The 67,706-nt window shown below is 60.9% G+C and overlaps 3 protein-coding genes across 12 annotated transcripts in view; 2 read left to right on the top strand and 1 right to left on the bottom strand.

The window, feature by feature from the left end:
* Window positions 1-10,402: 10,402 nt before the first annotated feature.
* On the top strand, window positions 10,403-47,939 carry LSP1 (lymphocyte specific protein 1). 5 transcript variants are annotated; one of them, XM_012456223.2, is made up of 12 exons: window positions 21,884-21,928; window positions 22,740-22,834; window positions 36,842-36,973; window positions 38,161-38,322; window positions 40,099-40,219; window positions 40,587-40,679; window positions 40,936-40,979; window positions 41,160-41,241; window positions 42,499-42,633; window positions 43,000-43,077; window positions 43,219-43,321; window positions 47,448-47,939. In XM_012456223.2, the coding sequence occupies exons 1-11, from the start codon at window positions 21,926-21,928 to the stop codon at window positions 43,306-43,308; spliced, it is 1,035 nt and encodes a 344-aa protein (XP_012311646.1). In that variant the 5' UTR covers window positions 21,884-21,925; the 3' UTR covers window positions 43,309-43,321; window positions 47,448-47,939. The 5 variants fall into 5 exon arrangements, with proteins under 5 accessions (XP_012311648.1, XP_012311646.1, XP_012311647.1 ...); XM_012456224.3 differs by lacking the exon at window positions 47,448-47,939 and adding an exon at window positions 44,742-45,026; XM_012456225.2 differs by lacking the exons at window positions 21,884-21,928; window positions 22,740-22,834 and adding an exon at window positions 10,403-10,594.
* On the bottom strand, window positions 43,834-51,788 carry PRR33 (proline rich 33). The gene is made up of 2 exons (XM_064370269.1): window positions 51,703-51,788; window positions 43,834-46,303 (listed from the first exon to the last, which is right to left on the bottom strand). The coding sequence occupies exon 2, from the start codon at window positions 46,292-46,294 to the stop codon at window positions 44,873-44,875; it is 1,422 nt and encodes a 473-aa protein (XP_064226339.1). The 5' UTR covers window positions 46,295-46,303; window positions 51,703-51,788; the 3' UTR covers window positions 43,834-44,872.
* A 1,950-nt stretch (window positions 51,789-53,738) lies between these two features.
* The window catches only part of TNNT3 (troponin T3, fast skeletal type), an 18,814-nt gene continuing 4,846 nt past the window's right edge, over window positions 53,739-67,706 (top strand). For 2 of the 6 annotated variants that reach the window (XM_012456221.3, XM_012456220.3), the window contains exons 1-8: window positions 53,740-53,826; window positions 56,855-56,889; window positions 57,041-57,054; window positions 57,549-57,566; window positions 59,040-59,057; window positions 63,740-63,758; window positions 66,261-66,306; window positions 67,681-67,706. The exon at window positions 67,681-67,706 is cut by the window's right edge and continues 91 nt beyond it. In XM_012456221.3, the coding sequence (XP_012311644.1) occupies window positions 56,873-56,889; window positions 57,041-57,054; window positions 57,549-57,566; window positions 59,040-59,057; window positions 63,740-63,758; window positions 66,261-66,306; window positions 67,681-67,706 (158 nt within the window). In that variant the 5' untranslated portion in view covers window positions 53,740-53,826; window positions 56,855-56,872. Of the gene's footprint in view, window positions 53,827-56,854; window positions 56,890-57,040; window positions 57,055-57,548; window positions 57,567-59,039; window positions 59,058-59,206; window positions 59,223-60,415; window positions 60,428-60,638; window positions 60,654-63,739; window positions 63,759-66,260; window positions 66,307-67,680 lie in introns of those variants that run through there. The other 4 variants (XM_012456218.3, XM_012456217.2, XM_064370318.1 and 1 more) reach the window with 4 other exon arrangements.

The raw sequence follows: 67,706 nt of genomic DNA, 5'->3' as shown, positions 1-67,706 counted from the left end.
GTCTCACGGGGTGTCAGGGCCGAGGGCAGAGGATCGGGTCGGGAGTTCACACCTGGCTCAACCATAGGATTCCACTCGGCCGGCCAGGGCAGACGCGCTACGTGGGAAAATCATCTTTTTTATCTTAAAGCAAGGAGATGTCGAACACAAACACACAATGTCAAAGAATGATCCCCTGGGGTGGGTGGGGTGGGGGCAGAGCGGGCTCGGAGCAGAGTGAGGACCCCCGTGCTGATGTAGGTCTGGGGGAATGTTTGCATTCCTGGGCTGGATAGCTGCTGTATGGGTGTTTGTTAAATTTCCAATAAATGAGGGAATGAATAAAGGAATGAGTGAAGTGAGAGGCCTGAAGAAACCAAACCAGCGAATCTCAAACTGGCCCCGCTCTGAGCCCGGCTCCGTCTCCCTTGGGTGATTCTGGTGTCACTGCTGGAAGAGGCCTGAGGCACGGGGCCAGCCCCCAGCTCTGCATTCTCGAAAGACCTCAGCAGGGTGGAGCACAGCTGAAGTCACCACCAGGTCCAGGGAGTGAGGAATGGAGACGTGGAAGGGGCCAGGTCCCCAGGACATGAGGGACATGAGGAAGCTGGGGGCACAGGCAGGCGGGGCTGCCCTCCAGGGCTGGAGGAAGTGGCTTTGGGAGGAGGCGAGGCACTCCCTTTGGGCTGCTGGGTTTGGGGGCCCTGTGGAAATTCTGGCGGAGAGCTGGCCCAGGCAGCTGGAGCAGGGGCGGGGCTGGAGATGGGAACGTGGGTGTCCTGGATGGTGAGTCCATGGGCAGAGATGCCCCAGGCCAGGGCGAGAGGAGAGGAGGGGGAGGGCGGGGACAGCCAGGGCAGCTAGAGTGGCCACCACGAGCCCCAGGGGAGTCCTGGAAGAGGAGGGGGCAGGCCCAGGGCTGGGGATGTGGGCAGCCCTGTGAGGCTCTGCAGGTCGGGAAAACATGGCCTCTGAAGTCCCATGTGACCCTGGGCTGTGGCCAGGAAGGAGTTGGGGAAGACCGGGCACAGTGTGCCAAGGAGGGAGGGGGTGGGAGGAAGTGCAAGGGGCACCCCTGGAGACAGAGGGCAGGGGTTACTCGGGAGGCACAGGGCTGGCGTGGGTGCAGGGAAGGCATGGGTGCATCTGCACGAGTGGGCATTTCCTGCTCTGCCACCGAGTGATTGAGACGCAGACCCTCAGTGTCAAGGAGCACACCAGGCCGCAGGCCCGGTTCTCTAAACCATCCTGCCCTGAAGGACCCGGGCTCCTCGGAAGAGAGGCTGACGGCAGGGCAGGGCAGGAAACGTGCAGGAAGAGCCTGCCATGTCCTTTCTGCCAGGAGGCCCCAGTGACGCAGAGGGCCTGCCCTGTGCCCCCGGTGACGGGAGCAGCCGTCAGGACACAGACCGGCAGACAAGATAACGGCGGTGTCTGTGGTGAACGTGCGGAACGTCACAGCTGCGCTGAGGTCGCACAAAGAACATCTGCATTCCAAGGAAACAGACCTTCAAGTCTTTAGGAGTCAAGGAGGAAGACAGAGAGACAGAGAGACACAGACAGAGAGACAGGGAGACAGGGAGACAGAGAGACAGAGACAGAGAGATGGAGAGACACAGAGAGACAGAGAAAGACACAAAGACAGAGAGACAAAGAGACAGAGAGACAGACACAGAGGCAGAGAGACAAAGACGCAGAGACAGAGACAAGAGACAGACACAGAGTCAGAGAGAGAGACAGAGACAGAGGCAGAGGCAGAGAGAGAAAGAACGAGGCAGAGGTTCAGAGAAAGAGAGAGAGGCTGAGAGGCGGAGAGGCAGGGGTCGAATGGCAAAGTGGACATGTGCCCTGGGTGAGAGGGGTACAGATAGATGCACCTTGTCAAATTCTCAGTCTTGAAACTTCTCTGTGGGTGAAATTATTTTCCCCAAAGCTGAACTTTTCCTTAAACGTTAACGCAATAATGACATGAAAACGTGAGTTAACAGAGGGACCTCACAGGGCTCGGGTGTGGGCAGAAAGGGGTCCAGAGGGCGTGGGGACCTTGGGGGTGGCGGCAGAGCCTGAGGCTGGGGGCAGAGGGCAGGGCTGGGTGCAGGCCCTGGGTACAGCTTGCTGGCTCCTCGGGGAGCTCCCGGTTTCAGAGAAGCCGTTCTTCGGCTGGGCTTAGGGAGTTGGGGTGGGCCCGGGAGCAAGGCTGGCAGGTCGCCCACCAGGGACAGTGGGAGGGAGGCCTGAGCGCCCCGGGCGTGCTGCGTGCTGGGCGGAGCCAGGACCAGGCGGCCCGTGAGGCTTTGTTCTCTCCAAGGGGCTGAACTCAGAGGCGCTTCCCCCGACCTTCACCCTCATGCACCCAGTCAAGGGAAAGCCAGGAGTGGGGTCCCAGAGGGGGACACAGAGTTTCCCCATGAATGTCCACCTGCTGGACCCCCTGTGTGGCCCTCAGGGGTCCCGGGCCCCAGGATCAGGGCTGGGCTTCACCCTCTCTTCCAGCTGCGCCTCACCCCTGACCTGTCCAGCCCTGTGTCCTCTTTGGTTCCCGGGCCCCAGACCCACCTCTGCGGGCCAGTGCCTGGCTCTAACCATCTTTGGAAAACTGAGCCCGGCGCTCGCCAGGGCCTCACCGCCCCACTCCTCTGGCCCCGGCTGTCACCGACAGCCCCGGAGCCCAGGGTTAGAGCTGCCTCTGTGGCTCAGCCCCATTCCACCCTGATGGGCTGCCCGGCCTTGGTTTACCTAGACGTACAATGAACTTGGAGATGAGAGTGCCTGCCTCACTGGACCACAGGGTGGTCAGAGACTCAGCTGGCACCTCCTCGCCTGGTGTGCCCCTCAGAGTCAGCCCGACTCTCTCCCAACCCCAGCAAGTCCCAGCTCGGCCCCCCAGACCACCCCGATGCTGAATGTCACACCAGGACCACCAAGCCTGCCTCCACCCCAGGCCTGGAAGCTTCTCCCCAGACTCTCCCTGTGGCCACCTCCTTCTCACCCTGCAGTTACGGCATGGTCACCTCCTCTGAGAAGCCCTCCATGAGTCACTGCCCATCTCTGTGACTTCTCCTGGTTATTTTCCAGAATGACTATGGACTTATTTTTTTTTTCATTTGTTCACTGTCTGTCTCTTTCCCTGGGAGGGAAACTCCATGAAGTCGGGGACCTGGGGTTATTCGCAGCTGTATCAGTGCTGCTGGGGTGAGGACCTAGCACAGAACCATGGAGGGGACCTCAGTGGGGGGGCACAGGGTCTGTGTAAGCATTGTCTAATAGTCCCTGCAGGACATCAGGGCCACCGTGTACACTGGAGTCCTCTGGCAGCCACCGTTCCCTGCCTTGCGGGGCCATGCCGGAAGCTCCCCACCCCCCGGTTGCCGGAAGCCCCTCCATCCCCTGGTTGCTTCCGCCCTCCTGCAGACACCTCCGCCCCTCTACAAACACTGTCTGGCCCCAGAGCCTCTCCCTCTCCAGGCCCCTGTCACCTCCACCTCCTCACCACCCCCTCTCATCTTCCAATGCTCCCCCTCCCTGCCAGGCTGCTTCTGACTCCCTGTCCCTCCTCGAGCCATCAGCCATCGGGAAGGTCTGGGTCCTCGAAGGCTCCAGTCTCTGTGGCTGCTCCTCCAGCAGGCCGCTGTGAGTCAGCATGGCACTGGGCCAGGCACGGATTCTGTGAGCTGCCTCCCTCTGATCCTCCCGTCTGCTCCCTCCACCGAGCCCCCGAAATCTCTCCCTCACACCCCAAATCACCTGGGACCCCACCTCAAACCAGAGGCCATGGGGCTGAGCCCAGTAATTACCACTGCCCTCTCGTGAGAGTCTACCCATGCCCCCTCTACAAGCATATGTCCACGGCTAGCCCCTCACAGCACCCTGGGACATTCCCCACGCAAGGAGCACATGTCCTCAGCGAGGCCGCTCACAGCACCCCAGGACACTCCCCTCTCCCGCTCCCCCCGCCACAAGCACACGTCCACATCGGGGCCTCTGCAGGTCCCAGCCCGCCCTGCTGTCACTGCAGGTTGGGCTTCTAACAAGTGAAGGCCTAGGTCACTCTGACACCACAAAACAGTGAAGACAAAAACTAAGCTCTAAAAATTTAAAAAGAGAAAAATAAAAAATAAAAAAATGAAGGCCAGGTATGGTGGCTCATGCCTGTAATCCCAGGACTTTGGGAGGCTGAGTGGGGGGTCTTGGACTCAGAAGTTCTGGGCCAGCCTAGGCAACAAAGTGAGACCCCATTGCTACAAAAAAATACGAAAATTAACCGGCTGTGGTGGTGTGTGTTTGTGGTCCCAGCTAGGGAGGCAGAGCTCGGCCGAGGCAGGACCGCTTGCGCCCGGGAGGCGGAGGTTGCAACGTGTCCAGCTCACACCACTGCACTGCACTCCATCCAGGCAACAGAGCAAGACTCCATCTCAAAAAATAAAAACTTTAAAAAGGTAAAGAAAGAGAAAAAAAAATAAGGCCAGGCCAACAGCTCACACTTGTAATCCCAGAATTTCGGAAGGCCGAGGAGGGCAGCGGATTGCTTGAGTCCAGGAGTTTGAGACCGGCCTGGCCAACATGATGAAATTCTGTCTCTCACAAAATACAAAAATTAGCCAGGCATGGTGGTGGGTGTCTGTGGGGAGGCTGAGACAGGAGAATCGCTTGAGCCCAGGAGGCAAAGGTTGTAGTGAGCTGAGATAGTGCCACTACACTCCAGCCTGGGCGACACAGTGAGATCTCGTCTCAAAAACAAAAAAAGTCGGAAAATTAAAAAAAAAAAAAAAGAAAGAAAGAAAAGAAAAGAAAAAGGAGGAAAAAATGCTGAGCATGGTGTGATGGCTGATGCCTGTAACCTCGCACTTCAGGAGGCCAAGAGGGGAGGATCACTTGAGGCCAGGAGTTTGAGACCAGCCTGGGTAACACAGCAAAACCCCATCTCTACAAAAATTTTTTTTTAAATAAAAAATAAAGCATAATATATAATGAAATAATAATAATAAAATAAAGCAAAAACTAGAAGCAAAAAAAACAGCCAAGCTCTCCGACCCGAAGCCGCCGTGCTGACCCATGCCTGTCTTCCCTACCTGCCCATGTCTCTTTGCCCCGCTAGAGACCTTCTTCTGCCCTCGCCTGGCCCTGAACTCCGTGGCCCCCCAGTCCTGCCCCTGGCCTGCCTGCTCCGACCCCCCTCGAAGGCTTCCCTGCCCCTTTCCCGTCTGTCTCTGTCCCCGTTGGGAGCTTCTCTTACTCTTCACTCCTGGGCCAGATTCCCCTGCTCACCCATGGCCACAGCCAGTGGAAGGAAAGGGGCCGAGTGACCCCAGCTCATGTGCAGGGAGAGGCCACGGCCCCAGCCTTGCTCCCAGCCCCAGCCTTGCTCCCCATAGCAAACCCCTCTAGCATCTGCATGTGCCCACGGAGTGACGTGCCAGGGAGCAGGGCTGCGGGGCGTCCCGTACTGTGGGAGCAGGGCTGCAGGGTGTCCCGTACTGTGGGAGCAGTGCTGCGGGGCGTCGCGTACTGTGGGAGCAGGGCTGCGGGGTGTCCCGTACTGTGGGAGCAGGGCTGCGGGGTGTCCCGTAGTGTGGGAGCAGGGTCGCGGGGTGTCCCATACTGTGGGAGCAGGGCCACGGGGTGTCCCGTACTGGGGGAGCAGGGCTGCGGGGTGTCCCGTACTGCAGGGTGTCCTGCACTGTGGGACAGCCCGTGCTGGGGGAGCAGGGCTGCCAGGTCTGCAGGATGGCCTTTCCAGCCCACGGTGCCACTGCACGTCATCTCCTGCCCCGGCCTCTCCTGGCTCGGCGGGGGCTTCCACACACATCTCCAGCCTGCGGCACAGGTCCCAACCCCTGGCTTCTCCCCTCAAATCCAGGCCTCGGGGGCCCCTGTCGCAAAGCTCTGGGCACACACCTTACAGATCGGCATGTTCTCCAGAGTCCCTGTGTCCAGACCTGGTCCCTGCAGCCTCCCCTGGCCACCCCATCCTGGAGGACAGGATCTCCACTGTCCTCCACCGGATGGCTGTGGGGGTCCTGTCAGGACTCAGGTCCTTGAGGAGGAGGGGCCTGGGGTCCCAGAGCGACTGGAGCAGAGGCCCCTCCCTGCCATGTATCCCCCAGCCAGAGAACCCTCAGCCTCTGAGGTTGGTTGTGAAGGCGGGGGCTCTCCTTTCCACCCGACCCCACTGACAGGGTCCCCATGTGGGTCCACTCCAGGGCTGGCTCCTCCTGAGGCCTCTCTCCTGGGCTTGCAGAGAACACTATCTCCCTGTGTCCCCAACGGTCTGTCCCTCTGAGCGTGTCTGTGTCCAAATTTCCCCTTTTCACAAGTCCGGTGTGGCGAGGGCCCACCCTAATGACCTCACTTCAACTTCTCCAAAGCCCCTGTCTCCATAGAAAGCCCCGTCCCAAGGTGCTGGGCATCAGGACCTCAATGGGGGATTTCCAAGGGACAAGACGAGCCCATCACACTCCCCGAGGCCGCTGCCTTCTCTCCAGCCCATGACGCCATCTTGCTTGGGATGCTCCAGACAGCCTTCCTCTGCACTCTCCTCTCCCCTCACATCTTCCCATCTGCAGAGCCTGCCGGCTCCAGCCACCCTCTCAGGGGCTGCGCCGTGGTGGGCATGGCCTGTGGCACTGCTTCCCCAGCCTGGGTGCGGCCCCTGCCCACCTCCAGCCCCTCTTCTCCCACTGGTCTAGCTGCTCATGCCCAGTAGCTTGACACACGGGGAACCCCATGCCCTCTCACCGCTGGCCAGGGCCCTGCTCAGGCCTCTGCAGGCCCGGCTCTGCCCTCGGCAATCCTGTGTTTCAACCTGGGCCACCGACGGTGCCATCCTCTCCCAACCTCACTCGCCCATGCCTGCTGACAACCTCCCTATTCTGAAACTCTCCTCTTCACTGGCCCTGTCCACCTACCCGTCTTGTCCCCGTGCCCTGTGGCCCTCACCCTGCCTTCCCCTGGGACCCATTCTGCCAGGCCTTGGAGGACATCAAGATGCAGAGGTCCATCTCCATGTCAGGCACAGCCTCCCTGCCCACGGACTAGCGGGCCTGCTCCAGCACAGCGTGTGCCCCGCAGGCAGCACAGAGGAGATGCCCGGGAAAGCTGCCTGCGTCCTGCCAAGTTTGCTCGGCTGCTGAAGTGAAACACCTGACCCGGGGATTTGTAAAGAACGAAATGGATCGTCCCAGTTCCAGAGGCTGGGAAGTCCACCATCAAGGTGCCCGAAGCTCCCAGGTCTGGCAAGGGCCTGATTCGAAGCAGGGTGCCCTGCAGCTGCGTCCTGTTGAGGAGAAGGGCCGAGAAGAAGGGCCAGCTGGCTTCCTCCAGCCCTTTTACAAGGTCACCCATCTGGTCCATGAGGCAGGGCACTCCCACCTGCTCACCTCCTAGGGTCTCACCTCCTAGGGTCCCACCTCCTAATCCTGTCACTCGGGTCTTGGATGCCCATGGTGGAGGCCTGGGGGCCACAGACCCTCGATCCGCCACACCCCTCTGTTTTCCAGCTCACTCCCTCGTGCGGTGTCCGCCTCGCCTCCCGAGGCCTCCGGTCCCTCCTCTCTCCACCCCCAGCCCCTGTCCTCGCCACTGTGCACTTGGGCCCAGGTCATCCTCACTCAGCTGCCGCAGAGAGTGTCAGGCAAGGACTCACTCCAGGTCCTGCTCCTGTTAAAGCCCCCAAGAGATGGCGGCCCCCGGGTGCCTTCAGGGTCCCCCGGCTCTCTTGGCTCCAGACTGCCCTGTCTTGTGGCCTGGATCTGCAGTGTCCCCATGTCCTGCCCGCCAGGCACAGACCTCCTCCTGCCTGACCCCTCAGGGCCTCCCTGCTTGGCTCCATCCCCTGGAGTCTGAGGCCCTCAACTCGCTCCGTCCCAGAATCCAAACTAACTCATTGCCTGATGCAGCCGTTTGCTGGTCCCTGTGCTGCTCGAGGGACCCCGAACCAGATCTGAAGACAGAACAACGGAGGGGCCGGGGCTGGGGCTGCCCTCCACACGCCTCCCTTAGGGTTTCAGGAGGGAGCAGCATGGGGGGTCCTCTTCCGCTGCTGAGGGGCCGCTGCCCCGTGGTGCGAGTCTCGTGGGTGCCTCACCTTCATCTCCGCGACTTCTCACGGGGAGCTCCCCGCCTCGGGTGGCCACGTCCACATTTCCTCTTTTTATAAGGAAACCGATCACACTGGATGGGCTGCCGCCCTCCTCCACCATGACCTCATCCAGCTAATGGCACCTGCAGCCACCCCACTTCCCAACACGGTCACGCTGTTAGGGGCTGGATCAGGGTTGGGACCTCACCATATGAATTGGGGGGAATGATTCAGCCCCAGCAGGGTTGGGTGGACAGAGGGGAGAAAGGCACCCTCTCCCAGCCCCTGGGGCAGGCCGACTGTCACCCTAGCCTTCTGCTCCAGGGTCTGTGGACTTCCTCCTCCTGCCCCACGGCTTCGTGGATCTGGGGCTGAGTATGGTTTTGTGCTCTGCGTCTCCCTCTTGAAATTCTTAGGGGTTTTTTCTTGTTTTGTTTTGTTTGAGACGGAGTCTAGTTCTGTCGCCCAGGCTGAATGCAATGCAGTGGTGCAATCTCGGCTCACCGCAACCTCCGCCTCCCAAGTTCAGCTTCCCCAGTAGCTGGGATTACAGATGCCTGCCACCATGCCCGGCTAATTTTTGTATTTTTTGTAGAGACAGGGTTTCACCATGTTGGCCAGGTTGGTCTCAAACTCCTGACCTCAAGTGATCCACCCGCCTTGGCCTCCCAAAATGCTGGGATTAGAGGCAGGAGCCACCCCGACTGGTCAAAATTCTTAGTTTTTGAACCACAGGGTCCTGCATTCTCATTTTGCTCTGGCTTTAAAAGTGAAGCAACTGGTCCAGCCTTTGGGCAATGGAGGGAGGGCAGGATGCACCCCAGCCTCCAACTGCCTGTCCTCTTCCTGGCAAGGTCTGGAAGCTCCCAGTGACGAGGCTGGGGCTGCCCTTCTGCAGGCCAGGGGAAGGACCTCAAGGGCTGGTGGATTTGGCCATTGCACCTGCCGACATGGTGCCTGGAGGGGTGGGTGAGGGAGTGGCCAAAACCTGGAGGTGAGACCCTGCCGCCTCGAGGGCAGCCGTTTCAGGACGGCCTCAGGATGGAGGCCACGTGGTAAGAACCGCAGGGCTCTGCCACGTGCTGCTCTGAAAGCAGAGGTTGGGGGCCTTTAGGGCCCCCCAGGGAGGAGGCGTGGGGAAGACACAGGCATGGCCTCCCGTTCATCTCCATAGCGCTGGGCCTGACCTGGCTCTAGACCTGCCCATCGTCTGGGACAGAGATCGGTTTGGTGCTTCCGTTCATGGGGCTCTGAGAGGCCTCTGCCGGCCTTCGTGGTGTGTGTGGTGGGTGTGGGACTCACTGTCACCCAAAGAGGCGGCCCCTGGATCAACCCCACCCTGATGGCTCCACACTCTTGGCCCTGGGCCTTCCTGACCCCTGGCCTCTCTCCAGCCCCTCTTTGCCTCGGGACCCCTGCAAGTCCTTGCTGGCTGGGTTTCTCAGGCCCAGCTGCTGGCCAGGGCTCCCTTCTTCCCTCCTCCCGGGCTGAGGTTTTCACCAGGGAAGGCTTCGCCACTCCGTGGCTGCCCCGCTCTGGCCCAGCTGAAGTCCTCCCCTGCCTCAGTTTTCGGGGTCTGGCCCCTGCACCATGCCTCCCTTCTCCTGACCCTGGAGCTGCTGCATGGCCGCTCCCAGAAGCTGAGCACAGTGAGAGCTGGAAACCACCTCCTTCCCTCCCCTTGGGTCGCCTATGCCTCCCGGGAGGGTCCCTGAGGCACCCCCGCTTAAAGCTTGGGGACATGAACCAGTCGGTGCTCAACTCCAGAGCCCCAGAGCATAGAGAGCAAGGACACCGGGGGGGCGAGAAGGGACAATGAGGGGATGAGGCAGCTGGCCGACAGCTCAGCATCAGCAAGGGAGCCCAGGACAGAGCAAGGTACCTGGTGGGTAGAACGCAGGGGCATCCTGGGCACAGCCCCCAAAACCCCCTGGGACATGCAGCCAGTCGGGGGGTCTCCAGGCTACCACCCCAGGCTTTGAGAAAAGGTTCGTTCCACCGAGTTCCATGAGCACCAGCAGGAGAGAGGCCTCTGGGGAGATTTCACCCAAAGAGGCTGAAACGCTTATGTGGTGCTTCCGGGATCAGAGACATGTTCATCCCTGGAACCAGCCACTCACAGCTGAACTTGGCGGCCAGAGCTAAGAGTGGGGACCAGGGCGTGGGGCCCCACCTGAGCTGTGAGGAGCTGCCTGAGGCCATCTTGGCCTGTCTCTGTCACCCCAGGCCCCTGCAACTTGCTTAACGCTTCCTGAGGGCTGGTTGGGGTTTTTTCCTTCCTCTCTTTCTGTAGCAACAAATTTAAAAACAACACCCCGACCCAGGCCAAGATAGGTTCCAAACCTCAACCTGCAGCAGGAAGGGGGAAGTGAAACCCGGCTGGGGGTGGGGGCTCGGAGGCCGCCCCGGAAAGCCCTGAGAGCCGCGGCACGTAAACCCACTCCTGGAATCTGCCAGCACCCTGCAGGGCCCAGACTACAGGCCGATGGCGGAGGCTCCGAGCGACCCGGGCGCCGAGGAGCGGGAAGAGTTGCTAGGGTAAGGGTCTGCGATGGGTGCATAGTCCTTGAGTTGCATGAAGGGTGGGGTACTGGGGTGCTTGGTGGGGAATCTGGGGCCCCCAATGGGAGAACTGGGGTGCCCGATGGGGAAGCTGGAGCCCCACAGACAGGTGGCAGGAAGTCTTGCCGGGGCCCCCATCTCCCAACAAAGGTGGACGTCTCTTCTGTCCGTCTCTGCGCCTTGGACTCACTGGGGGAGGCTCATGGGCTCCTAAGCCCATGGTGGATGGCTGAAGCCGGGAGACCCCAAGACATGACCTGTACTGCTGGGGAGGAGCTGGGAACTGTGGGCGCTGTTAGCTTGGGAAGAGGTGAGGTGGGGACTGGGGAGCAGCTGCTCTGGGAAGGGTGGAGCTGGCCTGGCCCAGCCACCTGCCTGCAGGTCTATCTGAGAGGGGATTTCCTGCTTTCAGGGTCTGGAAGCCGCCAGGCGTGGGGTCCAGCAGGCCTCAGGGCAGGGGACCCAAAGTTGCCCCTGACCCTAGGTAAAGAACAAGGCCCCGGATTCTGGCAGATGCCTGCGCTGGGTGCCGGCCTAGTGTGTTGGTTGGCGTGGGTACAAGAGGGGGCACGGCAGAGGTGGTGTGTGCGACTGCCAAGGCCAGAGCTGGGCAGAAAAACCCCTAAGGCCTCCCAGCGGGCAGCTGTACTCTGTGGCACCAGTGGGCATCCAGCCCTGTGCTAGGGTGGCTGGAGAGAGCTCAGGGCCTGGCGACTGCGGTCCCTGTCGGGGGGAGCTGCCAGCAGGCATCCTGACATCGCAGCTGAACCTCGCCAGGGGGACCTGAGTTGTCCCCAGTGCAAGACCCAGAAGAGATGAGAGTGCTCAGGGCGTGAGGTGCGGGGACAGGCAGAGCGTCGAGGGGCAGAGGGGCGACGTGCTGATGGTCAGGGGATGCTGGTCCCATGCTGCGGACAGAGGCCGGCCTCGGGGCAGGCCAGTGGGGGCTGCAGCCAGATATGGGGAAGGGAAGGTGCTGAGGCCCAAGTCATAGAAAGGGTGTGACACCTGGAGCCACACAGGAGGGACCTGAGTGGAGGCCCAGGGTGATGCCCACATCCCCCAAAACTACAGCCGGGGCTGTTACCGGGCTCTGCCTTGGGACTGATGGCAGAGGGCTCCCATCTACCCAACCCAGGGTGGTGCAGGGACAACCTCCCAGCCTTCATGCAAAGTGGGTCCCGGCCCCAGTGCCTGCTCGGTGTTGGCGGCTGCACCACTGTCCTATGGCTGTGCCCTTAGCAGCCGTCACATTGCTGTGGGCCTGGTGTGCGTGAGGCGGGCTGCATCTCGAACTTCCTGCTGCCAAATTCCACTGGGGCACAGGTTTGGGGGCTGCCAACAGGACCCTGAGTGCCGTGAGTGGAGTGGAGGCTACACAGAGGCAGGGGCTGGCTGAGGACTGTCCCCAGGGAGGGGTGGGAGGATGCCCCGCCCAGGCCGTGGGCAAGGAGACAGGCTGCTGGGTGCACAACAGCTGTGTCCTGGCCCCGAAAAGGCCCCTCCTGTCAACATCGCCCCAGCCCTGGCCTAGGTGCTGCTCCTGGTCACCTCATGCCCATAGAAGGGCAGGACATGAGCCTCTAGGCGGGGGCACCTCCGCCGTCCTCCTTGGCTGCATCCTTGCCCCACCCAGCTGTCTCAAATGCCTTATTCCGGGCTGGCACGGGGGGAGGGGGACATGGCCAAGGCTACCCGAGGCAGGCACAGATGATCCCGGGCATCTCAGAGTAGATCCCGGACAGCCAGGGCTGCACCTGTGCCTGGGTGTCAGGAGCTCCGGCTGGAGAGCTGCCCTGCTCCTGGGCTCTGCAGAGCCTGGGCCCCCTCCTCGGACACACCCTATCCTCCCCCTGCCCCCGGCATTGCATGGGGTGGGGAGCCAAGCCCGACCTTTCAGAACGAAACCGAGAGTCCAGCAGGGTAGGCTTCTCATTTCACAAGGTGACTAAGGGAACCGGGGATTTTCCTGTCCAGGGTGAGACAGAAGGCCCCTGCACCCAGGCAGGGAAGTATGACCTGGGAAGCCCCACCCAGGAGTCCCCAGGAAGGCCCAGGCTGGGCAGGCTCAGCTGCGGGTGGAGCCGAGCAGATGACACAGCCCCCATGTAGCTCCCAGAGCGCCAGGGACGTCAGGCTTCGAGGTTCTCAGGACAGGCCCCCACACGAGGCCCGGGGCAGGCCAAGCTCCCCCAACTGGACAAGTGAGTCCAACCCCTCAGACTATCCCACACGTGACCCTCCCCTCAGACTGCTGAGCAGGGCCAAATTCCTTGGAACTACCCCCCATGATGGGGCCCCTCAGATGCCCCCAGGACAAGGCTCTCCTCTCCCACCAGGCCCCAGGGAAAAGCAGGTCCCCTGACCCTCAGCAGGGTCCAGGCTCTGCCTGGGCTGCCAGCCAGGCTGGACTCTGGTTCTTCCACTCGGGGGCACTCCTGCCTTGCCCCGCCGTCCAGCTGACAGTCACTAGTTTGTCCTTGTCCCTTGAGAGTGGGGACAAGGATCTCACAGAGCTCTTTGGCTCTGCGGGGACTCCCTGGTGGCACTGGGGGAACAGGCGTTCCCCACACCAAGGAGCTATCGGGCCTCAGAGACCTCGGGGCGATGAAGATGGGGCGATCCCAGTCCACATTTGGGGAGGGTCAGCGTGTCTCTCAGGTCTTGGGTTCCACATATCCAAATCTGGGAGCCCAGTTCTGCAGGGGTACACCCTCTTGGGGTCAGGCTGCATTAGTGGCTGCAGTGCCTGTCCTTGGTCCAGCTGTCCAGGGTGCCCGCCCCATGCCCACACCTAGAAGGCAAGTCTGCCTGCCCACCTCATCCCGAAGACACCCTGGATGCCCTCCCAGGCGGCCCTGTGCAGCCCGGGCCCCCGTCTGTTCCCCATGCACGACCAGGCCGCCTCTTCCCACAGAAAGAACCATTCACTGGCCACAGGCAGAGCCCACGTCCCTGGGTGGCCATGCAGGGCCCTCCTGGCCTAGCTGAACTCACTTCCTGTCCCACCAGCTTTCCCAGTTCTTCCCACTTCTGGAAGGTGTCAGAGCCCTGGCAGACCCAGGACCTCTGCCCCTGCCCTTCCTAGCATCGCCCAACCGCCCTGGCCCTCTGCAGACCTTCAAAGTCTTGTCCAGCCCTCCAGGGGAGGCCACTGCCCAGGGCTCTGTCAGCACCTGCCATGGACAGGGCCAGTCCTGGAGCCAGGTCCTGGCCCACCGGACCCTCCCTCCTTCTCTGTGTGCTGAACTGGGTCAGGAAGGACAGGGATGACCGGAGGGGCCGCTCTGGCAAGGCCCCTTCTGGCCGTCTGTCCCTGGAGGCCCTCAGAGCTCCAGATTCTACAGGAGGAAGGGGCTGAGCCTACCTGGAGGTCCCAGGCAGCCCTCGGGAAGCCTTCATCTGAGGTGCTGAAGCCCACAAGATGGAACCTCCCATGCAGTCAGGCTCCCGGGCAGCCCTCCACCCCACCTGCCCTCCCAGCCTGGGCCGGGCATCACCTGGAGGATGTGCAGTGCTCCAAGCTGGGACACACGGCCCGGAGAGTTCCTGGCAGTGCCCATGGCACTCAGGAAAGAGGGCAGAGCTGAGGACAGTTGGGGAAGCCACCTCAGCCCCAGCCCTGGCCCCACAGGGGCTGCTGAGGAAGGTGGGGGTGGAGGGCTAAGCCCTGGGGCTCCCTCCCCACTCCTTCCTGTGGTCCAGACCTGAGGTCTGGACCGGGATCCCTGGAGAAGTCCCCTCCTCCTACCCTGGGTAAGAGGTCTCAGGCGCCTGGAAGTTCCCCAGGGGACGAGAGGATGTCTTCTTCCTCTTGGGCTGGCAGGCGCTGCTGTCCCCCGACTCCCAGCTGGGCTGGTCACACAAATGGGAGCAGCCCAGGCCCCACCCCTGCTGATTCTGGAAGCCAAAATCCTTCCTTCCCCCGCCCCCTTCCAGGTCCCCACGTGTCTCCTTCTAAAACAATCCTGGAGCCGCACAAGGGCAGTGCCAGGAAGGTCTGAGGGCCAGATGGTCCAGCTGGGACAGGCCATGGCCCATGGCACCCTGGGGTGGCAGGATGGTGGCCTCCCCCCGACTACCCTACAGGCCAGCCTGCCTCCACCTCAGTTCCCTGAGAGGGTGCCAGGGGGATAGGTGGGCCCTACAGAAGAGGAGGATGTTGGTGCAAAAAGGGCCCAGTAGTCTCCCCATCTGGGTCCTCAGGCTGGTGAGGGGGATGGGGCCATGAGCTCTGCCTTGCAGTCCCAGCCCCTGAGACCCCACTGCACGGGGAGCTGGGTTGGGGGACGGGCTGCAAGGCCCCAGGTCTGGTCTTGCACTGGCTGCTGTAGGTCCTCCGACTGCTTTCTAAATGAGGAAGCCCCACCCCTCTGAGGCCTCAGTTTCCCCATCTGCACACTCAGAATTTAGCTACTCAGACCAAGCACTCACTCCATGCCAGTCTTTGCCAAGCTATTTATTTATTTGAGACAGAGTCTCGCTTTGTCGCCCAGGTTAGAGTGCAGTGATGTAATCTCAGCTCACTGCAACCTCCGCCTCCCGGGGTCAAGCGATTTTCCCTCCTCAGCCTCCTGAGTAGCTGGGATTACAGGTGCACACCAGCTAACTTTTGTATTTTTAGTAGAGACGGGGGGTTCCCCGTGTTGGCCAGCCTGGTCTCACACTCCTGACCTCAGGTGATCCACCCACCTCAGCCTCCCAAAGTGCTGGGATTACACCGTGAGCCACCCCGCCCCACCTTTGTCAAGCTTTTTAAACCAAGGCTCTTGTTTCATTCTCCAGAGCTGTGAGACAGGTCTCCGGAGCCTCCCATTTCACAGATAGAAACCAAAGCTCACAGGGACCAAGTGCATAGTCCAAGCACTGCTCCCTGCTCAGGGAGAGGCCAGAGTCCTTGCCCCTGTGGAGTTCGGGTGCCCACAAGACCTGTGGGCACCAGCAGGGAGCTGGGGTGGGCTGCCCTTCCCGGGAGCTCACTGACCCCACACTCATACCAGCCACTCTGGACTCGGAGGCTCCCGAGGGCACCAGAGCACTACTCATGGGCAAAGCTGAGCCAGCACCCCCGGGAGCCTTCCCAAAAAGCAGAACTGGGACTACACGAGGCTGGACCAGCAAGGGGCCTGGGCTTCCCTCCAGCCCAAATCCCCACCCAAATCCCAGCCCTCGGCATTTTTTGGGGGGCCGCTAAAGACCTTCTGGAAGATGGCATCCCAGGACCACAAGGCAATCAGAGGGGGCTTTCTGTGTGCTCCGAGGTGGATGGAACTGGGCCCTGGTTGTGGAAGAGGATGCATTGAGACTGAGAAGAGGCGAGTGGGCTGGAGGGGCTTGGCCAGGGGGCTGCCCAGCAGAGCTCCTTTCCCGGGGTTGGGCTCTCTCCAGGCGGCCCAGCCCGCATCCCCTCCCCAACATTCAGGCACCTGGAAAGAGGTGTGAGGGACTGTGTGGGGGTGGGGTTCATAGGAGATTAGGGGGTTGAGAAAGTCAGGCCTCCCGGTCCTGTCCCACCCAGCATGCCCCGCCAGTGCCAGACACAGGCAGATAAGGGAGGAAGGAGTCGCTGAGCTGGAGCAGAGGAGGAAAGCCCCTGGCCCTTTCTCGGGGCCAGGGGGGATTGTGGCAGGGAGGGCCTCTGAGTCACCTGTATGCCCCGGCAGGAGGGGGCAGGCACTCTGGGCCCTGAGCTCAGAGCTTGGTGCAGGACAGCTCTGTGCGGGAAATTCATAGGGTCCCAGCATGAAGGGCTCCACCGTCCCTCCTGGGTTCCCAGTTTCCCTGGGAGCAGGGGTGCAGAGGCAGGGCCCTCTCCATACACCATATGCTCGGGGAGAGGAGCTGAGGTGTCCCGGAGACCCTGTCCTCTCGGGCAGGGGGTGGGTTCTGTGCCCAGTGCCCTTCCCAGAGCCTCCAATCTCCAGCTGCCCCACGGGCTGCAGATGAGGATTCAAGGTTGTGCAGGGGTCACTGCCCGGCTCCATTCCTGGCAGCTGGGACCTCACCTACTGCTCCTTGCTGCTCCAGAGAAGAGCACGCCCCCCTCATCTCAAAGATGGCTGTGCTCCTCCTTCCTGGGTAGAACCTACACTTTTGACAATTTGGTTTCTGAGCCAAGGCTACCGCCTCCTCCTGTCCCGGGTACCTCCCCTCAGAAAAGCAATGGGACTTGGGATGGAAGAATCTAGCCAATTCATTCCAGATAAAGCTAGAAATAATCCTTTGGACTTTCTCCTAGACCCAGGCCCAACCAAAACCTGAGCTTCATCACCACAACCCAGCACCCAGCACCCATCACCCGCCACCCAGCACCCAGCACCCACCACCCAGCAGCCAGCACCCAGCACCCAGCACCCAGCACCCACCACCCACCACTCTGGCCCCAACCCGTGGCTCTGGCCCATTCTCCTGCTGTCAGCATTGCTTGCTTAGACAGAGGGCTACACTGAACAGATGCATGCTCAAAGCATTTGAAGGCTGCCTCCTCTCTAAATCAGAGACATTTCTCTACCAGGGATCACTCAGGAGCTACTGAGGCCACCACCCTGACCTCCCCTGTCCCATGGGCGCTCTCTCACTGCTCAGAGCGCCTTTCACTGGGATGCTGCTCTGTGAACATATATTTGCAGGCGTGTGTCAGGGATGATGAGAATGTGTCAATTAGAAGACAGATCCCTTCCCCTGTAGCCCCTGCTCGGGCTCTGTCGAGGTCCGCAGCCTCCTGGGCTATGGTGGTCTGCTTTGTTCTTGGGCCATGAGCTTATGAATCATGTCTTAGTCACATAAGAAAGGAAAAATAAAGATTCAAAAAGAATCAATTATGGAGAACAGTATGAATGAATGGAAAGATGAATGAAGAATGATAGGAAGTAGGAACAAATGGATGGATGAATAGACAATGGATGGGTGGATGGATGGATGAATGGATGATTGAATGATGGGTGGATGGATGGATAAATGGATGGGTGGATAGGATGGATAGGCAGATGGATGCATGGATGGATGTGTGGATGGATTCATGTATAAATAACAAGAAAGAATTATTTAGTAATTGATGAATGGATGAACAAAAATAGAAGGATAGACAGAAGAACATATGTATGGATGGATGAAAGGACAAATGAATGGGTGGATGGATAAATGCAGATGTGATATTTAGAATATTTAACATCGCATGTGGTACAAATATTAATCTATCAGAATGGATGCTGATTATATTCATATATTCAACTATGTTGTATCTGTGTATATTGGCTGATCATCAGCCCAACAGATAAATGAGCAGGTGTACCAACACAAAAGATGAGTGGATGTATGGATGAGTGGATGATTGATGAATGGGTGAATGAATGTATCGGTGGAAGGACAGATGGGATGGAAGTACGGATGGGTGGATGAGTGGATGGCTGGAATATGGACATATGAATGATTGGAAAGGTTAATAGAAGTATGTCAGGAGAGGTAGGCATATGGATGGATATGGATGATTGATGAATAGGTGGACATATGGGTGGATATAATGAGAGATAAGTGGGAAGATAAATGGATAGACGATGGATCAATAGATGATTGAATCCGTGCTGGGTGAACCACTAGAAAGACAGATGAGCAAGCAGCCACTACTAAATCAGGAATTTCTTCCTGGAACACTTCCTCCCACTGTGCAAATAGTCTCACTCTCATTTCGCTCATCTCTTTTCAAATGAGAAAAGAATTCCTTCTTTCCATGAGTCTTTCGTATATGAAAACCTAAGGAAAGAATTGCTTATTTGCATGATGCTATCACACATGAAATATCATTCTCCTCCAGAACTCTATATGCCTTTACCCCGATGTATATTTTCTGTCGTATTTTCCATCATCTGATTTTTATTTATTTATTTATGTGTTTGTTCCCACTGAAACATGATAATCATGAGAGTAGGGATTTTGTTAATGCTGAATCCCCAGGACCCTCAAAGTGTCTGAACTCAGTAAATTTATTGACTATATGGAAGGATGGAGGGACAGATGGATAGACGGATGGATGGATGGATAAATATATGGATAGATGGACAAATACACAAATAGGTAAATGGAGAAATTAATGGACAGATGTTTGGTTGGGTGAGTGAATAGATGAATGGAAAATAAGGAACATTAGTTATGGGCAGACTATGCGCCGGTAACTGTTGTGTTAACTCATTTAGATCACTTAATGGGCAAACTGATGGGCACATATGTGTACAGAAGGGTAAACACATATGTGTATGTGTGTGTGTAACTGCAAGTGGGACTTGCTAGGTGGGGAGATAGATGGGCATATGGATGGATAGACAGATGTGTAAATAGATGCATGGATAGTATGAGTAAATAGAATATTTGTACAGATAAATGAAAATAAGAAAAGAAGAACATTTGGATATAGCAAGATACATTAAATAAAGAACAAATAGCTCACTGTTCGGCTGGCTGGACAAATAGACATACAAATTGACGAGTGAACATGTAGATAACAGTAACAAGCATGCATCCAAAGGGATAAATGGCTTGCTGAATGCTTCTAAGTGTTTTCTACATATTTAGACATTTAGGTAAATGGATGGATGGCTTACTGAATGCATCTGTTAAGCGTTTTCTACGTACTAAGACATTTAGGTAAATGACTGGAAGGATGGATGGATGGATGGACAGACGGATGGATGGGTGGTGGATACTTGTTCAATGAAGAAATGTGTAGAGAGGGGTGGACATGATTATATGGGTGGATGCTTGAATGAATTAAATGGAAGGATATATTATGTTTATGTAGATAATTGGATGAATAGATATGTTGGAAATTGATGAATTGATAAATGATACATGGAAAGACGCATTCATATAGAAGGATGGATGCGTGAATGGATGGATGGATAGATGGATAAATGGACAGATAAATAGATGAATGGGTGGATGGATGAATGGATGGGTAAATGAATGGATTGATGAATGAATAGATGAGTGGATAGGTGGATAGATGGATGGATGGATAGATGGATGGGTGGATGGGTGGATAGATGCATAGATGGATGGGTGGATGGGTGGATGGATAGATGGATGGATGGATAGATGGATGGATGATTGGATAGACAGATGAGTGGATGGATAGATGGATGGATGGATGGATGGGTGGGTGAATGGATGGGTGGATGGATGGGTGAATGGATGGATGAGTGGATGAGTAGATGAGTGGATGGATGGATGAATAGGTGGGTAGGTGGATGGGTAAATGGATGGATATACTGATGGATGAAGGGATAGATGGACAGAGAGATGGATGGATGAGTGGGTGGATGGATGAGCACACACGTAACAGCAGAGTACAATACTCTGCTCTATTGTCCCTCACAGGACACGCCCTAGTTGTAAAACCTTGAATCTTGGCCACTGCATTTAAATATCTGTTTTTGTCACCTCCCACCAATCAGCATTTCTGACAGATGATCATTCTCTAGTGACAGGGAAGTCCCGCCATTCCAAGGTAGCTTTTTTCCCTGTGGGAATATTCTTCCTTCTTTTGAACTAAAATATGCCTTGACCACATTTCATTCTTGGCTGTCTGTGGCTGGGACTCCCTCCAGAATTCCAAACAGGAGGTGAGGAGGAAACAGGCAGTAATGCCCCCATCCACCAAGTAATCTCACCTCACCGGGTGATCTGGTCTCCCCTGAGTGATCTCACTTCTTCTGTGTGATCTCACCTATCCCTGGGTGATCTCACCACCCATGAGTGGTCTCACTTCCCCATGTGACCTCCCCTCCCCTAGGTAACCTAACATCCCCTGGGTTACCCCCAGGTAATCTCACCTCCCCCAAGTGACCTCTCCTCCCCTAGGTAATCTAATATCCCTTAAGTGATCTTACCATCCCTGGGTGACCTCACCTCCCCCAGGTGACCCGGCCTCCCCTGGGTGACCTCACCTACCCTAGGTGACCTTGCCTCTCTGGGCAATCTCACTAAATGTTTGTCCAACCTGAGGTCCGGCCCTGGCCACCATCCCTCCTGCTTACTCCAGAATCCCGTGGTCTCTGCAGCTGTGTGGGCGCTGGAGATGTGGGGAGACACTATGGTATCCATTGTACACTTGACGTTCCCTGGCTCCTCCTGGGTTGTGCTGAGGGAGGGGAGAGGCTGTGGGCTCCTCTCTCCAGGACTGGCCCTGAAACCCATCCTGGTGTGTGCTTGGGGGTGGGGACGGACTTCCTGACCCCCACACAGTCTCCATAGGCTAGCCCACCACCTGACACCACAGCCCAAGCTATGGACCCGTGTGGAGTGGAGTTTTCTGTCGCTGCCAACCCCAGCGAGCTGCCCTCTGCGGTGATTCACCGGCTCGCCCTCGTTTCCCTCGGCATCTCCCAGGTGCTGCGCCGTCCCCACTGCCTGGCCTGGCCAGACTCATAATAGCTCGGAAGGCCAGAGGGGGCTGTTCCCCGAGGATGTGGGGATGGACGGTGGCATGGGCGGGTGGGCTGCTCACGCACAGATGGTGGCCCGGGATGGTCATTGGGTGGTGGCAGCTGGCAGCCCGGCTCTGGCTCCGGCCTCGTGACCTTGGATGCCAGTGCTGCTGGCTGGACCTTGGTTTCTCCATCCAGATCATGGGCACAGTGGCGGTTGTGAGTGCCAGTGAGCTGGGCGAGCCACCGGCTGTGAGACTGCCCTGGTGGAGCTGGCCCTCGGAAAGCCCTGAACATGAGTCTGGTCCCTCCCCTCATTCGGCCACTAGCCCCGAATGTTCTCCAGTGAGTCACAGTGGCCAAGCCCAACCAGAGGAACAGAGGGCTGGGCTGCTCCTCCCTGGGCTAGGGCCAGAGGATGGGGCAAGGGGGGCCTGGCCGGCGAGGGCACCGGGTTGACTTTGTGCCCACTGGACACCTCTTGGGACCATGGCATCCCAATACCAAACCAAAGATGCCACATTGGTGGCATCTCTGCCTCTCGGGGTGTCTCTGCACTCTGGTGGTGGGTGGTACCAGGAAAGGGGGCAGCCTCCCCATGTGGGGACCAGAGAGGGTTCCTGGGGTGCCCAGCCTTCTCCGGGGGTGACAATGAGAGCAGAGGCCGGGAATGAACAGAGGGAAAGTGGAAAACCAGGAGCGGGGGAGAGGGGAGGAGGGGAGAGGAAGGGAGGAGAGGGAAAGGAAGGGGGGAGGGAAGGAGGGAGGGAGACAGAGATAGGGACAGAGACACCAGAGGAAAAGGGGAGAGGAGCGAGGGGCTGAGTGCGAGACGGGGAAGGAGGGGACGGGACAAAGAGGAGCCAGCGGAGGGCCCAGGCCTGCGGCGATGGTGAGGGAGGCAGCAGGTTGAGGCCGGGCTGGACCAGGAAGGCTGATGAAGGAGAGGAACAGAGGAGGGTCTGGGCAGGGCCTGGCAGAGGGCACGAGGCGCTCTGAGGTGGGAGGCGGCGATGGGCAGAACAGGCCCTTGTGCCTGGGGCAGGGCTGCCACGGAAGGCCAGGAGAGCCCGAGAGGCGGGCAGCGGCTGCCGAGGTGGCCCGAGGGGAGAGGCAGAGGGAGGAATGGGAAGAAGAAGGGAGGGAGGGAAGGGGGCCCCCACGCTGCCCACCAGTGGGCCACAGAGGTCCGGCTGAGCCCCCATGCTGCTGGTCTGGCAGGGTTTTCGGTCTGACATTTTTACTCTTCTTGGAAGGAGGAGGAGGTAGAGGTGGAGGAGACAGAGCGGGGGCGGAGAAGAGGGCTGGGGGAACAAAAGGGAAGCAGCTGCTGGGTGTCCTGAAGTCGGAGAGGGGAGCGGGAGACCCACAGTCAGCAAGACCCACAGGGATGGGGACACAGGGACCAGGCTGCCCTCAGGGAGCCGGCCCGCAGACCCCGGTGCCAGGGGCTGGAGGGGCCAAGACAAGCAGGCAGAGGGTCACAGGGACAAGCAGACCACAGACAGAGGAAGGGACAAGGGAGGGGTGAGAGCCAGCGAGACACCGAGGGCCAGGGCGGAGTGCCAGGGAAGTGCAGGAGAGAGGGGCAGAGAGGGGCAGGAGAGCCAGGGAGAGATGAGCACAGGGGGCAGGGGCACGGGAGGAGGGCCAGCAGGGCAGGAGCCTCCGAAGATGCGGCTGTGTCCTGGGGCTGGGGTCAGGCCAGGTCACCACCAGCCGGCAGAGGCTGCCGCTTGAGCAGTCCCAAGCTTCTGAGGAGGAACCCTAGCAGACAGGGCCTGGATACTCTGTTGAGGTAGGTCCCTCCTGCCCCGGCTGGGCATGGAGGGCAGGGCAGGGTGCCCTCGCTGGGCAGCTGACCACATGCACCAGGCCAAGCCCCGGGGAATGGGGCCACTGGACCTCCCCCCAGCTGCGGTGGGCAGGGAGAGGGTGCCAGGCCGGCCATGGGGGCATGTGAGGGCAGAGGCTGCTTGAGGCTTCTCCTCCTCCGGCCCCTGGCAGCTGCCCCGCGTCCTCCTCCCCCACCCACCAGCGCTGCCAGTCGTGCTGTTGTTCTACTCATACCTGTTCCCGGGGCTTCTGCCCGGCTCTGAGCCCCCAGGATGAACGGCCCATCCTTGCCATGGCTTCGGGGGCCTCCCGTGGGATCCATTGGACCCTGGGCACACTTCTGTCACCTTCACTTCACAGATCATGAAATGGGACTTGGGCTGAGCTCACCCGCCCTGGCGCAGCACACCAACCCTGGGCGAGGGGACTCCTCAGGGCCAGGGAGGGCGCCCGGGCCTCCTCTGCCTTCAGGCGTTGGGCCAGCAAGGCGCCCTTTTCCTGCCTGTTTCCTCCTCTGTAAAGTAGTGGTGTGGCATCTCGTGCAGTCGGGTAGGAGAGCAGAGTTCTGAGGGTCCAGCCTGGGAGGTCTCAGAGCCATCCCTGTGCGCCGTCAGCCGCTCTGAGCTGCCCGTAGAGCCCTTCCTCCTCCTCAACCCTTCCAGGCTTTTAAGCTGAGTTGAATCGCCACCTCCTCCATGAAGCTGGGAGGCTGTCCTGCTCCGAACCCCTCTGATGGCATGGAGCACGCAGGCCGGACCTCAAGATCCTGGGCGGCAGGGCTGGCATCAGTCAGCTTGCCACCACTCACCCAGGCCAGGCACTCAGTGCTGAGACTTTGGGAGGGTGGAAAGCCAGGGACGCCCATGGGGGCAGGATCAGCAAGGTCTGAGGAGTTAAGGGCAGCCCAGTTCACCCCTCTCCCCAGCTCCCACTTGTGGGGTCCCTGCAGATGCAGAGAGATGGCCCTGATTGGTCTCCACCTGGCAGGGTCTCTGGCTGCCACCCCAGGTCAGGACCAGCACCAGGATCGACAGGGAGCCTGGCTGAGCACGCCCGCTTCCTGCCTCCCCTTACCCCTGGGCCCTGTGAGCCTCCTCCTCCTGGCGTCCAGGCTCTGCTGGGGCCTGCCCCGGTCAGACCTCCCTTCCCTGCCCAGCAGGAATGTGTCCTCCAGGGCTCCCTTCTCTGCCCAGCAGGAATGTGTCCTCCTGCTGTCCCCCAGGAGCTCTGTGGCCTGGGATTTGAGGAATGCCTGGGGTCCATCCCCCAAGCTCACCAGTGCCACTTAACAAACGGGGAAACTGAGGCCCAAAAGAAAGCAATGCGGCACCCGGGGGATCAGCAGAGCCCCAGCCTGGCTGTGTGGGGGCTCATCCCCTTGTCCCTCGGGGCTCGGCCATGAGCATCCGTCCAGCCAGGCCCAGAGCCAGCTGCAGCCCCAGGTGAGCGAGCAGCACTCAGGGGCACTGGTGCCACGTGGGCTCAGGCTCAGGGCCAGTCCCTGTGGACCTAGGCAGGAGGCAGCCTGGAGGGGGCCTCACTAGGGCCAGCGGTGGTCGGCCAGTGGGTTGGTGGCATAAGGACCCGTCCCTTTGAGTTCCTTGGGAACTCGCCCTGCCAGGGGCCGGGCAAGAAACAGTGACAGTCCTTTGTCCAGCTGTGGGGAGCAACCACGGTGAGCGGCATGCAGCCAGGCACTGACATGCCCCCCTCCAGGACCTGGACCCGGAGGCCTCTGCGCCCCAGCCACACATGTACACGCACACACACGCTGCCACCCGGGATGGGACTGTGCTCACCAGCACTGCCACAGATCACCCCTCCGAAACATCCAGCAGCTCCAGCTGCCCCTACCCCAGCCCTCCAGGCCCGGCAGGCAGCCCCCTGCCCGCTCGTTGTTGGATAAAGAGCGAGCCCGGCTCAGAGGAGCTAAGTGGATGAAGAAACTTGCCCAAGGCTCCCTCCTCTACCTGCTCCGCCACATCCCTTCCCCGGGGACCCCCTGGTTGTCCCTCCATGCCGGGTGCAGGCAGGGAGAGGCAGCGCACACAGGGTGCTGTGTCCTCAGTGACAAGCCCTGCAAGGCCATGCTGGGTGCCAGCAGCCACCAGGGAGTAAGTTCAATGCAGTTTACGTTCATTAAAATAGGTGCTCCAGGCCAGTGGGAAACCATGCACCACTGCCCCGTCCTCCCCCACCCCTGCCCTGGCGATTCTCCTTGTCTACACCTGGGTGTGAGCCCACGGGCTCTGCATGGAGCCCTGAAACACCATTTTCTCCAGGCCTGGCTGTCCCCAGCTCCTGCCAGCATGCAGCTTCCGGCTGGCAGGGTCAGGCCCTGGGCTGACCTCCTCCCACCACTGCCTCCCTGCCAAGTCTGCCCTTCCTGACACCTGGGAGTCTCTCCTGCACCTCCTGCCTGCCCCAGGCAACTCGGGTCTCTCCCAGGGCCAGCTCGGGCCAGGCCAGTGTTAGGGACGGTCAGGAGACCTCGGCCCACTCAACTCCAGAGGTCACCCGGACTCAGCCACCATACTGGTCCCTCCTGGCTTTGGGAGAGGGCACCAGGTGGGCTGAGAGTGCTTGTAGCCTGGCCTGGGGTGAAGAGGTGGGCAAGGGCTCAGCCTGACAGGCTTCTGTATGGAGCACTGAGGCCCCCAGAGCTCCGTGCCGACCCCCGCCGAGGCTCTTTGGGTGATGTGAGTCCCTCCCTTCCCTCCATCTCAGGCACACATCTACCCGCAGACGTGGCAGCCACCCCGTGCTTGGCTCTCCCCAGGGCTCTAAGGGCCTTCAGGCAGGGACGCTCCCTGAGCAGTTTGGCCTGGGGACCTCTGGGGCCCGTGATGTGGCCAGTGGGGCAGGGATGGGCTGGCAGCCTGCTGGGCTGGCCCTGAGGGGGCTGGGGGAAGCCAGGCCTCCAACCACAGTGTCCAAAGGGGTGTGGCTGCCTTGGGCCCATCCAGACCCGAGATCCTGAGGGTGGGGTCGCCCCCGCCCTGGCAGGGCTAGGAGTCGGTCTCGGACAGAGCCCGTCCTGCCCAGAAGCCCAGCTGAGCCAGCAGCAGGGGTACAGGGACCGAGTGGCCCAGCCCCCTGGGCAGGGTGTCAGGGCCGGAGCCCAGAGGACTGCGGTTCAGGCTTCAGTCCCAGCCGGCGAACCAGAGCTGGGCAGAGCGGCCAGCAAGCAGCAGCCAGGGTGCCCTGGGCACTGGCCCCCCCGGATGCCCCTACCAGAGCCGTAAGGGGGGGCACCCTGTGGCCAGAGGGAGCATGGCCCCGGAGACTAAGCATCCGGCTCAGAGTGGTTTGGCAGAAGTTGGTGGCCTGGGCTTGACCACAGAGGTCTCTGGAGGGCAGGCAGGAGCCGCTGCAGGTGAGAGCTCGTGGGAGAGAAGCCCTTGGGTGGCCCCTGGGTGGGGTGGCCACGAGGGAGCATGGCTGTGGGGGTCCGTGCTGCCCATGACAGGCTGGGGAGGCCTCGCCGCTGCCGAGGTGGTGCTTGTGGAGGTGAGATCGGAGGCCGGGCCTGGCTAGGGATGCTGGGAGGTTGGTGACCCTGTGCCCAGGACTGTGAGGTTCTCGAGATGAGAACAAGTCCGACCTGGGGAGAAGTGAACAGAGAAAAGAGAGACCGAATGCATGAGAAAGAAACAAGAGAAACGGAGGGAAAAATGCAGAGAGGGAGGACGAGAGCAGGGGCTGCCTTGAGGGAGGAGAGAGAGGGGTGCAGAAGGGGGCGTGGGGCGGTGGCAGGAGGGGAGGGCAGAGGGTGGGCTGAGGCGAGAATGGAAGCCGGTGGGGGTCCCGGGCACTGTTCCATGCTGCCAACCCCAGGCATGAGAGGAGGGGTCCCTCCTACATGGGCCCCACCTGGCAGGTGCCCGGGGCTAAAGGCTGCAGAGCTGTGGGCTCACGCAACTCCTGGGTACTCCAAAGATGGGCGGTGGGGTGAAGATCAAAAGGCGAACCATGGACGCCGGAGGGGCGCAGTGAGGCCAGGCAAGGGCTGGCGAGCTTGCCAAGGAGAGGACGAACGAGGAAATCAGAGCACCCAACGCAGGACGGGGGCTGGCTTTCCCTGGGACTGAGGGCAGGATTTCTGTGCCAGGACTGGGATCCAGTGGGTCAGGACCCTACCATCCACACACACTCAGGGCATCACCTCTTCCAGCCTCTGTCCTTGCCTGGTCCTCCCCACACCCAGTTCTTGGAGGTGGAGGGGTTGGAGCCCCAGCCACGTCACCAGCTCCCTGGGGCTCCTGCACAAGAGGTGCAGCCCTGAGCCTCCGTCTATGCATCTGTAATGGGGATGAGGGGACAGCATTCTGGAGACCGTCTCAAGGACGGAGGTACTGGCCGTACGGGTGTTCACTGAGCCTCTTTAAATGGGGATGTCTGGACCTTAGGCACAGAGGACCGTGGCAGGTCCACTTGACCTCAGCCACCAGGACATCCCGAGGACACAGGAGTCTCATGCGGTCCACTGAAGCTGGTCCTTCGGACCCCATTTGGCGAATAGGAAAGCTGAGGCTCAGGGAGGCTCCAAAGCTTACACCCATCTGGGGGCTGGCAGGGGGTGTCCACAGCGCCAGGGGACACACACCAGGGAGTCTCCTGCGGAAGTAAGCCAGCCCAGGGGCAGACTCTTTTCTGCTCTGCGACGTCTCCCCTGCACCCCCAGGAATGATGAGCCTGGGAGGGGCTGATCAGCCAAGAGAGCTTTGGGGAGGGGCCGGGGGCCAAGACGGGCACCCCGGAGCTCCGCAGGCAGACGTGGCATGGGGGGGTGGCAGGCAGAGGACCTGGCTGCTGAGTGCTACAGCAGGAAGATCCCAGTGCTGCGGGATCCCAGGACAGGCGGTCGAATGCCAGGCTGGCTTGGCTGTTCCCCCCGGGTGCCGGCTGCGGCTCCTGCCCAGGTGGGCACCACGTCTGAATAATGTATGAAGCCTCTGGTTGCATGGAGAATGGGCAGAGCCTTCAGGGATGTGAGGTATATCTGAGTACGACTAGCTGGGAAGGAATGAGGATGGCAGAGCCCCGAGCTGGTGCCAGGGACTGGTCGCGTGTCCTGGAACGTGCCAAAAGCCTGCCTCGTGAGCACGGCGAGCACTCTGCCAGGCAGTCCCAGCCGGTCTGGGAGCCTCAGTGCTCCCGAGGGCTGTCCAGCAAAGGCAGGAGGCACAGCTGGGCTGTCGGTGAGGCCCGTGGGTATCAGGGCTCCGTGGTCCCTCCTGCGGGAGGCGGGCACCAAGAGGGCCTGCATGTAGGTGCGTGTGAGGGTGAGAGCTGCGGCACGGAGTGCTGGCGGGGGCCCCAGAAAGGTCCCCCGGGTCTCCTCGATTGTGGCACAGGTCCAGCAGCGTTGTGGCCACGGACACCGAGGAGGACAGGAGGAGCCACGCGCACAGCAGGCAGAGCAGGAGGAGGGAGGAAGAAAGAGCGAGCATGGGGCAAGCAGAGTCGCAGCCCTGCCGGGGGGCAGCAAACAGGACCACCCTCGAGCAGGGCAGGGCCCTAACCTCTGACCCAGGCCAGTCGCAGCAGATGGGGCAACGGCTGTGGAGCGGGACGAGGGTGCTGCCGACACAGGGCTGACCTTGGAGCACATCACAAGAGGTAGGGCACCCAGCCCAGGGAGGTGATGGGCTGATCAGCGGGACGTCAAGCTTGGTTCTGGACCCTGCTGTGAGGGTAGAGGTGGACGGTCCCTGACCAGCCTCTCAGGACTGACGGGAAGCCAGAGGTAGAGGGGTGGGGGAAAACAAGGCTCCGTTTTCCAGTCTCAGCAGAGTTCAAGACTTGGGGCTCTGTGGAGGCCACACCATGAGGTTTCCAGGGTCATAGATGGCCTGAGGTCAGTGCTATCTGCCGGCGCATAGGTGCCCCTACCATTGGGTGGCATCAGGTGGGCTGAGAGTGCCTCGTAGCCTGGCCCAGGGTGAAGAAGTGGGCCGGGACTCAGCCTGGCAGAGTTGGGGATCTGCCCAGCCGGCCTGGGCACCTGTGAGACTGGGTGGTGTGGCAGCAGGCCTGGGCTGCAGTCACCCTGGCCGGTACTCATAGCCTAGTCATGGCATCACTGCTCTGGGGTGAAGCTGAGGCAGGAGCTCAGGGCCCTCGTGCCGCGCTGGGTGGGTCATGAAGCTCAGGGGGCTTCAGCAACAGGGGATGAAACCCCATCCCATTCCAAGTTGAAGATGGGGCTGAGTGCCTCCTGAGTGGGTGCCAGGGTGGGTGCCAGGGAGGGTGTGAGGCTGGTGGGCTGCGCCAGAGACCAGGACAGCAGCCCCAGCTGTGGGGGAGGAGGGGGATAGGGCGAAGCAGGTTTGGACTGGGTGGGTGGGGAATCCAGAGGAACGGACCACTCCTTGTGCGCCTCTCCCCAGAGGTGGAGGTGGGAGGCAGAGACTCGGACAAGCCTCGGGTCATCCGGAGTCAAGGGCTGGCGCCTGGGATCCGGGGAGCACAGGGAGGGCTGTGGAGGGGGGTGGTCCAGGAGGAAGGGAGGGCTGTGTGTGGAGGGGTCTGCGGAGGGTGGGGAGGGCTGTGCGGGGTTGGGGGGACCGGCTTTCTTTCCCCTTGGCTGTGCCTCCCCGGGGACTCCTAGACACACCCACGGCCACTGCACCCTTCCTCCCAGCCAGGGCGCTGCTCACCATGGTGCCCCCAGGCTCAGAGCAGGCACCGGAGTGCCTCTTTGAAAGACTTCCTGCCAGCTCCCCCTCTGTGCTTCTTGATCCACAGCAGGGGTCAGCGCTGGTTTCTTGGCAACTGCTGAGATCGCACTCCTCCGTCTTTGGGTCCCTAGCACCTGACAAAATAAACGGCTGGCTAAGGAAAGATGGAGGGAGGGAGAGAAGAGAGAGGAAAGGAGGGAAGGATAGAGAGAGGAGGGAGCAGGGGGAGGGGGGAAGGGAAGGAGGGAAGGAGAAGGAGAAGGATGGAGGGAGGAGGGAGGAATTGGAGCGAGGCAGCCACTGTGGAAGAATTATGCCCTGGGCCATCCCAGGCGGACTGAGAAGAAAGCCGGAACCAAGCCTGGGCTAGCCTGGCAGTGGGGGGGGCAGGTGGTGGCCATGTCGGTGACAGCCAGAAGAGCAGGGAGTCCCACAGAGGAGGGAGGCTGGGGACGGTGGGAGCAGTGTCAGGGTGAGGATCTGGTCCCCCTGACATCCCTTCCCGGGGGCGAGACCTCAGGCCCAGCCTTCCCCCACCCCCGGCTAAGAAATGGGTGAGAGCTGAGGGAGGCTGAGGCACGGGGCCGTTCAGGGCGGGGTGGGTTCTGGATCCAGCAGGTCAGGGTTCCAGGGGAGGCCAGGTGGGGTTAAGGCCAAGAAGGGTCTGGGGCTGGGCACAAGGGGCTCCTGGCACCCGAGCACTTTGCCTGAGCCAACGTGGGAGGGAGGTGGGCCAGATGAGCCGGGTAGGTGCCAGGAGGGGCCGTGGCAGGGGAGCCCCCCTCCGTCAGCCCCCAGGCCACTGAGCCCTGGGTAGCGACAGCCAGCAGGGAAGGCTGCAGACAGGGCAGTGGAGGCTCCTTAGCTTTGGGGGCTCTGAGTGGAAGCACATAGGGGTCCCCTAAGAGGCCCCCAAATGCTGCCCCACAGTGAGAAGGCAAGGAGAGGCCCTGCAGGGTCCCCCCAGTTTACAAATGGCTGCCAATGTCAGAAGGCAATGCTGCTGGCGGGGGCTGGGCTTTCTACCTCACCAAGCCTCTGCCCACCAGAAGGGCCCAGAGAGAGGCAGCTGCGGGGGAGGGGGCACAGTGCCTCCTCCCTGTGTGATGGAGTGGGGCCCACGGTCTCCTTTCTCACGGCCTTCCTGGGCTGACCCTGGGTCCCTGCTCAGCCATGCGGGCTTCCGCATATAAAGCCCATGGGGGCAGAACCTCCTACCCCCGCCAGCTTCCAGCTCCCTGTGACCATGCCCCTGTGTCACCCCCAGCACTGGGCTGGTGCCGTGGAGGAGGGAGGCTCCACTCTCCCCTCAATCAACCAGCCGAGGAGCGGAGGTCCGTCTTCCCAGGGTTGTGAAGAAAGCCAGCTCTGCAGGCAGATGTCCAAGTCCAGGCGTTACCTCCTCCAGGGAGCCTTCCAGATGTGATCTGTGTGGCAGAGGCTCAGAAGGACCTGGGTGTGGGGATCCTAGCGGGAGGCAGGGGACCTAGCCACTGCAGGTGACTCAGCCTCCTCTCACAGCACAGCACAGGCTCCAGGGGCACTTGCCCAGCAGCACCCACCTTCGGGAAGCGGGAAGCTGGTGCCAGCAGAGAAGATCCCAGTGCCTCCTGCTGAGTGGGAGTCACCCATCCATTTTACAGCTAAAGACTCTAGGCCCAGGAAGTTGAGGCTGGGGCTGAGTTCTCACCACTGGGAAGGGGGCTCCCGGAGACCCTTCCTGGCGCTGGCTCCCTGCTTCCTCAGGGCCGGTGTGTGGCCCCAAGTGCCCACCGTCCTGTCCTTCTGGCACTCCCGGGCAGCGTGGCTCCTCCCTCCCCACCGGGGTTCACCTGGGGCTGGTGTGTGTCCCTCATGTTCCTCCAATCAGCACCACCCCGTCCTCGTGGTCCCTGTCCTGGCTGAGTCTCACCCAGGGTCACCAAGGATGGCAGTGGGCCGTGCCTTAGCTCTTAGCTCTACTCTGCACCCCACCCTGGGGCAGTTGGGGGCTCTTGGCTCTCTGCTCCTCTGAGCCTCTCCCCCAAGAAACTTCTGTGGCTCCCATGGGCCCGAGCTTAGCCACCATGTGCTGCTAGGATCTTCCCGAGCTCCCTGCTCCCAGCAGGCTGGGTGTGCCGGACCTCTGTGCCCTCTGTGCCCTTAGGTTCGTTCCCTCTAGGAGTAGCCACACAGAAGAGACTCAAGAACACTGGCCCCGTGACTGCAGCACCTCCTGTCCCCCAGCGCAGAGCCAAGCACTTTGCTGGATTAACCTGCTTGGCCCTTACAGACGGGGACTCAGGCCCAGAGCGGCTGTCTGGCTGTCGGCACTGCCAGCACCGGGGACGAGTTGGGCCAGGGACCCTGGCGGACGGGGCTGGGTCTCGGGCTCTCGCTTCTGTGCTCCCCTTTCTGCCTGGATGCACGCATTCCACCGTGGAACCAACCTCAGGCCACGGACAGCACCCTTAGCGTGAGGCCCCACTGGCCCAGGGGAGACAGGCAGGAGCCTCGTGCTTGGGATGGGGGTCCTGGCCTGCTAGACCTTCCCCTGCACTCTCAGGCTCAGCTTCTCTGGCTATGGCTGCTCTCAGTCGCCTCCCATCTAAGGCTGCTGCCTTCAATGCCTTGCAGATGTCCTGCAGCCTGAAGGGCCTGGGTGAGGCCTCCTGCCGCCAGGCCTGCCCTTGGGCCCCTGGTGGCGGCATGTCCCAGAGGGGGTCCCTGCTGCTCTCCAGGCTGCTCTTGCCCCCAGCTCTCCCCAGTGCAGCCAGGGCGGCTCCTCCTGAACCATAACTCTGGTGGCTCTGGGGAGGGGCCTCGGGGACCCTTGCTTCCCAGCTCCAACTGCACAGAGATAGCAGCTCCCTCTTCCCGGCGGCTCATTACCTGGCCTCACCAGGTAGAGGCTAGGATCCTGCTCACTCGGGTGTCTCCCTCTCCCACTGGCCCCGGACTACAAGGAAAAGGGTTGACTCCCATCCTGCCCATACCCAGCAGGGTGCAGGCACAACTGGGAAGGTGCTGGAGGCCCTGGGGGGAGGCTGGGTCTGTGCCAGGTGTTGGGGGACAGGTTTCCATCTCTACACCCCAGCCCTAGGCGGATGGTGCGTGCCCCTCCCGCTGCCCCACCTGTTACCCACCTGCTGGCCCCAGGCTGTCTCCACTCCTGGCTCCCCTCCCAGCTGCGTTCCCAGCTGCCTCTCCAGGGAGGAGTGACAGCTTGGCCGTGTCACACCCTCGAGCCCCTCCCTGGGCTGCCCCCTCCCTGGGGCAGGACCCCTGCAAGTTGCACAACCCAGGGGCCAGCTGACAGGGGCGGGCTCACGGGCTGTGGGGTGCGGGTGCTGCCAGCTGCCACCGCATTTGCCCTGGCTTGCCAGATAGAGCCCGACTCACACTCCGAAGCCTGTGTCATGAATGCCGTGGTAGGCGGCTGGCGGTGGCGGGGGCACTCAGGGTTGCTATCCCACTGCCCTCTGTAAGCGTCAGCCAGAACAGCCCCTGTGGGCACCTTTTGCCTCCCACTGTGCTGTGTCTCTCTGTTCTTGGGCTCTGCGATGACTTGAGGGGCAAGTCTATGACCCCAGGGGAAGCTGGGCCCATGAGGGGACCAGAGACCTCGGTGCTGTGCAGGGAGCCCTGAGCCACCCTGGTGGGAGATCCCCCAGCTCCCCAGGCCTCCTGCCAGCTCCCTGTGGTGTCCAAGGGACCTGTCATCAGGCCTGAAGGAGGAGCTCCCCCTCGACATCCTCCCTGCAGCCCCCACTCCTTGAGAGAGCCTCCTCACTCCCTAGGACTCCAGAAAGGACCCTCTCCACCGGCCTCTGGGCTCAGGACAGCCAGGTGGGGACGCCACAGGGGCTGCCTGCAGTGGGCAGAGTCTGGACAGGGACTGAGCCCCACACTCATTCTGGAAGTATCTGCAGGGGAACGATAGAGGCAGCTGGGTGTGCTGGGCCAAGGACAGGCATTGTTGGGCCCTTGGTGGAGACTGGGAGGTAGAAGTAGGGGGGCTGTGGAGGAAGGAGAAGAAGGGTTGGTGTCCCCAGTCAGGGGGTGGTGGGCAGTGGATGAGGCCGGCCAGAACAGACCTGAACTTGAGGAGCCCCACTCAGAACGAGGCTTCCATCAGAGTTCTGTGCATACTGGTGTCCTTGGCTGGGGGCCAAGCCGTGAAGTGGAGCCTGGGACCATGAGGGTGCGGGTGTGCACCAGAGTAGGAGGTGGATGGATGGAGCCTCCCCACTGCCTGGCCCCTTGGGCTGAACCCTGGGCCTCGGAGCCAGAACAGACACAGGAAATCGCCTAATTGCATTTGTGCAGGAACACCAAATCCCTTGCAGCTGCACGGGGCTGAGCCAGGGCCACAGGCGGGTCGGCCATCCCAGAGTCCTGACAGCTCCACCCAGCCTGCCAAGGGGCCTGGGCTGCTGGCCGGAGGGTGCCTTTCCCAGGCCAGAGGCCCCCACCTCACCCCAGGAGAGCTGCCCCCCTTCCAGTTCCCAGAATGGAGCCCAGCTGTGGAATAGTGAGGGGGTGAGGTCATGGGGAGGGGGCCCGCATTACTCATATCCTGGGGCAGGCGGAAAGGGAGGAGATGGGGAAGGGGGCCCAGAGGCCTCCTCGTCCTCAGACTGCTGGGTCAGGGGCCAGGGGCCTGCAGGGCTTCTCCCCAGCATTGGGTTTTAGGAGAGACACCGGCAGGAAATGCTTTCCCTGCACCCCCACTCTGTCCCCAGGCCCCTCACCAGAGAGAGCTCAGTCGGGGTGATTGTCAGGGGCCCAGCTTGGCAGGGATGAGGTTCCCAGAGCGCACACCTTGGCCTCCTGCCAGGGCCGGCACCACTGTTGTCGGGACGATGCAAGGCAAACAGTCAATGTTTGCCTCCCGAAAGCGAGTCTGCAGCACCCTGCAGGGATCCCTGGAGGGGACGTGGTCCCCTTGTTCCCAAGCCTGCCTGCACACGCGTGTGGATGTCAGGTGTTGCTGTGGGTGAGCACGTGCATTCTTGCGTGTGCCTGGGGCTCGGGCGTGTGTGCCTGTGTGGTCGGAGTGTGGGCTCGTGGAGAACGTGCTTCAGCCAGTGTGTCCCTGCGTGTGCCCCGGGCCTGGGGACTCCCGATGCGGGCCGCGCTCCGTGTGCTGGGCATGAGCTGTGAGCAGAGCGAGGGCCTCTGTGGGGCTGTCAGAGCCTGGACTTGCTGCCCACAGGGGTGGACCCAAGGAGACGTGTGCACACGAGCGCCTGGGGTCTCTTCACTAATGTGTGCTCCCCAGCTCCGCTCTCCCCACGGCTTGGTGGAGGGGGTCAGTGGAGCTGGAGTGAGGGCCCTGGCCCCACCGGGAGCCCACGTCCGAGGAGAAGCTGGGGCTCCATCTCATGCCCCTGGCCCGGGGCACACACCCCAGCTGAGCCCTAGCCCACGTGAAGGGGCTGGGACATGGGAACCTGGGGAGCCACATGGCCAGGCTCCCCCTCTATGGAGGCCCTCCCCCTCCTCAACACTCTGCCCCAGCTCTGTACCAGCCTGGGTTTGGAGGGGCGTGAGTGAGCACAAGGGCCCCTGCACCCCCAAGCTCTGCCTCCCCAAGTGGAACGAAGTCCAGCGGCCCCCAGCCCTGCTGAGGCCAGCAGCAGGAGGCCCGGCCTCATCTGCCCGGATGATGGGAGCCAGGTGTGGGGAATTAAGTGGCTTCCTCGGGGGCTGGGAGTTGAAGGCACTTCTGAGGAGCAGGACAGGCGGGCGGAATCGGGAGTGCAGGGGGCGGGTGCGCAGGCGGCTGGGTTTGCGTGGCTGGAGTCCCCTGTGGCTTCGGTGGGGGGAGTGGGCCTTGAACATGGGCCTGCAGAAGGGCCTGGCTTTTGTCTGAGAGGCTTAGGGGAGACTAGGCGAGATTAGATCATGCTCTGGCAGAACACGATTTCTGGCCAGGGGACGGGGGCCCGGTGGGGATCAGGCTGCAGGGTCAGGCAGCGGACACTGGCCTGGAAGAATAGAGACCCCAGCAGGAAGACCCCAGCCCTGCTCCTTGTTCTGGCCTGGGCTCCCTCCCTGGGTCTGGGATATTAACCCCTGTAGGATCGTAGAGACCCCCCCTCAGGCTCTAGGAGGGCAGTGGGAGGCAGGACTGTGACAGCTGCGGCCCCAGTGTCTGCAGGACCTGGGCCATCTGAGAGCTGCTAGGCAGGGGCTCCGACCCATAAGTCCAGGTCAGCCTGTGTCTTCCTCTGTCCCTGATCGGGGCGTGTGAGACCCTGAGAAGCCATGGTGTGAGGCTGTGAGAGCAGAAGCACTCCCTTACTTCAGTTTTCCCATCTTTGAAACAGCTCAATCAACCGGGCGCAAATTTGGGAGGCAGAGGCGGGCAGGTCACCTGAGCTCAGGAGTTCGAGACCAGCCTGACCAACACAGAGACACTCCATCTCTAATAAACAATACAAAATTAGCTGGGCATGGTGGCGCTTGCCTGTGATCCCAGCTACTTGGGAGGCTGAGGCAGGAGAATCCCTTGAACTCAGGAGGCGGAGGTTGCAATGAGCTGAGATCGCACCATTGCACTCCAGCCTGGGCAACAAGAGTGAAACTCTGCCTCAAACAACAACAATGATAAAGAAAGAGCTCAGAAAGACTCCGCAGAAGACTCTGAAATCAGGATGGGGTGGGGTTGGGTGAGCCGACCCCATAGGGTCCCCCCCGCTATGGGGTTAGACCCAGGCAGGAGCCCAGGGCTTCTCTGAGCAGGGCTGGTGGTGGGACAGGAGCTGTCTGTCTGGCTGGCTGGCTCTCCTTTCCTCAGCCTTGGGCTTCATGGGGGGCCCCTCTCGCCAACGCAGCCTGCCTTTGGGGTGCAAGAGGGAGTACCTGCAGGAGGGTTGGAGGCGCCGTCTGGCGGTACACTCCGGCCAGTCTCCCTGGACACAAGTATCTTCTTCCGGGCCCTCCAGGGTCAGCTGGTTCTGGGTCCTGGCTCTAATGAGGGAGGGGCAGGCTGGGAGAAGGGGACAGAGGGCCTTTGTCCTGTTTCTTCAGACCTGAACAGGCCCCCGAGGGCACAGGGAGCCCAGATCCTCACAGGGCCCTGGGACACTCGCCTGGGCCAGAGGGCACCTCATGACCATGTGCCCAGCCTCTATTTAAAGATGGACAAGGTGAGGCCCGAGGGCCGGCCTGGGACTGCCCTGTGGACCAGGGCTGCCCCCACCGTGTGGCCCCAGCAAGGCCTGCGTAGACAGGAGCAGCGGGTGCAAAGCAGCGCCTGTTTTGACTGTGGCGTGACTGCCCACTGTGTCCCCCACCAGGCTCACAGATCAGTGGAGCGTGGAGGACAAGGAGGAGGCCGTCCCAGAGCAGTGCCGGCGTGAGCAAGACAGGCAGCTGCAGGCCCAGGACGAGGACGGAGGCGGCCATGTCCCCGAACAGCCAGAGACGCTGTGAGCAGCCCCACCCGCAGCCTTGGGCTCCAGCCCGTATCTGTGCACCCTGGGGCCTGGGCAGAGGGGGAGGTCAAGGGACTGTGCTTGGGGGGGCCCAGTGTAGGACAGTGAGGAAGGACCCCAGGAGCAGGCGCGGGAGTGGGCGGGTGCTGCTGGGGCGAGGGTGGCCGAAGCCCTGGGTGAGGGTCTGCCAATGCCTGGCTGCCTCCTGGGTGCTGACCCAGGCTCTGCGCCCCCACTCCGGTCCTTGCTTGGACTGCCTCTGACCCCAGCCATGTGGCCTGGCCCGGGCCCCCCACCAGACTCCCCCGCCAGTGACTCACAGAGCCACGTCCAACTTGGCGGCCAGGCTGGCTTGCTTCCTCCCTGGGCCCAGGAGGCCTCCACGGCTGGGCTGGGCTGTTTTTGCAATAATGCTCCCCTTCCTCTCGGCCTCTTTTGTTCCATTTTCTCCGAGTCAGCAGCCTTGAGCAGAGTGGGGTGCAGCGGTCACCATGGTTAGGCCCTCGGCCATCCCACCGAGAGCCTCAGCTCTCCAGGGCTCACCCCACCACACGGGAGGCCTGAGAAGTTGAGGTTTGGGAGGAGCCTGGGGCCAGGGCAGCCCTTGGGGAGCCTCAGGATGATGGGGGAGGCATAGCCCTGCTCTTAAGGGGCAACAGGCTGACAGGGGAGGCACCGCCCTGCCCTCAGGGAGTCCCAGACTGATGGAGGAGGCACAGCTCAACCCTCAGGGAGCCCCACACTGATGAAAAAGGCATAGCCCTCTGCTCAGGGACCCCCAAATTGATGCAGGAGGCATAATCCTGCCCTCATGGAGCCCCACACTGATGGAGGAGGCACAACCCTGCCCTCAGGGAGTCCCAGACTGATGGAGGAGGCACAGCCCTGCCCTCAGAGAGCCCCACACTGATGGAGGAGGCATAGCCCTGCTCTTAAGGAGTCCCAGACTGACGGAGGAGGCCAACCCTGTGCTCAGGGAGCCCCAGACTGATGGGGGAGGCGCAGCCCTGCCCTCAGGGATACTCTGACCACAGGAGACACAGCCCAAAGCCAGATCTCTGGCACACAGGGTCCCCCACACTTGGAGCCCAGGGCCTGAGCAGGTGCCATGAAGTGAGTGGCACCTCCGGGCAGAGGAAGTAGCAGCCGCCTAGTCCTAAGCTCCCTCCTACCACCCTCAGCCTCAGCCTGAAGGCCTCAGAGGCCCCTGAACTGGATGAGGACGAGGGCTTTGGTGACTGGTCCCAGAGGCCAGAGCAGCAGCAGCGTGAGGGGGCCCAGGGCACCCCAGACGGTGGAGAGCCCCCCCGGTGCAGGAGTCCTGAGGGGGAGCAAGAGGGCAGGTGAGTGGGGGCCTCAGGGTGGGCGCTGGGCAGGGCGGGGCTCCCTCTGGGCCTCAGGGTGGGTGCTGGGCACAGCGGGGCTCCCTCTGGGTCTCAGGGTGGTCGCTGGGCAGAGTGGGGCTCCCTCTGGGCCTCAGGGTGGGCGCTGGGCAAAGTGGGGTCCTTATGGACCCCCAGCCTAAGCCTGAGAAGCCACCCCATGATCCCCTTTCCAAGCAGCCCCTGAAATGCCCCCATGGCCAGGAAAGAGGGAGAAAGAAAGGGAGGGAGGAAGAGGGCGAGACAGCATGGCGGCCTGCAAGGGGCCAAGAGGAAACCTCATTCCGGGGCTCCCCAGAGCCCCTGGGCCCCATCCAGGCAGCTGCGGGGCCGGGCGGGTGCTGCCACATCAGCACACAGCTGCGGCTGCTTCTGTAATGGAGGCTGAGAGCCTGCCGCCGCCCCTTCCTCCCTCGGGGCTGGCTGATCTCCATTCCCACGGAGGGGAGCAGGTATTTCCAGATGTGCGCGCCGGAGAGTCGGCCGGGGGGGGGACGCAGTTTCCAGATGTGTGGATGTGTGTGCGTCTTAACCCCAGCAGGCCCGAGAGGGGCTGCTCCCAAGCCCCACCTCACTACCCACACTCAGGGTTCCTGCCGTCTCAGTCTGCTGCAGCCACGATGGGTTCGACTCCATCCCTGTTTGGGACCCCCTGGCCTTGAGTGGGACCAGAGCCCATGGCTGGGTGGCAGTTCTCCCTGGTATCCCTGCCCCTCTGAGACCCCCTGGAGCTCTAGGGGCTGGTGTTGCTGAGCAATGCTCCCTTGTCCTCCTACAACCAGGCTCTCACTCCACAAGAGCCCCCGGTCCCGGCCTGGCCCAGCACCCACTGCCCCCTCCCCAGGCCTCGGTTTCCCCATAGGCGCCTGGGAGTCAGAGGCCCTGCATTTCTGAGATGGGGCAGCTCCCTGCTCTCTGGCCTCAGGCCTTGGCAGGCAAGGCTGCTCCCAACAGCAGGGGGCACTTTGACTCTTCGGTGGAGCCCGGCTTTGTGGCTGCCACCCCAACCCCCTCCACCTGCCTGGCCACAAGGCGCTGCTCCTGAATGGCCCCTCTGTGTGGCTGCTGCTGGCTCAGACCCCTGCCCACCTTGGGTGGGTGGGTCTGGGTCTTGGCTGGCACGCACACCCACAGGCCTGAAATCATGGAAAATTCGAGAATTTCCCATCTTCTCCTCCAGCTTCAGTCCTGCTCAAATGCAGAGCCGCTGGAAGCTGCCAGCTGGCTGGCCTCCCCTCCCCCGCAGCCGGCAGCCCCTTGGCCCCGCTCCTCAGTGACCTGGTCCCTACCTCTGCCTGGCCTTCCAGATGACCCAGGCTGCAGCCCCCCACAACACCCACAGGTCCCCACAGGGAGCAGAGCAGGAATTGTAACCCCGGGGACCCTGCCAGACCAACCGGCGGATGAGCAGCTGCCAGGCGGAGGCCTAGCCAGAAAGCTGGGGGTTGAACCCAGCCTCCGTGCTTGGGGGACCCTCAGTTGGTAGGGCCCTGCCTGATGGGGACTGGGCAGTTCCCCAGGAGTCTCAGGCCCTGACACAGAGGCCCAAGCAGACGGCACTGGCTCTGAGGCCGCCGGCCCTTCTTGCCCAATGGGCTGGGTCTCAGATCCCTCGGTACTCAACGAGCCTGACTGCCCTCATTTCACAGATGGGGAAACTGAGGCTTGTAAATGGGAAGGGGTCAACCAAGCAATCCAATGGCCCTAGAACAGCTTGGCCTCCCTTTCCACCCACAGGCCCGGCCCACATGCCTACGGAAAGGGCGACGGTGACGAAGGCCACCTGGAGGAGGGACCAGACCCAGAGGACACCGTCCAGGACAACTTGGGGGCTGCCGGGGCCGAGGAGGAACAAGAGGTAATGGCTCCACCTCAAAGGGTCTGGGTGCACCCACCCCGGGATGAGTCTGCCTTGGCTGTCTGCGCCACTGTGGGTCCCATGGCACTAGCCCGGAGGGGTCAGCACCCCACACCCTCCACCTTGCAGCCCCTTCTGGGCCCACATTCTCAGGGAGGGTGAGGCTCATTGACCCTCTTGCAAGCTCCGGAGACAGTTCCCCAGACTCCTCAGTCCCTCACCACCAGCTCTAGAACGGGAGCATGTCAGGGCCACGGAGACCCTGAGGCCCAGCGAGGGGACAGCATTTATTCCCGCAGGCGCTGGGCGGGGCAGGAGGGGTAGAGGCAGGGGTCACCTGGGGTGTCTGGTTGTTTTTTTTTTCTAGCACCGGAAATGTCAGCAGCCCAGGACACCCAGCCCCTTGGTCTTGGAGGGGGCCACTGAACACAGCTCGCCTCCCCTGAGCCCCCACACCAAAGTAGGTCAGGCTGCAGAGCCCGCCACGTTCTCCCCTCTCCCGGACTCATCCCCAGATGGGCAATCCCACATGCCAGCCACAGGAAGACCAGGCCCAGGCCCAGCTTGTGTCCGTCATTCCCCGTTGCCTGGCGCTCAGCGAATCCCCGTGATATAAGGGTTGGGGGCTGGATTGGCGGATGGAGTAGCTGTGGGGATGGAGGGTGTGGGCTTTGCCCCGGCTGCTGCAGGCTCATGTCTCTCTCCACCCTCCGCAGCTCATCGACAGGACTGAGTCTCTAAACCGCTCCATAGAGAAAAGGTCTGTCTGTCTGTCTGTCTGTCTGCTTTCTGGGCTCAGATCTTAGGTTTCCCCAAGAAGGGGTTGAAGGGAGTCACAGGGTAGACACCTGGAGACCACAGGAGGCTCTGGGAGAGGCTGGAGCAGGTTGGGGGAACCCTTGCAGGAGACGTGGGGCCTGACGTGTCTTCTGCCCTCCAGTAACAGTGTAAAGAAATCCCAGCCAGATCTGCCCATCTCCAGGATTGACCAGCGGCTGGAGCAGTACACCCAGGCCATCGAGGTATGACCTGGCTCCCCACTGCTGCCATGCCTCTCCTCCATCCCGGCACCATTCCTTCATCCAACCAATGCCCTTATTCATTCAGTGCTCCTCCATTCAATCAATTCCCTTCTATCCAACCAATCCGTGCCTCTGCTTCTAATCGATGCCCTTCTATCCAAACAAGACTTCTTTCTCTAATCAGGACATCTCCATCTAACCAGTATCCTTCCATCCAACCAACACTCCTCTGCTAAATCAGTGCCCCTTCCTCCACCCAGTGCGCCTCCAACCACCCAGTACTCATTTGTCCAGCAAGCACTCCTCTTTCCTACCAGCATTCCTCCATCCGATCGTGCTCTTCTGTGCAAGTAGCGCCCCACACTCCATATGCTGCTCCTTCACCCGGTCAGCACCTTTCCGTTCCGCCGACACCTGATTTCGGTCAATGCCCTTCGACTGCGAATACTCGCTCCTCCATCCAGTCAATGTTCCTCTATCCAACCAACACCTTTCTATCAAACCAACATTCTGGCATCCAATTAATGCCTCTGCATCCAACCATCAATCCTCCATCCTATCAACGTTCCTGTGTCCAATCAATATTCCTTCATCCAACCAACACCTCCCCATCCATTCAATACTCCTCCCTTCATTCCCTGCTCCTCCAACCAGTCAGTACCTTCCCACACTACCAGTGACCCTCCGTCCAACCAATACTGCTTCATTCAATCAATGTTGTTCCATTCAATCAACGCCCCTTCATCGAACCAATATGGCTCCATCCAACCAATGCTACTCCATTCAATCAATGCCCCTCCATCTAACAAATACTCCGCATGTAATCAGCACTCCTCCATCCAATCAAAATAACTTCATCTATCAACACCTTTCTATACAACTGATACTCCTCCGTCTAATCAATGCTCTTCCATCCAACAACACTCCGCCATCAATCCACTGTTCCTCCATGCATTCAATGCCCCTGCCTCCAGCCCGTGGTCCCCTGGCCCTGCCCCTGGAGCGGCTTGGAGGCAGACCCACATCTGTCCTGTGAGCCGTCATTTCCCTGGTGCTGTTTAGGGCAGGGAGGCCTCTCACAATTGCATCGAAGGAAGGAAAGCACATTGTTTCAGTGATTCCCGCTCTAGGGCTACACTGGGAAAGCACTCCCAGGGAAAATACACAGACAAAGCGGAGGGCTGCCCAGCGTGACCCTCTGATGTGTCCGCGGTGGCCATCCACTAAAGTACTCCTGGTGCCTTGCCTCCTCTGCAGACCTCTGGCCGGACCCCCAAGCTAGCCCGCCAGGCCTCCATAGAGCTGCCCAGCATGGCTGTGGCCAGTACCAAGAGTCTGTGGGAGACTGGTGAGGTACAGGCTCAGTCTGCGGCCAAGACACCATCCTGCAAGGTAAGGGCCCCTCCGGGAGTAAGTCTGGGCTGCAGAGCCAGCGCCTGGGAGTTTAGCAGCAGGCCAGGATTCCTTGTTAAGGCAAACATAGGACTGTCCAGGAGGCAGTGTGGGAGACAGAACACTGGGGCATTGCAGTTGGTTGGGTCACCCTTGCTGGTGTTGATGGCTGTGCTGGCCGAGTGGAGGTGGATGGCACGTTTATTCCTTTCCCCACCTCTTCCACTGGGATCGCACAGAAAAAGGTGTGTAGGCAGGTCCAGGGCCCCTGGTCAGGTAAGGCGAGGTAGGAGAGAAGGGCTCAGGGCTTCCATTCCCTGAGATCCAGGGGTCTGCCCTCATGTCATGTCCTGCTGCTGTCCCCAGGATATCGTGGCTGGAGACCTGAGCAAGAAAAGCCTCTGGGAGCAGAAGGGAGGCTCCAAGACCTCGTCCACAATTAAGGTAGAGCCTACATGTGGGTGCCACAGGGCAGGGCAAAGAGGGGCTGTCCTCTGTGCATCCGGGAGGGCTTCCCAGAGGCGGAGGCAGCCTCATCGCCCTTCTGCTGCTCTCACCTTCTCTCCTGGTCTCCTTCCCCTACAGAGCACCCCATCTGGGAAGAGATATAAGTTTGTGGCCACTGGGCATGGGAAGTATGAGAAGGTGCTTGTGGAGGGGGGCCCAGCGCCCTAGGCCTCCCATCTTGGTGAGTCCCTGGCAACCCACAGAGCAGGATGAGGTGCACACATGTGTATCGTGCTGGGAACGTGGCGACCTGGAGGGGGCCTGGACCCCTGCTGCAGGCTGCAAGGGTGGGCTCCGAGTTGGCCAGAACCCAGACCAGCTCTGTATGTCAGCCCTGTGCAGACGCTGCCTCCCTCACCCGACGCTAGATTCAGACTCTGTTCGCTTCACCAGAGTCAGCCCGGCTCAGCCACTGCTCCACCAGGGAAGCTCAAGGCTCCCTTCTGGGACTCCCCAAAAGCCCCAGCAGGGCTCATGAGGGAAGTGAGGGGCAGCCTGGCCACCACAGGGCTAGCACTGAAGGAAGTGGGTGGCATGGAGCCCCTGAAGCTCGGGTTCCCCCCCATCTGTGTGCTGGGGGTCCTTAAAGGGGCAGAAACTCAGGTCCTCCTCCCTGTGCCAGCTGAGGGCCGTTCAGGGATCCAGATGTCCTCCCCCTCCTATGCTGCAGATAGAGCAGGGCCACTCCTGCCATGGTGAGACACACATTTATTAGTGACCTGGGGCCCGGGCTCCGTTTCCAGCACCCATCACACCCAGGGTGGGGCAGCTGGCCTCCTACCATCTTTCCCTGCTAAACCCTGACTCTCAAGCAGCTTCAGCAGAGGCTTTTTCTGGTACCTCTGAGTCCCTCTCCTGTGGCTGGAAACACCCCCAGAGCTTGGCTGACTGCCTACTGGGGCCCTCCACTGTCCCAACTGGGGCCACAGCCCCTTCTCGGCCGCACTTGGCCAAGCTGCTCTCGCAGGGCTGGGACTGAGGGCTCCCTCCTCCTCCAGCTATCAAAGCCTGGGTATGGCCGATGCTGAGACCCTCTCTCTCCCACCAGCGAGCCCCTTGAGTTCTGCCCCCTCAGGCTGTCAGTCCAGGGCGGGAAGCAGAGGTGGGCCGTGAGAGGAGAAACGCTGGGCCCTCCTCCACCCCTGATGAGCCCCTCCCTGCCTGCCCCGAGAACTTGTATGGGTGCCAAGTCCCACGCTGGCTGGGGGCTCCCCCCTGCACCCCAGTCCAGGGTCTGGCTCTGCTATCAGGAAGTGCAGGCAGCAAAACTGCTGACTCTGCTCCTGGCGCTGACGGCCCAGCCTGCCTGACCACGCCCACGCCTTGGCGAGCAGAGATCGGCCCCAAACCTTTGACAGCAAAGGGAGGAAAAATGTGAGGCCCAGGGGCCCCCGAGGAGCCTGGGCTCGGTCAGTAGGTGCAATGCTCTGCCACCTTACCTAAACTTTTCACCCCAAGGCCCCATCCCACATCCTAGCAGACCCCTTCTCTGTTCCCTTCACACCACTGCAGCCCAGGGGCCCCAGCTCGCCCTTTCTGCCCTGTCCACCTACCACCCTCCTGACTTCCAGACTTCCTCAGCACCTCTGTGCCCTCCTCAGGCTGCCCTGCACCCCATGCTCCTCTGGCCCTGGCACATCCTCATGCAGCAACTGTGGACCCCCAGCTCGAGCCTCAGCCCCCTCTTCTGTCCACCCCGTGGTCCTGGGCCCTGGGAGCTGTTCAGGCCGCTTCACAGGAGCCTCCAGCCGGTTGCCGTGCGGTTGAAGTTCTTGGGTTGGGGGTTCAGCTCCAGGATGGAGCGGACTGTGGGAGGGGGCCGGGCAGCTTCCTGCAGCTTCCGGGCGTTGAAGCGAGGCCGGTAGAGGAAGGGCAGGCGGGTGAAGCCGGCCGGGGTGCGCTCCCCACCGCTGGGCCCTGCCAGGCGCCCTCCAGCCTCCGCCACCGACATGCGGTAGAGCACGGCATCCCACATCCTGGAGGCCCGGGAGGCGGGGGCCTGGGAGGCAGGGGCCCGGGACACCTCCTGCTCCTTGGGGGCGGGCGCCTCTGGCTCCAGGCTCTGCTGTGGCCCCTGGCACAGAGGCTCCTCGGCCTCCTCCAGCAGCTGCTTCTTAAGCCACATCCAGCCACTGAGCCGGGGCTTGGGTGCAACTTTGGGGATGGGGCATGGGTGAGGGCCTGATGGTGGCGCAGGGGATGAGGCCCTGGCAGGGCTGGACACCCACTCGGCCTCAGGGGTGGGACCAGCTACCGGGGGCTCCTCCAGCTGCTCTCTGCCAGGGCCCACGGGGGCCAGGCTGTGCCGTGAGGGCTCCAGTGCTCGGCAGGTCGGGGCTATGGGCACCACGACCCTGACACTCGTCTCTCTGGGCACTGAGGCCTGGAAGCCAGGTGGCAGCCGGGGTAAAAGGGGCTCCTCAGGCGAGGGTTTGGCAGCCTGGGTTGCGGTGGGCAGTGGGCGGATATGAGCCACTGGGACTGGGCCCTGGGCTCTGGGGGGACATGGGGCTTTGTCTCCATCCCGGCTGTGGTATCCCCCTTCCAGGTCTGTCTTGGGGGGCTCCTGGGTCCCATCGTGTGGGGATGGCGCCAGCCGGATGTGCACCTGGGTGACGTGGGTGCCCCCAGCCACTGGGGCTGAGACAGGGACGAAGCCACTGGGGGGCCGGGCAGGTTCTGGCGCCAGGGCTACAACCTGGGGCCCCGTGGCCTTGAAGTGAGCAGCTAGAATCCTGCGCTGGGTGAGGCTGAAGGAGAAGGTGGACTTCTGCAGGGGTGACGCCACGTGGTGGACGATGGGGGTGTGCAGAGAGTGGGGTGGGGCAGCCACCGTGTGGGGTGGCTCGGCGTGTGTCTGGGCTTCAGGAGGGCTCGGGGCTTCGGCGGGATGCGGGCACTCTGCAGTGTGTGGGGCTGCAGCCTCCTGGTCATGGCTGGCCTCACTCACAGGGGACAGGGAGGTGCGGAAGGCCCCGGGTGGGGTGAGGTGCACGCTCCCTGTCATCTTCCTCCGGGCCGCCTTCCTCAGGAGCTTCTGCAGACGAAGGTTGTCCTTCCCTGGCTTAGGCAGCAGGGGCGGTGGGGGTCCAGGGGTCCCCCGGACGCTCGGGCCACCCACCTCGGCTGCCATCGACGAAGTTGAGATAAGCATGGCTGTGTCCTGGGGTGAAAAGGACAGCAATCAGGCCAGCCCTCCTCCCTCCCAAGGTGGGAGCCCTGTGTCTCTCGTGGTCCAGGGAGAATCTGGACCCAGAGGCGTGGAGGCCTGAGCATTTGGCTTCCTGTGCACCCAGAACCTGCCGGGGGCGTCCTGAGCTTGACTGCATCTCGAAGACTTTCAGGTGGCCCCACCATCACCCTAATGTAGAAACGAAGCACCCAGTTCCTCGAAGGACGGGGCTGGACCCTGCCTTGGGGCTCCATCCTGCATGTCACCCTGGCACAAAGCAGGCCCCAAGTGCACAGCCCAGGTCAGGCCACAGTGCCTCGTGGGCCGGGGTGGGAGACTCGGGGGAGCCCTGAGTGAGAGGCGTGCCCCTGGCCAGCTGCCGGCCGGGCCCAGGGCTGGAAGAGTGGCTGCCCGCAGACACGTGAGGGGCGCCCCGCCGTCTCCGGCCCGACCACAGGCGCGTCCGCTGCGAGCCAGCGGTGAGGGGTGGCGGCCAAGAGGCTGGGGAAGGCTGAGGCTGCATCATCAGAGGTAGATCGGCCGGAAGGTGGGAGCAGTTTTCGCTGAGCTATGCTAAATGGGATATTCCTGCAGACCTCCTGGCTGGGGTGGTCCGGCCAAGCCGCCCACCCTGGTTTCTGGGCGCCACGTGTTTGCAAGGACATTGACAAATGGCATCTGGGCCGAGCCAGAGGCTGTCTGGTTTGGGGAAGGAGGGAGGCTGGGGGCTGCTGCTGGGGCTGACTCTGCCAAGGCAGGAACAGAGCTGCTGGAGGGGTGGAGGCAGAAGGAGCCCGCCCAGGACTTGCTCTCAGCTGCTGGCCGCCTCCGGACGACAGGACTGCAGGAACCACGGGAACCCCAATTCTAGCTCCCGGGGTGGGCAGGCTGGCTGGCAGGCAGGCCACCTTCCCTCCACCTGGAGTCAGGTCTCCAGTGAGAGACCCTGACCCAGGGCACAAGTGCTCACCTGGGAAGTAGGCCTCTGAGACAGGGAGTCTTCTCCCGAGGTGGAGAGGGGTTGCAGGCAGACAGAGGCTTGAGGGAGAAGGCTCTGTGGGGTGCAGGAGGCAGGTCTGCAGCCCCTCCCTGGACCCAAGCCTAATGCTCCCTGCACCCCATGCCTATGTTCCAGCTTCCTGGGTCTGCAGGTCTAGCCAGGTGGCACCCTCCATGTACCCAGGGGAGATTCCGGCCAGACACCCGCCCCCTGCCCTGGCTAAGAAGTCACTTCCTGTTACCAGCATGGCCTACCCTTGCCTCTTTGATGCCCCCGGCTGCCACCTCCTTTTGCTCCTGGACCCTTCAGCCTCCCTGCCTTTCCACTCTCTGACCCCCCACCTGCCCTGCACCCACCCAGCTCTGCTTCTCATTACTTGGGGGAAGAAAGAAACTCCTGATCACTGGCCAAAGGGACTTACCCCTGGAGAGGCCAAGTGCCTTCTAGGAAGGTAAGAGGTTGAGTCACAGCCTGTGCAGAGAGGGCAGGTCACCCCCCAGATCCGAGGGGAAACCAGACCAAGAGCTGACTGTGGCCGTGCAGGAGGCTCGAGGCTGAGGCCCCGCCACTCTTTGCTTGCTGCCCCCACCCTGCCATTTGTGTAATAAAGCTCCCTGTGTATTCCCATGTGCTGGCTGTCTTGTACTCACTAAGGGGGCAGGGCTGGCCAGGATGGAAAGGCTGGGCCAGTGGTCAGCCTGTCTCCACACGGCAGAGCAGATTGTGACCTCTGGGTTCAGGCAGTCTGACCCTGCTCATGGCCTTTGCAGTGTGAGGCTCCAGGACACAAGTTCTATGGCGGTCCACAGTGGGTGGGGTCCAGGCTTCCTTTTCCAGAATGTCCGTGACATCCTACCCTCACCATGACTAGCCCAATACAAACTTCTGTGCCCTGACTGTGCACCCATGGAAGGCAAGAGCCACCTCTGGGGCCTCCCCCAACACCCCCAGGAGGTGCTCAGTGAAGCTTTGGTAAGCAGACAAATGGGTGGATGGGTTGGTGGATGGATGGATGGTGGATGGATGGGTGGATGGTGGATGGATGGGTAGGTGGGTGGACGGATGGGTGGGTAGGTGGGTGGATGGATGGATGGATGAGTGGATAGATAGGTGGATGGCAGATGGATGGGTAGGTGGGTGGATGGATGGATGGATGAGTGGATGGATAGGTAGATGGCGGATGAATGGGTAGGTGGGTGGACGGATGGGTGGGTAGGTGGGTGGATGGATGGATGGATGAGTGGATAGATAGGTGGATGGCAGATGGATGGGTAGGTGGGTGGATGGATGGATGGATGAGTGGATGGATAGGTAGATGGCGGATGGATGGGTAGGTGGGTGGATGGATGGATGGATGAGTGGATGGATGGGTGGGTGGATGGATGAGTGGATGGATAGGTAGATGGCGGATGGATGGGTAGGTGGGTGGATGGATGGATGGATGAGTGGATGGATGGGTGGGTGGATGGATGAGTGGATGGATAGGTGGGTGGATGGATGAGTGGATGGATAGGTGGATGGCGGATGGATGGGTAGGTGGGTGGATGAATGGATGGATGGATGAGTGGATGGATAGGTGGATGGCAGATAGATAGGTAGGTGGGTGGATGAATAGGTGGATGAATGGATGGATAGATGGATGGTGGATGGATGGGTAGGTGGGTGGATGAATGGATGGATAAGTGGATGGATAGGTGGATGGCGGATGGATGGGTAGGTGGGTGGATGAATGGATGGATGAGTGGATGGATAGGTGGGTGGATGGATGAGTGGATGGATAGGTGGGTGGATGGATGAGTGGATGGATAGGTGGGTGGATGGATAGGTGAATGGATGGATGGATGAGTGGATGGATAGGTGGGTGGATGGATGGGTAGGTGGGTGAGGGGAGGAATGGTTGGGTGGGTGAGTGAAGGGATGGATGAGTGGATGAATAGGGGATGGATGAGTGGATGGATAGGTGGATGGCGGATAGATGGGTAGGTGGGTGGATGAATGGATGGATGAGTGGATGGATAGATGGATGGCGGATGGATGGGTAGGTGGGTGGATGAATGAATGGATGAGTGGATGGATAGGTGGGTGGATGGATGAGTGGATGGATAGGTGGGTGGATGGATAGGTGAATGGATGGATGGATGAGTGGATGGATAGGTGGGTGAATGGATGGGTAGGTGGGTGAGTGGATGAATGGTTGGGTGGGTGAGTGAAGGGATGGATGAGTGGATGAATAGGGGATGGATAAGTGGATAGAGGGACGTATGGATGAGTGAATGTGAGTGGGTGGATGGGTGGATGAGTGGGTAAATAGGTGGGTGAATGGATGGGCGGGTGGAAGGGTGGATGGATAGATGGATGGATTAGTGGATAGGTGGATGAATTAATGGAGGGATGGATGAATGGATGGGTAGATGAATGGATGGATAGATGAAGGGATGGCTGGATGAATAGAGAGAAGGAGGGAGGGCTGGAGGGAGGGATAGAGGGAGGGATTAGTGAGTAAATGGGTAGGCAGGTGGGTGGATGGATGGATGAATGGTTGGATGAAAGTAAGGAGGGATAAATGAAGGGATGGGTAGGTGGTTGGATGGATGGATAGGTGGATGAATGGAGGGATGGATGAATGAAGGGATAGATGCATGGATGGGTAGATGAATGGATGAATGAAGGGATGGATGGGTGGATGGACAGGTGGGTGGATGGATGGATAGGTGGATGGGTGAATGGTGGATGGATGTGTGGATAGGTAGATGAATGGGTAGATGATGAGATGGATGATAGGTGACTGAGTGAATGGATAGGTGGGTGAATGGAAGGATGGATGAGTGGATGGGTAGGTGAATGGATGGATGAAGGGATGGATGGATGATAGGTGAGTGAGTGAATGGATAGGAGGATGGATGGAGGGAGGATGAGTGGATGGGTAGGTGAATGGATGGATGAAGAGATGGATGATAGGTGAGTGAATGGATAGATGAATGGATGGAGGGATAGATGAGTGGATGGTAGATGGATGGATGAAGAGATGGATGGATGGATAGATGGATGTATACGTGGGTGGAATAATGGATGAATGGATGGATAGATGAATGAAGGATGGATGGAGGGATGGATGAATGGAGGGATAGATGAGTGGATGGTAGATGGGTGGATGGATGGATGGAGGGATGGACAGACAGAGGGATGGATGATGGAAGAGAAGGAGGAAGGAAGGAAAGGAAGTGGTGAAAGTGAGAGTGAATGCGTGGGAATGAATAGACGGGTGGATGAATGGACAATTGTGTGAACCAGCAGACAGCCTGGGGACATCCTCCCTCCTCTCCCTCCTCTCCCTCCTCTCCCTCCTCTCCCAGGTCCTGCACTGGGGCCTGACACTCAGCCCGGCAGCCCTCAGTGTCTGGGAAGCCCCTGTGAGGAGCAGGCCCTCACCTCTGATGTCCTAGACTTCACTGCCATTCCCTCGGCTCCTCAGAGCCACTATTTTCTGAAGGCTGCATGACAAATCCTGCTTGCCTCATGAATATACACAGTCCAGAAAAGTGAAGCCTCGACAGAGCCACCACCCATCCTTTCTCGGATGCCCCTGCCACTGAGAGAGCATTGAGGCCACTCTGCCCAGCTGGGGAGCCACCTGGTGACCACACTCCCTTCCTTTCCCACCCGATCTGGATGGGACGGTGACCAAGGGCAGCTGGCAGAGGCAGCCGCCTGACACCCTGTGACCCCTGCTACACGCTCCTAGACCAGCCCCACACAGAAGATGCCCACCATATCTGCAGAACGAGTCAATGAATCTGCAAAATCCAAAGCACCAGGCATGTGGGGAGGCAGCTACCTGGGGTTGCAACAGCTCAGTCCCCAAGCGCTGTGTCAGCTGCTCCTGTGCTGGGCCTGGCAGTGCTGAGCCCACAGCTGGGCCGAGCGGCCTCAGGCTGGAACCAGCTTGGGCTCAGGTCAGTTCAGGGCACCAGGAGGCGCTCAGGGCCCTCTCGGTCTCCGCCACCCCCAACCATGGGCACTGGGTACCGGGACCCAGATGGAGGGGCCCTGGCCCAGTCTCCACCATTAGGCGACACCCAGGCAGGGAGCTGGAGCCAAGACACTCAGGAGGCCGTCCTCCCTCCCGCAGCCTGCTCCCCACTCCCTGGGCTCGGCTCAGCATTCGCCAATTTCAGAAACCCCCCTCACTCCCCACAACTGCCCTGGGCTCAAAGCCCCGTGGTCCATCCTCAGACTCCTCCTGAGTGGAAATGCGTCCCCACCCCAACCCAGGCTGGGCCTCCCTTGTGCCATCCCCCACCCAGGCCTACGGTGGCCCCAGGAGGCCCCTGTCCTGCCCCTCTCCTCGGACCACCCTGGTCAGGCCAGATGGCAGCAGGGTGCGGGTTACCTGGTGCAGGCCCTCGTGGCTGCTGGTGCCTGCTCTGTGCAGTCCCTGCTACGCCTCAGGCTCGCGCCCTGAGCGGAAGGTTGCCGATACCCAAAATAAAACCTGCCCTGTCCCTCTGACCTCAGCGGGCTGGGAGGATAGCGCCTGCCAAAGCCGGAGGAGCTGGGTGGGCAGCACCCTCCCCTGCTGGCCACACAGGGCCAGTGCAGGGCCATGGCACGCCCACCTGCAGATGTGGCCCTCAGGACCCCCGGCCTGGGCGAGGGCTTGGGTCGGCACTGGCTTCCCAGGCCAAGCTCTAGCGAGGCCTGCAGACTGAGCCACGTGTAACCACAATGGTGGGCTCAGGGTTCTGTTAGAGGAGCCAGCCTGGGAAGGAGGTTGGCCCCACCATGGGAGAGGACAGGGTGGGCCCGGCGACCCCCAGGGGCCCGCTCAGGTGCCTCTGAGGGAGCAGCTCTGCAGATGTCCCCATTGGGCAGAAAGCTGGTCACAGATGTCCAGGGACCAGGGCTGTACGTGACCCCCAAAGGCTTGCCCACGAGGACACGGGTGGGGAGGGGAAGGCGTGCAGTGCAGAGGAAGCCACAGACTCAGAGCAGGAGGACAGGGATGTTCCCAGCAACTCCAGTTCCAAGAGCCTTCCCAGTGGCCAGCACAAAGCGGGAGGCAGCCAGCGCACAGGCTCTCTCCTTTGAGCCGGCAGCCTGGGGCCATCTCACCTTGTGATGTGACCTCAGGCACACCCTGCCTGTCCCCAGGCTAGGCTCTGTGGCCTTGCTCTTCCATGGAGGGGTTGACGAGGTGCCACCCAAGGCCTTCCGGAAGCCCCGACCCGGCCCCCAGCACTGTGAGCACCTGCCGGGTTGTCCTGATGTCCCTGACTCCAAGCCTGGGGAGAATAGGGGCCTCATGTGCGCCTCCTGGGGCTCACCCCTGTCCTGGGCGCTGGCCAGAAAGGAACCAACCTTGCCTGAACTCGACAGTTCCACAGACACCACCACCCATGCCCAGCCTGTGGGGTCTGGGAAGAGTGAGGGGGTGAGTCAGGTGCCAGACGGCTTTCCCCAACTTGGTGCCTCAGTTTCCCTGATCCAAGAGGCAGGGCCAGCCAAGCTGGTGGCCTCACTGGCCAGCGGAGGGTCCAGCGGAGACCAGGAAGGGTGTCTGCCGGTCAGACGGTGCCACCTGGAGTCCTGAGGAAAGAAAGCTAGTCTCCGAGCCACTCTGAGCCTGCAAGACATGGTGGCACCGACAGTAATGGCCACCGTGAGTGCCCAGGGCCCTGGGGCCCCAGCGTGAGACAGGACCTGGAGGGCGGGCCAAGACCCTCACTCAGCGAGCTCGAGGGCCAGCCCCCTCCAATAGCACCAGCCCTGGGGAGGACAGCAGACTTGGGGTGCGTCCAGCCTGGCTGTGTCTCTCGCCCACTTGCTGTGGGAGCCCCAACGGCATCCACCCGGGGAGGCAGAGCTGGCCTCTAAGGGGGTCTCGATGGGAGGCTGGCCTCAGTTCCATGGGGGTCTCCCAGACCTTGGACTGCTTCCTCCCCTGGGGGAGGCAGGAAGGGCCTGGGGCAATGGCAGGAGGGAACCCAGGCTGCACAGACCCTTTTCCTAGACAAAACGTTTCCTCCCACAGAACATCTCAGAGACATGGGACAGGTAGACTGGGAAACTAGTGAGGGCCCGGCTCTGGTGACCTCCACACCAGTTTGGCCCAGAGAGAGCCCTCGGCTTTGTGCCCCAGGGCTCCCCAGCACCCTCCTCCTCCCCTCCTCAGCCCATCAAGAATGTGCCCACTGCTGGGAGTAAAAATAGAAGCTGACAGCTCCCAGAAGTGGAGGGAGGACCTTGCCTCCTTCTCCAAGCACGTCCTCGGCATCCTGGCCTCCTTCAGCCTCCTTCTCTGGCCATTCCTATACTTGGTAAGGGGCCTGCATGGGTACAGAACCCACCGCCCCGCCCCCGCGACTCCCCACACACCCCAGCCACCCAGCCACTGGCCAATGGGCTTCTGGGAAGATCAAATGTCACTATAACACGAGTCCCGGAGCCGGGCGCCAGTGCCTGCAGCCGATCCTGTCCACAGGGAGCTCCAGCCCTTCTCACACGAGACCCGCAGGTGGGTATGGGCAGGAGCAGCCTTGCAGGGCTGGGGCCGACGGGGCCGTGTGTAGGCGAATGGCCCCTCATTCTGGGGACACTCTGGGGTCCTGGGGTGCCAAGGTACCGGGCCCGTGCGGTACCAAGCATCTCAACTTGAAGCCTCATGGCTCAGAGCCCCCAAGCAGCTGCTTCGGAGCCCGGAGAGTCTGGGATGTGGGCACAGTGGCGTGATGGTCTCAGCACCGGGAGGAGGCAGAGGAAGGAGGGATGTGGAGGCCGGGAGGGAGGAAGATGCAGAGGAAGGCGGATGTGGAGGCCGGGAAGGAGGACATCGGGGCTCAGGGAAGCCCAGTGTGAGGGAGTGGCCTGAAGGCACGAGGCAGAGAGGCACAGGGTGTGAGCATCGGGGCAGAGGCAGAGCAGGGGAGCTGCCAGGGCTCAGGCTGATGGCTTGCGGCCACCACGCGGACATTCGCCCGGGCCCACCCTGGCCTTCCGTGCTGCTCGCGAAGCCTGGGCCTCCAACACCACCATTTTGTAGAGACAGAAACAAGAGGGCAGGGGCTCATGGAAGGCCACCCCAGGAGTGCATCGAATTGCAGACATCTAAAGCCCACGCCGCCTTGGGGGCCAGTGTCTGGAGGTGCAGGACAGAATGGACAGGGGCTGGGCTGAGGCAGGATGGGGCAGGAGTGAGGGGTGAGGGGCTGAGCCCCATCTTGTCCCTGGCTGGAGGCTGGGGGAGCAGGTGCTCGAAAGAGGCCCTATCCACCCTCCCTGCCCTGGACATGGTCCCCCTGACTTGTGCCGTCTGACCAGGGCTTGGCCGCCCCTCCTGAAATCCATGGGGGAACATGGGGCAAAGCAAAGATTGGCTGGATGGACACCAGCTCTGAGCGCATGGTTGGGGCCACAGCAACGGAGGGGCAGGCTGTCTCCCCACCCTGCCCTGGCCCCGTCACCTCCGAAGGAGGGAAGGGTGACGCATGCACCCTGGGAATCCGACTCGCACAGGCTATTTTCATGCAGCTGCACACCTGCTTTGCTCTTCAGCTGCTGAAATGCCACCCCCTGCCCCCAGCACACCCCTGACACCAGCCCCTCCCCGCCACAGAGGCGATGACCCAGGCCACACTGAGAGGAACAGAGCTCAGCAAAAAAGCAGATGCCTCAGTTTCCCCACTTGGAGAGTGGGCCTTTGCCGCCTCACAATGGGGGGCCTTGAGGTCACTCTGCCTGGGGGTGTTCGAGCACCCATGTGACTCTGGCCCGGGGGAACAGGAGGGAAATAGGAGGAGCTGGGGAGGGCCTGGGTGCCCAAGGGCGAGGTGGCCGCTGTGGGCCAAGGAGGGCCGGGCTCTCACACCCGACTCATCCACGTCTTGGGTTTCTGGGCAGAGACGTCTTGCCTATTTCTGGACACCTCAGCTGCCACTGGCTCCTTATAAATAATCCACCCCAGGCAAGGGCCGAGCCGCCCCCATCTTGCGGTGGCCGACAGGTGTCAGCCCGGCCAGGGTTGGGGTGGGCGCAGCAGGGCAGGACCAGGCTTCGCTCCACCCCTTCAATGACCCTCCTCCCTACAGAAAGTGGCCCTGGAGGAGGCTGTGGGACTTGGGGCCTGAGCCAGCTGGGAGGACATCACCAAGGGTGAAGCAAAGCCCGAGGGCCAGTGAGTGGCCTGGGGTGGTCACGCTGGGGGCCTTGGCAACTCTGGCTGGTGGGACTGAGCCCAGCCAAGCCAGGGCAGTTACACGAGGCTGAATTTGAGGGGCAGCAGAGTCTCAGGAAGAGATTCTGGGATAGGAAAAAGCCGCCCCCATCGCCTGGAAGATAGCTATCTGCTGGTTAATTTCGCATGGAGCTTAAGTTGCTCTGGGAAAATTAACATTCTTGACCGAGGGTTTGGAAAACGGTTCCCACCTCAGCGATGCAACGTGGATGCATTTTTAGCTGATGAACGTGTGTTTTTCTTATACAGCACTCCCAGGGGGGGCCGTAACTATTGTCTTCCAGTGATCTGTGCTGCGTTGTCATGAACTTTGTTTCTAAAACCCCGGCCAACACGGTGCAGCTGCTCGGCGTCTCCCCAGGCCCGGCCGCCCGGTGTGCGTGGTGGCCAGCTCACACAGAGACGGTCCCCAGCTTGCTGGCCTGGGGCCAACACCGCACATGGACAGGGCGGCCAGTCCCGGGCACGGAGCTTCCCCTAGGCAGAGGCAGGTCCAGCGCATGCCCAGGGCCGGGGAAAGGGGCCACAGGGAGGGCAGTGGTGGGGGACTGCTGCAGTCCAAGCGTGCCTGACACAGAGCCCGGCTCAGGGGATGCACGGGAAACAGCCCAGACCCAACCCAACGCACTCCTGGGCTCAGCGCAATGACTTCAGGAGACAGAACAGCTTCCCTGCTCCGTGATCAGGAGGGGTCCTCGGAGGGGTGTTGGGGGCACACCAGGCCTCTGGGCACCCCAGAGGAAAACAGGCGCAGAAGGGAGCTTTGGGCTCAAACATGGAAGAGGGGTTTTCACAGGGAGCGGTAGGGTGAGCAGACTCCCCATCTCGGGGAGCCAGCCTTGGTCACCCAGGGGCTCCCAATGAAACCCACCTACACCCGCTGAGCAGAGAACATCCAGAGACAGGTTTTAGCCACATCAGCAAGATCTTCCTGTGTCCAGAGTGGGCTGGACGGCACACACCCTGCATTCTGGATGACCCCCCTCAGGGGACGCTGCAGAGAGGATGTCTGCCCCAGGGTGGGGTGGACGCCACGGCCTTCCAACATCCCGTCCAGCTCCAAGATTCCAAGCTCCAGGCTGGAGCCAGGGCTGGAAGAGGGGACAGAGTCAGGGACGCCAAGGGCTGGGAGGGGCTGGGAGCCCTGGGGGAAGGGGGGCCCAAGGAGGTAAACTTGCCCAAGGCCAGAGCTGGCCCCCAAACCCTGCCTGCGTTTCCCCCACAGCGCTGCTCCGAGAGCCTATCCCCTGCCCTCCACCCAGGCAGCTCCTAACTCTTTCCATCCTCTTTCTCTCTCAATCTCTCTCTACAGAAACCACCCACCTTCACCATGTCTGACGAGGAAGTGTGAGTACCCAGCTGGAGGCCGACCGCCACCAGGCTCGGGACCCCGGCCCCTTGGCTTGGCGGGGCTGGAGAATACGCTAACGTTTGCACAAATCCAGCCTCACCACCTCTCTCTCTCTCTCTCTCTCTCTCTCTCTCCTCCTGCCCACAGTGAACAGGTGGAGGGTAAGTGTAACAGCCATTCTCGTTCTACTTCCTGCTCTGGACGGAAGGGTCACACGTGGGCGGGGGCTGGGCTGTGTATACCGTGGTCCCTTTGGCAGCCCCAGATCGGCTGCAACCCATGGGTGGCTTCTGAGCAATCCCGGAAAATAGCTGTCCGACTGGGGGCCTCGTCTCTTCCCCGACGCGTAGCCACACGGTCCTGAGGGGCCTGCAGGGACGTGTCGGGCTCTGGGTCCTATCTCTCCGCCTCTCTCACACCCAATGTGGGATGTGGCCATCCAGGACCCCTGAGCCTCCTGAAAGCGACCACCATCACCAGAGCCTCTGCTTTCCCCAGCGCCTCCTCTGGGCCCGAGGACCCCCGATTGCCCGCCACTGGCCGGGGGAATCGCTGGTCTGTCTAGAGCAGGGACATGCTGGCTCCTCATCCTCCCCCTCCCTTCACGGGTGGCCCTGTCTAACGTAGTCCCCTCTTTTGTTCTGTCCCAATGCAGAGCAGTACGAAGAAGAAGGTAACTCTGGCAACCGCCAGAAGACCCCAGCCCCTCCTTAACCCCCCTCTCCCGTGTGACACTCACAGAAACCCCCTCCCCGGGCTGCTCCAGGCCGCCTCTAGCTTATCAATCCACCGTCCATCTTCCTCATCGTTAACGATTCATCATTAATGACTGAGGAATGAGGCCATCACTTAATTAATGATGAATGACAGTGATGAGATCATCACTAACCCCATCGCTTTAGTGGATTAATATACACTCGTGGTCCTTCATTAATCCTTCATCCTCCGTGTGCCATGGTGTGTGGGGTTCTGAGGGCTGCTCATGAAGGCCTCACTCTCACTAACAGCAAGCGCCCTGCCATGCCCAGCACTGCACCTCTCAGCATCTGAGTCTCTCCATCTCTCTCCAGTTCCTTTCCGTGTCTCTCCTGGCACCCTCGTCTCTCCGTGTGCCGGTGTCTCTCTCAGCTTCTCTCTGTCTCTGTATCTCTCAGCCTCTTGGTCTCTGTCTCTCCCTGCCTCTGTCTCTCAGTCTCTGTCCCTCTTGGCCTCTCTGTCCCCATTTCTCCACCCCCCTCTCCATCTCTGTCTCTATCTCCATCCCTCCATACACCCCCCCACCCTGTGCTGTAACCCTGGGTGGAGCCTGGAGCCCCCTCCCTGCACTGGCCAGGTGTGGTCTGTGGGCGTCTCCGTCGTGCCCGGGCAGGCGTGGGCGGGTGTGGGCGCACCTGGGAACCGTGCGGGGCGGCGGTTCTCAGGCCGACGGCACTGCCCCGGAATCCCTGGCACCCACTCAACCGGGGAGCACGTTCACGCAACCCTAACAGGCTGGGCCGTCCTGTGAGGAGTCTTGAGTGCTATGTTTTGAAAATATTTTGAAAACACTTGGCTACCCTAACAACCTGAGCAAAACATTTCTTTCTCTGCCGAAAAGGTGGAGAGCCTCATTTCCGTGAGGGACATGTGGCCCTGGAGAGCCTTCTTTTCTCCTGGGGCAGCCACGTGGCAGGCCAGGAGGCCACAGAAGGGTCTTCTTGTGGCACGTCCCCGAAGACCCCTCAGTGCCAGCCTCATTTCCGGGGGCGCTCAGAGCCAGGCCTCACACAGGCCTGTGGGTCTTGTCCCCATCCTCACTTGTGTCACCTGCAGAGCAGGACTTAGCAAGGGCCTCTGTGCACAAACGCCTCCGGGCATGGGAATACCAGGACCCCAGGAGGGAGGAGAAGCCTCAGAACCCCCCGGGCTGGGCCCAGCCTAGCTGATAGTGACCTGCTCAGTTGGTGGGAGTCCCCGCTTGCCAGGGCTGGACAGAGATGAAGGACTGACCCCCATTTTTCACCCCAGGCGAGTGAGCTCCAGGCCCTCCTCTCCAGGCTGGCGGCCTCCTGTCCTTGCAGCCCGAGTACACTCCTCTAATGACTGTCTCTCTTCCCTCTCTCCCGCAACCCCACCTTCTCCTGCTCCCGGCTTCTCTGGCTCTCAGAGGAAGCCCAGGAGGAAGGTAAGTGGGGTCCAAGGCCCCGGCCCCCCAGCCTTCCTGTCCCACCCGACACTGACCTCCACCCTGCCTCTAAGGATTGCCGTGTGTCCCTGTCTAACCCTCTCCTCTCTCCCCCTGCCACCTGCAACCCCCGGCTCTCCTCAGCTGCAGAAGTCCATGAGGAAGGTATGAGGACACAGGACTTCTGGTCCCCATGTGGGGCCCGGGGCCTGGCTGGAGCCCACATGGTGGTGGGGGAGGAGTGGGGAAGCCACGAGGTGCCAGCCAGCCAAGGGGCCCCCACATGTGGCCCTAACATAACCCACTAACCACAGCCAGTGCTTGACTAGAGAGGGCATGGGGCCTCAAGGGTGAGTCCCTTCCCCGCAGCCCCCCAGGTAGCAGGGCCAGGGACTCCCCAGGCAGGTGTGGGCTGGACTGCTGATCAGCAGGGCATCCCCAAGCATGGGGAAGAGGGGATGCTGCAGGGCCAGAAATAGGCCCACCCTAGCCCTCCACCCCATGGAGGGCAGCCCAGAGCCCCTGGGCCTGGCCAGGATCCCCGGCCACATCTGAGGACAGCACAGGACGAGGGGAGAGAAAGCAGCTGGGGGCATAGCTCTGCAGCCCGGCACGGTCAGCTCCTTCGGGCTCGTGCCCTCGCCAGTCCCCCAGACCCCCTCATAGCCCTCTGCTGTGGGACCCTTGGGGTTCACGCAGGCTAGGAGCAGACAAGAGGGCTGGGGTCCCATGCCCAGATCAGCAGGCAGAGCCATCAGTGTTGCCTGGGGCTGCTAGCACCCTCGGAGGGTGGGAACAATCTGATCAGGCAAAGAACGAGTGGCCCCCAGCTGTTGGGATGCCAGGAAGTGGGGGTCCTGGGGACACCTCCCATGGCCCATCTGTGGCTCTACCTCCCAGGGCTGCCAGCCATGCCCTTGTGGGCCCCTGGTGCCACCCAGCCAGGCTACAACCTTGCACATGGGTCTTGGTGCCCCAGCCAGAGGCATAGACACCTTTCTGGGGGATCCCAGGACAGAGAGGGGATGGTGGCGAGCCAAGGAAGGCCCAGCCCCAGTGCCGAGCCTGCTCCACCAAGGGTGAGAGCCACAGCTCCTGGCCACCCTCCAAGCCTCAGTTTCCCTACCTGTGAGGCAGAGTATGTCGGGGATGCAGAGAGCAGGGTTTGAGGACGTGGGACTGGGGCGGTGTCCGCACCTGGGCTAACTCTGACCCTGTCTTGCTCGCTCCCTGCACGCGCCCCACCCTTGGCGTCGAATGGCGACGGGGGCCGCTTTTCCATTAACCTCGGACCCTCCTCCTTTGACCTCTGACCCGCGGTTTTGCCTCTTGTTCCGTGGCCTCCTTGGCCCATGAAGTTCATGAGCCAGGTACGTGCATGACTTCAACACCACATGGGCACCTGTAGCCATGTGGGGGGCGCAGGACCCAAGAAGGAACAAGAGGGGCCGCGTAGCCAGCAAGACCCGGCCTGCTCCCCCGCCACCCAGCCCTGCCCTCCGCTGCTCTCCGCACTGCCCCTCTCACACTGCTTCTCTCTCCCTCCCACCCTCTCTGCCGGCCACGATGCTGCTTCTGCAGAGGAAGTTCAAGAAGGTATGCCGGCGCTCCCCAGACTCCAGGCCAGAGCCCCCGTCCTCCCTTCTGTCCTCTCCCGCTTTCTCCCTTTTGCCACCAACAGCTTAGCCCGCTCTGGCCTCTGGGCTGGGGACAGAGTGAGGACCCTGGCTTAGGAAGGCCTGGCTAATGGGGTAAGGGCTTCCTCTGGGTCTCCCAGGCAGAGAGGATTTCGTAGCTTGGGGCCGATGAGGCTCTTCCTGGGCCGCCAACAGGAAGGTGGGAGGTGGAGGTGGCCAGCCTTGAGGCCCAGGCAGAGCAGGCCTTGGGAGGACAGTGCTGGGGTCCACTGGGACCCTCTGGATCCACCAAGGTGGGGTGGGAAGAGCCCAGGAGGACCGGTCTCCACCCTGCTCCAGTTAGCAAGCCAGAAGCAGGAAGATAGGGAGGGGTGAGGTGGAAGGGAGGGTGGAGGGGCAAGTGGAGCGAAGCAGAAAGGCAGGCTGAGGCCCAAGGTGGGGACGTGGGGACCCGGAACAGCCGGGGGCCATGCGTGCAAAGGCGCAGCCAGGTCCCAGCATCCCACCCATCGCCTGGGCCTGAGCCAGACACACCCGGTGTGAGAGGCCCCCTGGGTGGGCCTGCCCTCTCTGGCGGTGGGGCCGGCCATACCCCTGGGTGGAGGTCAGAAAGCTGCAGATTCAAAGCAGGGGCCCCAGCTGGGAAGTGCTTCTCAGCACCGCCCCCCACCATCCTCAGCGGCTGTGGGGCTGAGGGGCTCCTCCCTGCTGGGCCTGAGTTCTGGCAGGACTCCAGCCTCAGAGAGGCCCCTGGACTAGAAGGGACATGCTAGGAGGGGGAAGGGGCTCCAGCCTCACAGGAGAAGGTGTCCAGGAGATGTGGAGGTGACAGGGGTGCCGGGTCACTCTGGAACCAGCACTGAGGCAATCGGACAGACAGACAGACAGCAGAGGGGGCGGCAGGAGCAGAGGAGGCAGGGTCACTGGGACAGCTTTGCCACTTGGCTGTGTGGTCGCTCCCCCCAGCGCTCAGCCTCCCACCTGACCTCGACCTCCTTCCCCGACTTCCCACCCTGAGGGGCTCCTCGGGCAGGCGCTGCATCCAGCAAAACCCCCAAATCGGGGATGCGGGGCCAGCAGCCCACCCATCGTCCTCATCACGCCATTCCTTCCGGGTCCTCAGCCAGGCTTCTGCGAGCAGGACGCCCCTCCACTCCCTCCCATGCACACCCCTCCAAGGTGTCCGGAATGGGTGACTCAGGCCCACCTACAAAACCAAGGGGGATGTGGGTCCTCTGTGCTGTGCATGGGGCTCCCAGGCCACCGAGGGGTCTGCCAGCAAGGAGGACTAGAGGCCCTCGCACCCCAGGCCAGGCACAGGCAAGGCAGGACCCCCCACCCCCACCCCTGGGCCCAGGCCTGCTGGTCTCAGCCAAGTGCAGAGGACGGCGCCAGGTCAGACTCCGAGGGCCAAGGGCATCGCATGTCAACGGCCTTGCTGCCACCTAAGGCCCAGAGCATAGACTGAAGGGACAGGGTGGGTGGGTGCCACTAGGCCAGCGGCAAACCCCCTCCCAGGCCCCAGCCAGGCCAGGCCAGCCAGGGAGAGGGAGCACGGAGGTCCCAGAGGGGCCCATCCCAGTCTCGGGAGAGCAGCCATGTGGCAGTCAGAGGGCAGGTCTCGGGGAGGTCGAGGTAAGCATGCCTGGGCCCCTGGCCTGTGGATGAGGGGCTGTGGTGGACATTCTGGACTCAGGGAGGGGCTCCTAGGGCTGAGACCAGCCAGGAGTTAGACCTCACGCTGCCAGCAGAGGCTTCCGAGGCCTGAGGGCCTGTAGTCACTCCATGCCCTGCTGAATTCCACCCAGTACCACAGACTTCAAAGGCAAGGATCAGGCGCCAGGAAGCTCCAAGCCAAGAGGCTGCACCCACCCAGCTGCAGTGCCCTCTTGTTGGGGAGGGTCTCAGATTCCAAGGTTGACCCCACCAGACCCAAGAGGACAGGCTGGGGGGACAGATGAGACCCAGTGCCCCTAGCTTCTGGCCTTGCCCCCAGAGGTATCCGTGTCCCTCCTGCTCTCCACCAGGTCTTCAGGGCAGGGCTCCACTGGGCACCCAGCCCCTTCCATCCCTCCCCAGGCAGCGATTCACCGGCCCCACAGGCACACGCTCGGGAAGAGTGGATCTGAGCAAGAGGGGTGGGCCCCGTGCCCGCCACAGGCCCCGTGCCCGCAGCCCCCCATAGTCCCCCCGCAGCCCCCCACAGCCCCCCGCAGCCCCCCACAGCCCCCCACAGTCCCCCCAACAGCCCTCCACAGCCCCCCGCAGCCCCCCAACAGCCCCCCGCAGTCCCCCACAGTCCCCCCACAGCCCTCCACAGCCCCCCCGCAGCCCCCCCACAGCCCCCTGCAGCCGCCCTGGCTTTTCTCTTGCACTTGTGCCACCTCGAAGACATCGCAGAGGAGGATGCGGAAGGTAGGGGCCCGCCCCGCCGCCGGGGGTGCAGGACCTTGGCCCTGGCCCACACGAGGAAGAGGACAGGCGAGCTCTCTCGCTGCCCTGCCTCCCTCTCCCTCTGTCCTTCCTCTTTCTCTTCCCCTGGCATGGGGGTCTCCGACGGCCAGGCCTTGCTGCTTCGCCGGGTGCCGCCGGGGTCGGGCTGCGGGCGCCTCAAGGGTGCCGCTACTCCCAGCTTCTGCCACACAGCGGAGAGGGAGTAAGCAGGACCAGCCAGCAGCGCCAGAGCCCAGGCAGGGCGCGTCCCGCTCCTCTCTGCCGAGCCCCTTCCTTCCCAATCTTCACCCCAAGCCCCTGTCCTCTGTCCTCCCTCTCCTCCCTTCGCAGCCTTCAAGGATGCTGCTGGTCTCGCTCCTGTTTCTTCCCTTCGTCTTCCTCACCCTTCCTCCCTGACCTCTTCCCCTCCGACCCCGCCACGGGCTTTTGCAGGCCTAGAGCAGAAATAGGGCCCTCTTGTTTCTGGGGGTTGGTGGGACAACAGCTGGAAAGGAGGATGGCCCTCAGAGAGGGGGAACCCAGGGCCCCAGACTGCCCGTTCTCACCCTGGCTGTCTCTCTCCTTCCCCGACGCTGGTGCTGCGCTGAACAGAGGAGAAGCCGAGACCCAAGTGAGTGTGGGGTCCTGGCAGGCCTGGCCAAGTGTGTTCTGGGGTGGGGCTGAGCGCGGGACACGGCCAGATGCCTGGAGCCTGCACTTGGAGGGATGGATGCTCAGGGCGCAGGGTGGGAGAGACCAGGGTCACCTGGGAGATGGACTTGGGAGGCTCAGTAGGGTCATCCGGTGCAGAGAAGGAGGGCTTCCTGCAGGAGGAGGCTACTGACAAGGAAGGAGGAGAGGTGGGTGGGAGACAGTTTAGGAAGGAAGGCAGGGTGCTGGGGTGCAGGGAATCGGGCCACCACCACGCCCTATGGCCTTTGGGGGACCGCACCATCCCCAGTCATAGTACCTAGCTGCGAAAATCGACAGTAAAGTGAGTCGGGAAGTGGAAGAAAGAGGGGTCTCACCCCAGAAACCCACACCTCGACCATGTCCAGAACAGCCCGCTGTACAGGGCCCCTGCTCCCCTTTGGGGCAGAATTCAGAGGACCTCGTCCTCACCATGCCCGCGTGTGAGCGCTTTGTGGACTGGTTTTGTAATGCAGCTCTTCCGACTATTCTGCTTTTGATCAGTACTCACAACCCGCAGCATTCGCTGCGCGATTCACCCTTTTATGTCAACTGCCCTTGCCCGGGTCTTGCTCTGCACGAGGTGGAGTCTCGCAGCACCTCAGCACGCGCTCACTGCCGGCTTCTGCTTGGGGAGCCCTGCAGACTCTCCGGGGAAGAGTGAGAACATCGAAGGGCAGAGCCAGCACATTTCCATCCTTTGCACTTTATTTTTCAGCGATTTTAAGTACAGTAATGCCTGATCACGAGATACTTTCTCATTTTAGAAAAATTGTTTGTGTTTTCATTATGAAAATAAAACACCTCATTAAAGAAAATTTGGAAAATACATAAAAGTCTAATGAAGAAAAAAACGTCATCTAGAATTCTCCTGCCCAGCCAGCCAGACTGCAGAAAAGAGCAGAGAGAAATAAAAAGCCTTACTTCTTCCTTTTTTCCATGCATAGGGCTTGGAAAAAAAGATTTAAACTCAGTGCTGTTTTTCAAACATCACACTGTCTATACGGCCTTGAATCCTGCTTTGTGAAAATTTAGCACTATTCATAAGTGTTTTTCCATGTTTTGACACAGTCTTCTTAAATATTTTGAATGGCCACATAATATTCCATCAATTGGACAAACCATAATTTTCCTAACCATTCCCCTCTTGCAGGCTTTCCCCAATATTTTACTATCATAAATAATGCTGCTTGGAAAGCGTTTTCTGTCTTTAGGGTTATTTCCGTAGGCTACATTCCCAGAACTGGAATTACTGGGTCAAAGAGTATGAATGTTCCTAAGGCTCTGGCATCCACTGCCAAACTGCTTTCCACAACGGCCTGGAGCGCTGTCTCCTACGTGGGATGTGAGCGGGTCCACACCCCACACCCTTCTCACCCGAGGACAGAAACGTGCTTTTAAGTCGCAGCCTCTGATGGATGGGAAACGGCGTCTCATAGCTGTCTGGCTCCGCGCCCCCAGAGTCACTCGGGGCCGGCATTTCCCTGTGTCTGTGGATGGGTCGTCTTTCTTCTCTGAGAATTAGTAACTCTGCCCGTTGCTCATTTGCCTCGTGGTGGAGGCGTCTCCGTGTTTTCTTAATCATCAGTTTGCATAAGGATATAAGTCTTCTCTGTATTTGCTGAAAATGTTTTTTTAGTCTGGTTTTTTATTTTTGGTGGGTTTTTTTTTTTTTTTTTTTTTTGCCTTTCCATCTTGCTTTTTAACTCACATACATAAGTTTTTCATTTGCGTGGAGTCATCTGGCCTTCTTTCCCTGAGAGGCACCTTCTGGTGCTTCTGAGCTTTGGAAACCCTTTCCCGCTCCAGTTTTTGATTGATATTTAGTTCTACTTTCTTCTATGGTTTGTTGGAAAAAAATCGTTGTTGTTGTTTTAACTCTTTGCTGCATCTGGAATGTATTGCGGAGAGGAGCGGACCCCACACCCAGCCGGAGATGGGGCTCGCTTCCCCCCCAGATTGCATTCTTCCCTGCCCCCTCTCCTCCCTTTGGGCCCCCCGAGAGAAAGATGAAAGAGGGGCTGGGGAAAAAGAGGGACTGGGGAAAGGCGCAGACTCACAGCAGCTGTTCCTGCCACGGAGCCCACCGCCGCCCATGGTGGCCATAGCTTCTCACTTGACCTGGCTGTGTGTGCTTATCTGAGAAGGAAATGGAGGTGCCCTCCCTGGTAGCTGGGGTACAGTGACACTTGCAATGGCCAGAAGCCGAAAGGGAGCTGGCGGCGCTGGAAGCTGAAGCCTTCTTGAGGGGCTCAAGCCACTCTCGGGATGGTGGGCTACAAACCTCATAAGAATAAAGCTGGGGCAAACGTGCCACTAGGCAGGGGGCCAGGGCAGGAGGACACCAGGGCCAGCAGGGGCCGGGTGAGGGAAAGCACCGGGCTGACCCTCTGGGGTGGGTCCCTGGGTCTCTCTGCTCACGGGCCTCTCTGTCTTCCTTCAGACTCACTGCTCCTAAGATCCCAGAAGGGGAGAAGGTGGACTTCGATGTAAGTTTACAGGACACTGGTCAACATGGCCACCATTTCCCCAAACCCCAGCTTTTGGGCTCCAGGCTAGGCCTCAGAAGGTCACTTTCTCCCAAGCAGCCAGAGCTGGGGCCTCCTGGGTCTGGGCAATTCTACCATAACATATTCCTGGACCACAGGAAACCCCTCTAAAAATAAACATCTCTCTTCCCTTCTCCTCCATGTATCCTTCTATCCATCCATCCATTCACCCATGTAAGCACCTACCCATTCACCTACCCATGCATACACTCACTCACCCATCCACCCATCCACCCATCCACCCAACCATTTATCCATTCATTCATCCATCCACCCACCTACTCACCCACTCACCCACCTACCCATCTGTCTCTCCATCTATCCACTCACCCACTCACCCATCCATCTGTTCATCCATCCATTATCCACTCACCCATACAACCACCCACCCACCCACCCATCAACCCACCCAGCCAGCCATTTATCCATCCATTATCCAGTCACACATGCAATCACCCACCCACCCACTCATCCACCTATCCATCCATCCAACCAGACATGTATCCACTCACTCATTCATCCATCCATCTACCCACCCAACCACCCATCCATACACTCACCCACCTACCCACTCACCCACCCATCTATCCATTCACCTACTCACTCACCCACCCATCCGCTTACCCATCCATCTATGCATACCACTCATTCATCCACTCATCCATCCACTATCATCCACTCACTCACGCAACCATCCACCCACCCACCCATTCATTCACCCATCCACCCACTCACCCACCCATCCACTCATCCTCTAGCCGTTAATCCACACATCCATCCCTCCACCCATCTGTCCACCCACCCATACATCCACACATTCCTCCAATCATCCATCCATCCACCCATATGTCCACACATTCCTCCAATCACCCATCCATCCACCCACTCATCTGCCTCCATCCTGTAGCAGTCATCCACCCATCCAGCAGTTCACTTGTTCACACACCCATCTATTTATCCAACAACTTTATCTCACTCAGCAGTCTTCTCTCTGCCAGGCCCATGCTGGGCATCTCTGAGGATGATTACAGAGCCAAGTCAGAGCCAGTCCATCCCAAGGATGCTGAGGACCTTCTAGCTGGGCACCATCCCCGCTCTGTGGCTCAGGAGTCAGGCCACCCTCGGCCCCTATGAATACAGCAGCGTGGCAATGTGGGGAAAGCAAAACTTTCTGCCCCTGCCATGTTCATGGTGGCCGAGGGAATCAGGGCTTCCCTGCTGGAGCAAGAGATGCGGCCTCGTGCTGCAAGGCAGGCCAGGCAGGGCAGAGGTCGGAGGGAGGGCAGGGCTGACACCCACTGCCCCTGCCTACAGGACATCCAGAAGAAGCGTCAGAACAA

Source organism: Aotus nancymaae, unplaced genomic scaffold, assembly GCF_030222135.1.
Source record: "Aotus nancymaae isolate 86718 unplaced genomic scaffold, 86718_ANA_hifiasm-v0.15.2.pri h1tg000106l, whole genome shotgun sequence".
Classification (NCBI taxonomy): domain Eukaryota; kingdom Metazoa; phylum Chordata; class Mammalia; order Primates; family Aotidae; genus Aotus; species Aotus nancymaae.
The sequence above is the reverse complement of the archived record's forward strand: the minus strand, read 5'-3'. Positions and strand labels throughout refer to the sequence as shown.

Coding starts and splice junctions, on each gene's coding strand:
- LSP1 (XM_012456223.2), top strand. Junction 40,980..41,159: donor AACCGCTCCATAGAGAAAAG/GTCTGTCTGTCT, acceptor TCTGCCCTCCAG/TAACAGTGTAAAGAAATCCC. Junction 41,242..42,498: donor AGTACACCCAGGCCATCGAG/GTATGACCTGGC, acceptor CCTCCTCTGCAG/ACCTCTGGCCGGACCCCCAA.
- PRR33 (XM_064370269.1), bottom strand. CDS start 46,294: ATGCTTATCTCAACTTCGTCGATGGCAGCCGAGGTGGGTGGCCCGAGC.